Raw genomic sequence first — 72089 nt, 5'->3', positions numbered from 1 at the left:
ACTCCCACGGGTTGAGATAAGAGCAGTCCCGCAACTAAGGTATAATACAAACCACTACTGCTACCACCAATGATAATAACGATTAGTGAAATAACAAGGGGAGAGGATACAATTGCTCACCACCCGCCGACCGACACCCAGCCTGACCCAAGCAGTGATCTGGGCCTTCCGGGTAACTCCCCCCGGTTTATATACTGGGCATGACGTGCTGTGGTATGGAATACCCCTTTGGCCAGTTTGGGTCAGGTGTCCTGTCTCTGTTTCCTCCCGGCTTCCCCTCCTCCCTGGCAAAGCATGAGACTGAGAAAGTCCTTGGTTGGAATAAACATTACTTAGCAACAACTAAAAACATCAGTGTTATCAGCGTTGTTCCCAGGCTGAAAGTTAAAAAACACAGCACTGCACCAGCTACTAAGAAGGAGAAAAATGACTGCTATAGCTGAACCCAGGACAGTCATGTTCACTAAAAATGTAAAAACTCAGCATACAAAATGTTGTGTTATATTTGCAGTTAATACTTTTATTTTGTACAAGTATGAAGAGGATGAATACCAGCCAGAGAATGTGACATGTGTGCCAAAAGATGTAATCCTGTAGATTTGACTCCACAAGAGAATGTCCATGGACTTGGCTATAACGGATTGGACCCCTCACAAGCTTTTTTTGGAGCCTCTGGCAGAGAACACTTGAATCTCTTCACAGGTGGTTGTCCTGAGTTCAGCTGTAGCAGTCATGTTTCTCCTTCTTAGTAGTTGGTGCAGTGCTGTGTTTTTGACTTTAGTCTGGGAACAGTGCTGATAACACACCGATGTTTTTAGTTGTTGCTAGGTAATGCTTACCCTCATCACGGACTTTTCAGGCTCATGCTCTGCCACTAAGGAGAGGCACAAGAAGCCAGGAGGAAGCAGAGACAGGGCACCTAGCCCAAACTAGCCAAAGGAGTATTCCATACCACAGCACGTCAGGCCCAGTATATAAACTGGAGGGAGTTACACAGAAGGCAAGATTGCTGCTCGGGTCGGGCTGAGTATTGGTCAGTGGCTGGTGAGCAATTGTAGTGTACATCACTTGTGTTTATTGTTTTCATTTTTCCTTTTAGTTTTATATTCTCTCCCCTTGTTATTTCCCTTATCGTTATTATTATTGGTGGCAGCAGTAGTAGTTTTGTATGGTACCTTAGTTCCTGGACTGTTCTTATCTCAACCCGTGGGATTTACATTCCTTCGATTCTCCTCCCCATCCCCGAGGGAGTGTGGCTGGGGAAGAAGGCAGGGAGTAAGCGAGCGGCTGCGTGGTTCTGAGTTACCAGCTGGGCTTAAACCACGACTGTTCTTTTTGGTACCCAACATGGGGCACGAAGGGTTGAGGTTACGACAGACCTGACCAGAGCATGTCTAATCATATTTGTGATAACCATTCATGTTTTTGGATTAATAGTGTCTCGTCACAATGGTTATTTATATGCTCTCAGAGTTGTTGTGTTGGGAGGCATACAGTGGAAGCTTTTAGCAATTAAACATCTTTTTTTCTCCTCGGGTCGACCCCTCGGCTTTTGGAGTTGGGAATACAGAGGATCTGAGGCAGCTACACTCCCACTGAAAAAGAGATACTGGCAGCCTATGAAGGGGTTTGAGCTGATTCAGAAGTGATTGGCACTGAAGCACAGCTCCTCCTGGCACCCCAGTTGCCTGTGCTGGGCAGGAGGTTCAAAGGCAGGGTCTCCTCTACACATCATGCAACCAATGCTACATGGAGTACGTGCGCTGCACTAATTACACAACGAGCTCGAATAGGAAATCCCAGTCATCCAGGAATTCTGGAAGTCATCATGGACTCGCCAGAGGGCAAAGATTTTTGAATGGCACTAGAGGAGGAGGTGATGCGTGCTAAAGACGCCCTCCCCATTCAATAAACTGTGATAAAGTGAGAAGCAATATGCCTTGTTTCCTGATGGGTCCTGCTGTATTGTGGGAAAGTATCAGAGATGGAAGGCAGCTGTGTGGAGTCCCCTGCATCAAGTTGCAGAAACTGCTGAAGGAGAGGGTGAATTGAGTCAGTTTGCAGAGGTGAAATCCATCCAGCTGGCCTTGGACATTGCTGAACGAGAAAAATGGCCAGTACTTTATCTCTCTACTGACTCATGGATGGTGGCAAATGCCCTGTGGGGGTGGTTGCAGCAATGGAAGCAGAGCAACTGGCAACGCAGAAGTAAACCCATCTGGGCTGCTGCATTGTGGCAAGATATCGCTGCCCGGGTGCAGAACCTGGTGGTGAAGGTACGCCATGTAGATGCTCATGTACCCAAGAGTTGGGCCACTGAGGAACACCAGAACAACCAGCAAGTGCATAAAGCTGCTAAGACTGAAGTGGCTCAGATGGACTTAGACTGGCAACATAAGGGTGAATTATTTTTAGCCTGGTGGGCCCATGACACCTCAGGCCATCAAGGCAGAGATGCAACATATAGATGGGCTCGTGATCGAGGGGTGGACTTAATTGACACGATAGTCCAGGCTATTTACGAATGTGAAACATGCTGCAATTAAGCAAGCCAAGCAGTTAAATCCTCTCTGGTATGGAGGATGATGGCTGAAGTACAAATATGGGGAGGCCTGGCAGATTGACTATATCACACTCCCACCAACCCGCCAAGGCAAGCGCCATATGCTTACCATGGTGGAAACAACCACTGGATGGCTGGAAACATACGCTGTGCCCCACGCCACTGCCCGGAACACTCTCCTGGGCCTTGAGAAACAAGTCTTGTGGCAACATGGCACCCCAGAGAGAACTGAGTCAGACAATGGGACTCATTTCCGGAACAACCTACCATGGTGCCCTACCATGCACATGGCTCTGGGAAAATCCAACAGTACAACGGGCTGTTAAAAACTACACTGAAAGCAATGGGTGATGGGACCTTCAAACATTCAGATACACATTTACCAAAAGCCAACACGAGGTTGTTGGCTTAGTCAACACGAGGGGATCTGCCAACAGGGCTGGCCCAGCCCAATCAGAACTTTTACGTACTGTAGAGGGGGATAAAGTTCCTGTGGTGCACATAAAGAATTTGTTGGGGAAGACTGGGTTATTCCTGCTTCAGGTAAAGGCAAACCCACTCGTGGGGTTGCTTTTGCTCAGGGACCTGGATATACTTGGTGGGTAATGCGGGAAGATGGGGAAGTCTTGTGTGTACCTGAAGGAGATTTAATTTTGGGGAAAACAGCCAATGAACTCAGTTGTATGCTGTTGCCTGCTCTATAACACTTTTCTAGCCCACCAGGTAGATGCCCATCTCCACCACTCTGGGATTTGAAGAGTAGGTATGTGGTCTCATGATCATCAGCAGTTGCTAAAGTCATGGGAAAAGCCAGCAGCAGCAGAACTGTCCTTAGGTCACCACTGACTGACCCTGACTTCCCTCGAATCATCACCCCAACAAAGAATGAACTTTGATGAAACCAGACAAGCTCTGCAGTGACCAGACAAGTTTGGCAGTGGTGTCAGCAGGCAACAATCCAGTACTTCACACCGTCTCTCCTGCCCTGAAAGACTCTTACAAGAGATGGAGCCTGACATCATGGACTGAATGAATTCAGCAAACATTATAGGGTCTCTCTTTGTGTGGGTGTGTGGTGTGTATATGTATATGAGACTAAAAGCAATGGTATATTGAAAAAAAATGGGATCTGAGCATGAACGATATGGAATAAGGGGGTGGATACTCTCCTGGGTTCAGCAGTAGCAGTCATTTTTCTCCTTAGTAGCTGGTGCCGTGCTGTGTTTTTGACTATTGTCTCAGAACAGTGCTGCTAACACACCGATGTTTTCAGTTGTTGCTAAGTAATGCTTACCCTGATCAAGGACCTTTCAGTCTCATGCTTTGCCAGGGAGGAGGGGCACAAGAAGATGGGAGGAAGCAGAGTCAGAACATCTGACCCAAACTAGCCAAAGGGGTATTCCATACCACAGAACGTCATGCCCAGTACATAAACTGGGGGAGTTACCCGGAAGGCCCAGATCTCTGCTCGGGTCAGGCTGGGTATCAGTCAGCAGGTGGTGAGCAATTGTATTGTGAATCACTTTTGTTTATTGTTTTCTTTTCCCCTTTTTCCCACGACAGCTACTTTGGTTCTGGTGTCCTGTCTCTGCTTCTTCCTGGCTTATTGTGCCCCTCTTCACTGGTTCTGAAGATGCGAGCAATTTATTTTGTGATCTGAGAACACAGCAAAGGAAGGAAACTAGGTATTATGGGGTCAGGTGAGGACATTTTTAAATGCATTTTACTGTTGGCGCAGTGAAATCGAAATAAATTTTGGGTTTCCTTTTCTGGAAGACACCTAGTCATTGTATGGTTGTAAGAAATCTTAAATGTGGTTTGAGAATAGGATTTTTTTTTTTTTTGTTTGTTTGGGTTTTTCAGGGTTTTTTTTACTTAATGTGAAGATGTGGGCAAATCCTTAGAACTCTTAAATGCCTTCACTTACCGATATTGTTAAAGAGAACTATAAAATACCTCATTGAATAGTTGGGTGGAGAAAATACTTGTCTTCAGTTAGAGAAAGTTAACATTCAGTGCTTTTTTAATTTACATTTTTGTATAGTTTTACTTTCACTAATGTTGAGTCTGTTAGCTAGAGAGGTTTTGCTTCCCTCCATGGTATTTGTAGTTCTTACACAGAAGCACTGTCAATTTATATTTCTGGGAATTTTACTTGTTTAGTTTTCATGCCGTCTTAGTTTTTTATCTTTTGAGATCTTAACCTGCTCTTAGTCAGACTGCAAATGTTACCTTGTGGAATTAAGTTGCTGTACTCATCCTGTACAGGCCAAACTCACTATCCCTCCCTGCCAAGAGAGTGGAATATATTTGCTTTTGCATTTGGTTGGGTTTGTTCTTTATTTTTATTTCATTAGATGGTAGCACTTTTTTTTGTGAATCTGTACATTTTTCCCAGTATATACATATATACTGGACATCTCGTATAATACAGATGAATAGATATACATATAGATGTGTTCTGACATGACTTTAAAGTATTAATTTTACACTTCTGAATTCTCATATTTATTTAAATATATATTTTAGGGTTTTGGTGTAGGAGCTTTAGAGGAGGAAGATGATTATATTTATGTAACTGAAACACTGTCAAAATATGATACAGTTCTAAAAGTTGAGGAACCTGGAGATGGCTTGTATGGCTGGACAGCACCTAAGCAGTATAAAGTCAAAAAAAGTAAGAACTGTAGTTCTAGCTAAAGAGCTGTAGTGTAACTTGGGGGGTGGGGGGTGGGGGCGAGAAGATATAAATGTAGTCTCTATTTGCCAAATACTTTAATTTTCAGGTGACTGGTATCTTCTATCCCTGATTTCTGAAACTTCATCTATTCTTCCTTCTATATTGAAGTGTCCAAATCTGGAAATAATTTCAAAAAAGTCCTCCACTAATCCCAATGTAGATTAAACTCCCAAATTCTATTTTTAAAAGGACAATATGCGTTATTTTGTGAGATGTGGCATTCAGTTCCACTGAAGGAAACAAATGATTGTGAATCATGGCTACAAAATATCACCCAATATGTGCAAAGAATTTTTTTTTTTAGATACACTTGTGTATTTTCAAAAAACTTGTAAATTTGATCTTGATACCACTTTATTTTTAGTGCAGTTTCCAAGTGCATGAAATACTGTAGTTGATGTTAGTTGTACACAATTAATAGCATTCATGATGTTGGCTAGGCACCACAGTGATACTGTTGCCTCCCTATGAGCCATGTTCATCTTATAGCAGTCTCTGTGGTAGTAGTTTTTTAGCTGTATGATAGTAATCCAGATTCAGAACCCTTAATTTTAAATGAAAGGCAGTGAGGACAAAGAACTACAATGATACTCCATAAAATATATTTAAAAATGGAAAATATTCAGAAAAATGCTTTTTGCCAACATACATGTGGTAAACGGCTTGATGTCCAGTTGGAAAACAGTAACGAGTGGTATCCCTCAGGGATCGGTGTTGGGACCTGTCCTGTTCAACATCGTTGTTGGTGACATGGACAGTGGGATTGAGTGCGCCCTCAGCAAGTTTGCTGACGACACCAAGCTGTGTGGTTCAGTTGATACGCTGGAGGGAAGGGATGCCATCCAGAGGGACCTGGACATGCTTGCCAACCTTATGAAGTTTAACCAAGCCAAGTGTATGGTCCTACACCTGGGTCAGGGCAATCCCAGGCACAGCTACAGGTTGGCCATAGAAGAGATTCAGAGCAGCCCTGCAGAGAAGGACTTGGGGGTGTTGGTTGATGAGAAGTTTAACATGAGCCAGCAGTGTGCGCTGGCAGCCCAGAAAGCCAACCATATCCTGGGCTGCATCAAAACAAGTGTGACCAGCAGGTCGAAGGAGGTGATCCTGCCCCTCTACTCTGCTCTCGTGAGACCTCACTTGGAGTATTGTGTACAGTTCTGGTGTCCTCAACATAAAAAGGACATGGAGCTGTTGGAGCAAGTCCAGAGGAGGGCCACGAGGATGATAAGGGGGCTGGAGCACCTCCCATATGAAGACAGGCTGAGGAAGTTGGGGCTGTTCAGCCTGGAGAAGCGAAGGCTGCGTGGAGACCTCATAGCAGCCTTCCAGTATCTGAAGGGGGCCTACAAGGATGCTGGGGAGGGACTCTTCCTTAGGGACTGTAGTGGTAGGACAAGGGGTAATGGCTTCAAACTTAGACAGGGGAAGTTTAGGTTAGATCTAAGGAAGAAGTTCTTTACAGTGGGGGTGGTGAGGCACTGGAATGGGTTGCCCAGGGAGGTTGTGGATGCTCCATCCCTGGTGCAGTGTTCAAGGCCAGTTTGGACAGAGCCTTGGGTGACACGGTTTAGTGCAAGGTGTCCCTGCCCATGGCAGGGGGGTTGGAACTAGATGATCTTAAGGTCCTTTCCAACCCTAACTATTCTATGATTCTATGATTCTATACCTGTTTCTACTGCTGAGATGTAAATTGAGGAATTTTTAGATTGAGGTGACTTTTTCTGAAACACATTTGTAAGTGTTAAATACCAAGCTGTATCTCTTTCTTAGTGGATTTTTGTTTTGTTGTCTCCCTGTGGGGAGAGATGGCATCAGCATGACAAGCTTGAGCAGTCCATTAAACAGAAGCAGCAAGACCTTGATACGGAACAAGCCCTCGGCTCAGTAGGCCAGGCTAGGCCGTAAGGCTGAGTCGTGAACACCTGGACGAATCAGTGGAGTGCATGGACTGCTCATGAAGCTGACGCGGCGGCACGTGGACAGCGCATGATAGCCTCGGGCACGGATAAGCAACATGCTGTGGAAAGTCCCTGGGAGAAAACCCTGCGGGAAGTTCTTTGCAGAGAAAGTGTGTCTAAATAGGGCTTGCCCGAAATAAAGTTTGTCTCAGTCTCAGCATTCCCACTGATCTGAGTCCTTGCTGTAATATGCCACAAATGGGGCCCGAAACAGGCCTTAAAGAGACAGCAACGACCGATGTGCCGCTGTTAGGCAGAGGGCCCAAGACAGTGGGGACGTTGAACTGTTGAGGGCTTTCCCTGTCACCTATCATCAAAACCAGAACCCTAGTTGGGCGCCTCTAAGCTATGAGGCCATAAAAGAACTGCGAAAAGCAGTAAAAGAAAACAGTCTTGGTGCTCCCTTCACTATGAATTTAATTAATGCAATTGCGGATTCATATTCTCTTACACCGCATGATTGGAAGACTCTCACTCGGTTAATAACGACCCCCATGCAATTCACAATTTTAATGTCGGAATGGCAGGCAGCTGCCACTGTATCTGCCATGGATAACTTGCAAAATCAGGGTCTACTACATACCGTTGGTATAGACGTGCTGATGGGGGAAGGACACTATCAGGCTCTGCCCGCACAAGCCCTTATCCCCATGGAGGGAATCTCGCAGGTTCAAAGGATTGTGTTAAAAGCGATATGTAAAGTCCCTGATGCAGGCTCCCATGAGCAATCATTTGTTAACGTTAGACAGGGAGCAAGTGAGCCCTTCATGACCTTTTTAGATCACCTCAGAGATGGGGTCGAAAAACAATTTGGTAATTCCACCGCTTGAGAAATATTGTTTAAACAATTAGCCATGGAAAATGCTAATGCCGATTGTCAAAAAATATTGAAACCCCTTCAAAGCCAAAACCCTACTACCACTGAAATGCTAAAAGCCTGACAGAATGTTGGTTCTACTTCACATAACACAGCCTTGATGTCTGAAGCCTTTGCGGTACTGAGTCTTTCACAAGGTCCGTGTTTTTCCTGTGGTAAAAGAGGACATTGAAAAAGAATTGTCCTCGATCATGTCCAGCAGGGCAAGGAAGGGCAAGGCAGGGGCCTGGAATATGCCCCCGCTGTGGTAAGGGATGACATTATGCTAACGAATGTTGTTCCAAATTTGATAAAGACGGCCGCTCCCTGCAGCAGTCGGGAAACAAACGGCAGAGCACACCGGGGGGTCATGCTCAGGCACAAATCAACCCTCAGAACCATGTGGCGATGCAGGCCAGCTCTGTGCCAGCACCATTGGAAGTGCTGGAGTGGATTTGGCCACCACCTGCACCACAGAGTTAAAAGACACTCAAGTACAAGTTGTCCCTACAGGTATAAAAGGGCCTTTAGAGAACGGTTTAAGTGCCTTGCTCATTGGCAGATCTTCTGCCACAAAACAAGGACTTTTTCTTTTACCTGGACTTATTGATGCTGATTATGAAGGGGAAATCAAAATAATGATGTGGACGCCTAGTCCCCTGTGCCTTGTTCCAGCAGGCGCCAGGATTGCTCAGTTGATCTATTTTTGGGCCTGCCCCCCGAGGACTGCTACAAAGCAAAGAGGCACCAGAGGTTTTGGCTCCACCTGAGCGCCACAGATATATTGGTCACAATCTTTACAGCAGCAACGACCTCTGTTCCAGTGCAAAGTGAGTCATTCTCACCTTAAGGGCAGTGTCTCCCTCTGCGGAATTCTTGATAGTGGAGCGGACATCACGGTGATTGCAGCAACTGTGTGGCCTCCAGCATGGCCTTTAGTTCATCCCAATGCTGCCCTATCTGGAGTTGGCGGAGCCACAACTCCTCAGCAAAGTTGAGACTATTTATGCAAGGGCCAGATGGTTGAACAGCTACCATAAAGCCTTATGTGTTGGCCCTGCCATCTACCCTTTGGGGGCGAGACTGCCTTGGGCAATGGGGTCTGAAATTAGAGACAGCTTTTCCCTAGGGGCTGCTGATGCACAGCAGACTCCTGCCTTAACATGGACAACTGATCGCCCTGTTTGGGTAGATCAGTGGCCCCTTTCTAAGGAGAAGCTGCATCACCTGCATGATCTCGTAAGAGAACGGTTGCAGACTGGACATATAGTTCCATCCACCAGCCCGTGGAACACCCCGGTGTTTGTAATCCAGAAGAAAAGAGGAAAATGGAGATTGTTACAGAATTTACGACGCATCAATGAAGTAATCGAGCCTATGGGAGTGTTGCAGCCTGGGCTCCCTTCACCTACCATGTTGCCTCAAAACTGGATGTTAATTGTTATAGACTTAAAAGACTGTTTTTTCACTATACCTCTACATCCCAAAGATGCACCTCGATTTGCCTTTTCAGTGCCTTCCATCAATGCAGCAGCACCTTACGACAGATATCATTGGACTGTGCTACCCCAAGGCATGTGTAACAGCCCTACCATTTGTCAATGGTATGTGGCCAAAACCTCAGCTGGGGCAAGAACAGCCCATCCTCAGTCTTTGATCTATCATTATATGGATGATATTCTCATTGCCTCTAAGGAAAAAACAGAGGCTGATAAAGTCTTAACGGATGTCACTACAGCTGTAACCACAGATGGATTATGTATATGTCCTGGGTTCAGCTATAGCAGTCATTTTTCTCCTTCTTAGTAGCTGGTGCAGTGCTATGTTTTTTAACTTTCAGCCTGGGAACAACACTGATAACACACCCATGTTTTTAGTTGTTGCTAAGTAATGTTTATTCCAACCAAGGACTTTCTCAGTCTCATGCTTTGCCAGGGAGGAGGGGAAGCCAGGAGGAAACAGAGACAGGACACCTGACCCAAACTAGCCAAAGGGGTATTCCATACCACAGCACGTCATGCCCAGTATATAAACCGGGGGGAGTTACCCGGAAGGCCCAGATCACTGCTTGGGTCAGGCTGGGTGTCGGTCGGCGGGTGGTGAGCAATTGTATCCTCTCCCCTTGTTATTTCACTAATCGTTATTATCATTGGTGGTAGCAGTAGTGGTTTTGTATTATACCTTAGTTGCGGGACTGCTCTTATCTCAACCCGTGGGAGTTACATTCTTCCCATTCTCCTCCCCATCCCTCCGGGAGTGGGGGGAGGAAGGGGGGGAGTGAGCGAGCGGCTGTGTGGTTCTGAGTTACTGGCTGGGCTCAAACCATGACAGTTCTTTTTGGTGCCCAATGTGGGGCACGAAGGGTTGAGATAACGACAGATCTGACCAGAGTGTGTTTAATCATATTTGTGATAAGCATTCATTGTGACTACTCGTCACAATGGTGATTATTTGGCTCTCAGACTTGTTGCGCTTGATCTCAGAGTTTCAGCATGTTGTACCTTACTTACAGCCACTATTTGCTGTTTTAGTGTTTATCGGCTGGGGGGCCTGGGCTAAGGTTCTTGTTTCACTGTACTTCATGGTAATGACTTGTAATACAATAGACTCATTGATCATGAAACTGGTCTGGTTTGTGCTTCCAGCGTGGCCATCACCTCTATACATTGGGAGGTATATAATGAAATATTTTAGCAATTGCATATCTTTTTTTTTCTCCTCGGGGGGTCAACTTACGAAGGAGGCATTCCCTTTCACCCCCCGTTCCCCCACCAGCCTATTTGCAACAGCAGTTGAGAGTTCTGAAGGTTTCAGATGGCCTTTGAATACCCTTGAAACCTGCCTGCTGATTGTGCTGGGGATCAGCATGTTGGCAAACATACGGAGTGTGTTTTACCCACGGCCATCCCGTCCTGGGAACATCCTAATTTGTTTAATCTCGAAAGTTAAGCAGTATCAGGTTCGAGTCTGGTCTAGGGTTAGACGACGATATAGGAGGACCACCAAGAGATTTTCCCTGAGGCTGGACAGTCATGAGTGGCAGGGTGTGTGGGATAGTATGGGCAAGTACCTAGGCCAGTGGGCCCCTCCAGTGCTTTGGAACTTCACCACTGAACAAGTGCAACATCCGGAAAACCTAGTAAAACACTTAAACGAGGTGTGCTGTCGTCCTGGTTATACCAGAGAGGGACAAATCTTGGCAACGTGCTGGGGCTTGGCCTATGCCTACAGAGCCCTGCTCAACACTATCCAGCACCTTCAAAGGGAAAACAATGTCTCTGGATCTGATGGCAAAGCAACAGACAACGCAGCTATGCCAACTACAAGCACAGCAGCTACTCAGACCCTGACCACAACAGACAACACAGCTACTCCAACTTCAAATACAGTAGCCACACCAACCCCAGTGACAAGCACAGTAGCTACTCAAACCCTGACCACAACAGACAACGCAACTACTCCAACTTCAAATATAGTAGCCACACCAACCCCAGTGACAAGCACAGTAGCTACTCAAACCCTGACAGCAACAGACAATGTGGCTACTCCAAGCACCGCAGCCACACCAACCCCAGTGACAAGCACAGTAGCTACTCAAACCCCGACAGCAACAGACAATGCGGCTACTCCAAGCACCGCAGCCACACCAACCCCAGTGACAAGCACAGTAGCTACTCAAACCCTGACAGCAATAGACAATGCAGCTGTTGGTGTTACTCAACTCCCAAGCACAACAGCTGCACCAACCCCAGCAATAGACATTGCAACCACTCCAATCCTAGTGGCAGACACTGCAGCCACTCCAACCACAGTGACAGACACTGCAGCTAAACCAAATGGCCAGTTTGTGACAATGTCTGTTGCCCCTGTAAGCAAAAGCAGACGAGAGGCACAAAGAGCAACCCGCAAAGCGAAGAAAGATGAAGACCCAATGCACTTACTACAGGGGACAGCATATGAACAAGAGTTAGTACTACGTGGATCAGAGGAAGAGGAAGAAGAAGAAGAGGTGACTTCTCGACCCCGGACCTCAACCGAACTGCGGAATATGCGAAAAGATTTCACCCGTCTTCCAGGGGAGCACATTGTCACCTGGTTGCTCCGGTGCTGGGACAATGGGGCCGACAGTCACTAACTAGAAGGTAAGGAAGCCAAGCAGCCGGGATCACTTGCTAGGGAAGGAGGAATTGACAAAGCGATTGCAAGAGAGAAGCGAGCCCTCAGTCTTTGGAGGCAGCTCCTGGCAGCTGTGAAGGAAAGGTTTCCCTACAAAGACGATATTACGAGTCGCTCAGCCAACTGGACCACGATAGAGAAAGGCATCCAGTCTCTGAGGGAGTCAGCCATTCTAGAGATGATCTATCGTAGGCCGGATGCCAGGAACACATCCGTAGATCCAGATGAAGTCGAATGTACATGACCCATGTGGCGGAAACTTACACGGAGTGCGCCATCATCATATGCCCACACATTGGCATCAATGACCTGGAATGATGGAATATCACCAACAGTGGATTGCCTGATTCGTCAACTCCGAGAGTTCGAAGACAATCTCACCCCTTCCATCACAAGAAAAAGTTCAGAGACTTGCACCTTGGCAATATCTTGGATGGAAAATTCAAGATCAAACTATTGTGCCTCAGAAAGTCAAGCTTGCACCTCATATAAACACCCTTAACAACCTCCAATAATTATTAGGTGTAATCAATTGACTTCGCTCACTGTTAGGCATCACGACAGAAGAACTACTTCCGTTGTTCTGTCTGTTGAAGGGCGATCCGGATTTGACGTCATCCAGGCAACTCACTCCATCAGCGAAACTCACCCTTGAAAGAATCTCTACAGCAATCATGAAACGACAAGCTCAGCGCATAAAGGACAAACTGCCTATTTACCTTTATGTTTTATTTTCAACATTTCAACCCTTTGGCCTTTTAGGGCAGTGGTCCTCGACAGATTGAGACCCATTAATTACCTTAGAGTGGATTTTTTACCTCACCAATTCACAAAGACCATAACAACAAGACAGGAACTTTTGGCAATGGTCATTGAACGGGGCCGATCCCGTCTGATGGCCATGACAGGTCATGAACCACAATGTATCTATTTACCTATGACACAGCAGCAAGTGGATTGGCTCTTGCAAACTAGCCAGTCTTTCCAGCTTTCCCTGGCTGATTATCCAGGGACGCTCGACATTCATTTCCCTCAACATCAACTTTTCACGTCTTTAGGCCATATAGGTTTAGTACCAGATTTATGGTTGAGTCCCACACCTATATCTGGAGCATTGACCTTATTCACAGATGGGTAGGGGAAAACAGGGAAATCAGTCATTGTATGGAGACATGTTCGTGGCCAACGGCAGAAAAACGTCAAAACAGTCTCAGGTTCTCCCCAAATTGTTGAACTAGCAGCAGTTGTGTGCTGTTTTCAGCTTTTTAAACAAGCACTCAATATAGTCACTGACTCAGCTTATGTTGCTGGCATCGTTATGTGCCTTGAAGGGTCATATTTAAAGGAGGTGACCAACCCCCACCTTTTTGCATTGCTCAAAGAACTGCAATATTTGTTGAATCATCGCAATGCTCATTATTTTGTAGTACATGTCCAGTCACACACAAGCCTACCAGGACCAATTACAGAGGGGAACAAGGTTGCTGATGCACTAATGGGAGCAGTGCATGTCCCAGATTTATTTCAACAAGCTCTGATTTCTCATGAGTTTTTTCATCAAAGTGTGAAGGCTTTAAGGCGAACTTTTCGCCTCACTCATGAGCAAGCCCGACAAATCATCCAAACATGCCCTGATTGCCAGTTTTCTTCTCCCATATCACATATGGGCATTAAACCTCGTGGCTTGGGCCCCTTGGAGTTATGACAAACGGATGTAACACATGTCCCTGAGTTTGGACGATTAAAATATGTACATGTATCAATCGATACATACTCTGCCTGCATTTTTGCATCAGCCCATGTTGGCAAAAAGGCACGAGATGTCAAACGCCACTTTTTGGCAGCATTTGCCACTCTAGGGGTCCCTGCTCAAGTAAAAACTGACAATGGACCTGGATATACAGCCAAAACTACCTTAGCAATTTTCCAACAATGGGGTGTCAAACATATTACAGGTATCCCACACTGTCCCACGGGCCAAGCAATCGTTGAGCTTGTGCATGGCTCCCTCAAGACTATGCTAACAAAACAAAAAAGGGGGAGTGGGGAATACACACCCTATGAATGAATACAAAAGGCTCTTTATGTTCTTAATTTTTTGAACCACATTGAAAACTATATGTCTCCCATAGAACGCCATTTTGGTGGCTCTCGGGATGTCAAAGCAGGAAAAGCCTATGTTAAAATTCGTGATCTTGAAACTCATGAATGGGAAGGCCTATTCCCCTTAATAACCTGGGGACGAGGCTATGCTTGTGTTTCCACAGATAAAGGACCTTGTTGGGTTCCTGCACAATGGGTCTGTCCAGCCTTGTCCTCTGCCTCCTCGTCGCAGAAGGACTGACCATGCCATGGATCCTCAACCAGCCAAAAGAAAGCATCTGGGTGACATTGGCTAATGCAATCCGATAGGACACTCAGTGTCTGTCTGTTGCAATGCTTATGAACCCGTTTAGCACATGTCTGGTGGGATTGCCATTGGGCAATTGGACACGTCTCAGCAATACACCCATGGGAGATGGAAAACCCGTGGACACCTGGGATGGGTGGATGGTGCATCGGCCACAAACCTTTTTAGAACCTCAAGAACTTGATTTGTTAGGGTCTGTGAAAGTAGATATGTGTTTGTATTTTAATTATACAGGGCGAGACCAATTGTTAGTTCAAAATGTTAATTCGTCTTTATCTGTCTATCACAACAAGTCTGTCTGGTGTAACTATACATCCCCTAATATATCTTGCTCTTCTAACGCACCAATATCACTCCCTCAAGGTGTCTTTTTAATCTGTGGAGATCGGGCATGGCCTGGCATCCCCTCACGTATACAAGGAGGCCCCTGTAGCCTGGGAAGACTGACAATATTGTCTCCAAATATCCTTATGATATTGAATCATACTAGAGCCCATCATCTCCACAGATTAAAAAGAACCACTCATGCTTTTAATTCTGACTGTTCTGATGATGTCACATTTTGGAACCCCACCAGTATAGTTACAGCATCTTTTCTTACCCCAGGGGTAGCTGCTGCACAAGCTCTGGCAACTTTAAATAAATTAGGTTGTTGGCTAGAAAAACAAACAAATGCTACATCTAGCACCCTTTCCGGTCTCCTCCTTGATGTAGACTCCATAAGACATGCAACCCTGCAAAATCGGGCGGCCATAGATTTCCTCCTCCTTGCTCATGGTCATGGATGTGGGGATTTTGACGGCATGTGTTGTATGAACCTTTGTCCTGGGTTCAGCTATAGCAGTCATTTTTCTCCTTCTTAGTAGCTGGTGCAGTGCTGTGTTTTTTAACTCTCAGCCTGGGAACAACACTGATAACACTGATGTTTTTAGTTGTTGCTAAGTAATGTTTATTCCAACCAAGGACTTTCTCAGTCTCATGCTTTGCCAGGGAGGAGGGGAAGCCGGGAGGAAGCAGAGACAGGACACCTGACCCAAACTGGCCAAAGGGGTATTCCATACCACAGCACGTCATGCCCAGTATATAAACCGGGGGGAGTTACCCGGAAGGCCCTGATCACTGCTCGGGTCAGGCTGGGTATCGGTCGGCGGGTGGTGAGCAATTGTATCCTCTCCCCTTGTTATTTCACTAATCGTTATTATCACTGGTGGTAGCAGTAGTGGTTTTGTATTATACCTTAGTTGCCGGACGGCTCTTATCTCAACCCGTGGGAGTTACATTCTTCCCATTCTCCTCCCCATCCCTCCGGGAGCAGGGGGAGGAAGAAGGGGGGGGGGGAGTGAGCGAGCGGCTGTGTGGTTCTGAGTTACCGGCTGGGCTCAAACCACGACAGTTCTTTTTGGCACCCAACGTGGGGCACGAAAGGTTGAGATAACGACAGATCTGACCAGAGTGTGTTTAATCATATTTGTGATAAGCATTCATTGTGACTACTCGTCACAATGGTGATTATTTGGCTCTCAGACTTGTTGCGCTTGATCTCAGAGTTTCAGCATGTTGTACCTTACTTACAGCCACTATTTGCTGTTTTAGTGTTTATCAGCTGGGGGGCCTGGGCTAAGGTTCTTGTTTCACTGTACTTCATGGTAATGACTTGTAATACAATAGACTCATTGATCATGAAACTGGTCTGGTTTGTGCTTCCAGCGTGGCCATCACCACTATACATTGGGAGGTATATAATGAAATATTTTAGCAATTGCATATCTTTTTTTTCTCCTCGGGGGGTAAACTTACGAAGGAAGCATTCTCTTTCACCCCCCGTTCCCCCACCAGCCTATTTGCAACAGCAGTTGAGAGTTCTGAAGGTTTTAGATGGCCTTTGAGTACCCTTGAAACCTGCCTGCTGATTGTGCTGGGGATCAGCATGTTGGCAAACATACGGAGTGTGTTTTACCCACGGCTATCCCGTCGTAGGAACATCCTATTTCGTTTAATCTCAAAAATTCAGCAGTATCAGGTTCGAATCTGGTCTAGGATTAGACGACAATATAGGAGGACCACCAGGAGATTTTCCCTGAGGCTGGACAGTTATGAGTGGCAGGGTGTGTGGGATAGTATGGGCAAGTATCTAGGCCAGTGGGCCCCTCCAGTGCTTTGGAACTTCACCACTGAACAAGTGCAACATCCGGAAAAACTAGTAAAACACTTAAACGAGGTGTGCTGTCGTCCTGGTTATACCAGAGAGGGACAAATCTTGGCAATGTGCTGGGGCTTGGTCTATGCCTACAGAGCCCTGCTCAACACTATCCAGCACCTTCAATGGAAAAAAAAGTCTCTGGATCTGATGGCAAAGCAACAGACAACGCAGCTATGCCAACTACAAGCACAGCAGCTACTCAGACCCTGACCACAACAGACAACACAGCTACTCCAAGTACAGCAGCTACATCAACCTCAGTGACAAGCACAACAGCTACTCAAACCCTGACCACAACAGACAACGCAACTACTCCAACTTCAAATACAGCAGTTACACCAACCCCAGTGACAAGCACAGTAGCTACTCAAACCCCGACAGCAACAATGTGGCTACTCCAAGCACCGCAGCCACACCAACCCCAGTGACAAGCACAGTAGCTACTCAAACCCCGACAGCAACAGACAATATAGCTACTCCAAGCACCGCAGCTACACCAACCCCAGTGACAAGCACAGTAGCTACTCAAACCCCGACAGCAACAGACAATGCAGCTGTTGCTGTTACTCAACTCCCAAGCACAACAGCTGCACCAACCCCAGCAATAGACATTGCAACCACTCCAATCCTAGTGGCAGACACTGCAGCCACTCCAACCACAGTGACAAACACTGCAGCTAAACCAAATGGCCAGTTTGTGACAATGTCTGTTGCCCCTGTAAGCAAAAGCAGACGAGAGGCACAAAGAGCAACCCGCGAAGTGAAGAAAGATGAAGACCCAATGCCATTACTACATGCAACAGCACCTGAACAAGAGTTACTACTACATGGGTCAGAGGAAGAGGAAGAAGAAGAAGAGGTCACTTCTCGACCCCGGACCTCAACCGAACTGCGGAATATGCGAAAAGATTTCACCCGTCTTCCAGGGGAGCACATTGTCACCTGGTTGCTCCGGTGCTGGGACAATGGGGCCGACGGTCACGAACTAGAAGGTAGGGAAGCCAAGCAGCTGGGATCACTTGCTAAGGAAGGAGGAATTGACAAAGCGATTGCAAGAGAGAAGCGAGCCCTCAGTCTTTGGAGGCGGCTCCTGGCAGCTGTGAAGGAAAGGTTTCCCTACAAAGACGATATTACGAATCGCTCAGCCAACTGGACCACGATAGAGAAAGGCATCCAGTCCCTGAGGGAATCAGCCATTCTAGAGATGATCTATCGTAGGCCGGATGCCAGGAACACATCCGTAGATCCAGATGAAGTCGAATGTACACGACCCATGTGGCGGAAACTTACACGGAGTGCGCCATCATCATATGCCCACACATTGGCATCAATGACCTGGAATGACGGAATATCACCAACAGTGGATTGCCTGATTCGTCAACTCCGAGAGTTCGAAGACAATCTCACCCCTTCCATCATTTCAGCTGTGGAAAAACTGTCCCAGGAGTTCAAACAATTGAGAGACGATTTATCCGATCTATCCAGCTCTCCACGCGTACCAACCCATGTCTCAGCTATCAACAGAAGGCGCCCTACTGCTCGAGAAAGAAAATATAGGAGGTACACGCCACGGGCCACCCTATGGTTTTACCTGCGGGATCACGGAGAAGACATGAGAAAGTGGGATGGAAAACCTACTTCAGCTCTGGAGCAACGGGTGCGTGAACTGAAGAGGAGAACAATGGTCAAGGATGATCCTCCCAGGAAAGCTGCTGCTCCAGTCTCTGGCGAGCAGTTTCCCAGATGGAGTGAAAGAGCTGATTTTACTCCAGCTCCTGTGATAAGGAATACTAATCCCTTTCTACAAGACAGAAGTGGAGAATTTTGTGATCACTATTAGAGGGGCCCTGCCTCCAGCCAGGTGGAGGAGAGGGATAATCGGGTTTACTGGACTGTGTGGATCAGATGGCCTGGCACATCAGTCCCACAGAAGTATAAGGCTCTAGTAGATACCGGTGCACAGTGTACCCTGATGCCATCAAGGTATCAAGGGGTGAAACCCATTTCTATTTCTGGAGTGACAGGAGGATCCCAAGCGTTAACTATGCTGGAAGCTGAAATCAGCCTGACTGGGAGGAAGTGGCAAAAGCACCCCATTGTAACTGGTCCAGGGGCTCCATGCATCCTTGGCATAGACTATCTCAGGAGAGGGTATTTCAAAGACCCAAAAAGGGTATAGATGGGCTTTTGGTATCGCTGCCTTGGAGACAGAGGAAATTAAGCAGCTGTCCACCTTACCCGGTCTCTCAGAGGATCCTTCTGTTGTGGGGTTGCTGAAGGTCGAAGAACAACAAGTGCCAATTGCGACCACAACAGTGCACCGGCGGCAATATCGCACCAACGGAGACTCCTTGATTCCCATCCATAAGCTGATCCACAGACTGGAGAGCCAAGGAGTGATCAGCAGGACCCGCTCACCCTTTAATAGCCCCATATGGCCACTGCAAAAGTCTAATGGAGAGTGGAGATTAACAGTAGACTATCGTGGCCTGAACGAAGTCACACCACCATTGAGTGCTGCCGTACCGGACATGTTAGAACTTCAATATGAACTGGAGTCAAAGGCAGCCAAGTGGTATGCCACAACTGACATTGCCAATGCATTTTTCTCAATCCCTTTGGCAGCAGAATGCAGGCCACAGTTTGCTTTCACTTGGAGGGGCGTCCAGTACACTTGGAACCGACTGCCCCAGGGGTGGAAACACAGCCCTACCATCTGCCATGGATTGATCCAGACTGCACTGGAACAGGGGCAAGCTCCAGAACACCTGCAATACATTGATGACATCATCGTGTGGGGTGATACAGCGGAAGAAGTTTTTGAGAAAGGGAGGAAAATAATCCAAATCCTGCTGAAGGCCGGTTTTGCCATAAAACGGAATAAGGTCAAGGGACCTGCACAGGAGATTCAATTTTTGGGAATAAAATGGCAAGATGGACGTCGCCAGATCCCCACAGACGTGATCAACAAGATAACAGCAATGTCTCCACCAACTAACAAGAAAGAAACACAAGCTTTCTTAGGTGTTGTGGGGTTCTGGAGAATGCACATCCCAAATTACAGTCTGATTGTAAGCCCTCTCTACCACGTGACCCGGAAGAAGAATGATTTCAAATGGGGCCCTGAGCAACAACAAGCCTTTGAACAAATTAAACGAGAAATAGTTCATGCAGTAGCCCTTGGACCAGTCCGGGCCGGGCCAGATGTGAAAAATGTGCTCTATACCGCAGCTGGGGAGAATGGTCCTACCTGGAGCCTCTGGCAGAAAGCTCCAGGGGAGACTCGAGGTCGACCCCTTGGCTTTTGGAGTCGGGGATATAAAGGATCCGAGGCCAGCTACACTCCCACTGAAAAAGAGATACTGGCAGCCTATGAAGGGGTTCGAGCTGCCTCAGAAGTGACTGGAACTGAAGCGCAGCTCCTCCTGGCACCCCGGTTGCCCGTGCTGGGCTGGATGTTCAAAGGCAGGGTCTCCTCTACACATCATGCAACTGATGCTACATGGAGTAAGTGGGCCGCACTAATTACACAACGAGCTCGAATAGGAAATCCCAGTCATCCAGGAAACCTAGAAGTCATCATGGACTGGCCAGAGGGCAAAGATTTTGGGATGTCACCAGAAGAGGAGGTGATGCATGCTGAAGAGGCCCCACCATATAATGAACTGTCAGAGAGTGAAAAGCAATATGCCTTGTTTACTGATGGGTCCTGCCCTATTGTGGGAAAGCATTGGAGATGGAAGGCAGCTGTGTGGAGTCCCCTGTGACAAGTTGCAGAAACTGCTGAAGGAGAGGGTGAATCGAGTCAGTTTGCAGAGGTGAAAGCCATCCAGCTGGCCTTGGACATGGCTGAATGGGAAAAATGGCCAGTGCTTTATCTCTAGACTGACTCATGGATGGTGGCAAATGCCCTGTGGGGGTGGTTGCAGCAATGGAAGCAGAGCAACTGGCAACGCAGAAGTAAACCCATCTGGGCTGCTGCATTGTGGCAAGATATCGCTGCTCGGGTGCAGAACCTGGTGGTGAAGGTACGCCACGTAGATGCTCATGTACCCAAGGGTCGGGCCACTGAGGAACACCAGAATAACCAGCAAGTGGATAAAGCTGCTAAGATTAAAGTGGCTCAAATGGACTTGGATTGGCAACATAAGGGTGAATTATTTTTAGCCCGGTGGGCCCATGACACCTCAGGCCATCAAGGCAGAGATGCGACATATAGATGGGCTCGTGATCGAGGGGTGGACTTAACGATGGACACTATTGCCCAGGTTATTCACGAATGTGAAACATGTGCTGCAATTAAGCAAGCCAAGCGGTTAAAGCCTCTCTGGTATGGAGGACGATGGCTGAAGTACAAGTATGGGGAGGCCTGGCAGATTGACTATATCACACTCCCACCAACCCACCAGGGCAAGCGCTATGTGCTTACCATGGTGGAAGCAACCACCGGCTGGCTGGAAACATACGCTGTGTCCCATGCCGCTGCCCGGAACACTCTCCTGGGCCTTGAGAAACAAGTCTTGTGGCGACACGGCACCCCAGAGAGAATTGAGTCAGACAATGGGACTCATTTCCGGAACAACCTCATAGACACTTGGGCCAAAGAGCATGGCATTGAGTGGGTATATCACATCCCCTACCATGCACCAGCCTCTGGGAAAATCGAACGGTACAATGGGCTGTTAAAAACTACCCTGAGAGCAATGGGTGGTGGGACTTTCAAACACTGGGATACACATTTACCAAAAGCCACCTGGTTGGTCAGCAGTAGGGGATCTGCCAACAGGGCTGGCCCAGCCCAATCAGAACTTTTACATACTGTAGAGGGGGATAAAGTTCCTGTGGTGCACATAAAGAATTTGTTGGGGAAGACAGTCTGGGTTATTCCTGCTTCAGGTAAAGGCAAACCCACTCGTGGGGTTGCTTTTGCTCAGGGACCTGGATATACTTGGTGGGTAATGCGGGAAGATGGGGAATTCCGATGTGTACCTCAAGGGGATTTGATTTTGGAGGAAAACAGCCAATGAACTCAATTGTATGCTGTTGCCTGCTCTATAACACTTTTATAGCCCACCAGCTAGATATCTTCAGGTCGCCAGCAACTGACCCTGACTTCCCTCCGATCATCACCTCAACAAAGAATGAATTTTGAGGAAACCAGATGAGCTCAGCAGTGACCAGACGAGTTTGGCGGTATCATCAGCAGGCAACAGCCCAACACTACATACCGTCCCTCCTGCCCTGAAAGACTATTACAAGAGATGGAGCCTGACATCATGGACTGGATGAGTTCAGCAATTTTACAGGGATTGGTCCATGGACTAGGGAATGATATCTTTCTCTGTGTGTGGGTGTGGGTGTATATATATATGTGTATATATGGGACAGGGGTGATGGTGTGCTGAGAGATGTGGGATCTGAGCATGACGTGAATGGTATGGAATAAGGGGTGGATACTGTCCTGGGTTCAGCTATAGCAGTCATTTTTCTCCTTCTTAGTAGCTGGTGCAGTGCTGTGTTTTTTAACTTTCAGCCTGGGAACAACGCTGATAACACTGATGTTTTTAGTAGTTGCTAAGTAATGTTTATTCCAACCAAGGACTTTCTCAGTCTCATGCTTTGCCAGGGAGGAGGGGAAGCCGGGAGGAAGCAGAGACAGGACACCTGACCCAAACTAGCCAAAGGGGTATTCCATACCACAGCACGTCCTGCCCTGTATATAAACCGGGGGGAGTTACCCGGAAGGCCCTGATCACTGCTCGGGTCAGGCTGGGTATCGGTCGGCGGGTGGTGAGCAATTATATCCTCTCCCCTTGTTATTTCCCTTATCATTATTATTATTGGTGGTAGCAGTAGTGGTTTTGTATTATACCTTAGTTGCGGGAGTGCTCTTATCTCAACCCGTGGGAGTTACATTCTTCCCATTCTTCTCCCCATCCCTCCGGGAGCAGGGGGAGGAAGAAGGGGTGGGGGGGAGTGAGCGAGCGGCTGTGTGGTTCTGAGTTACCGGCTGGGCTCAAACCACGACAACCTTTCAGATCATTCTGAATTGGTTTGTCAAAGTATACAACTTCTTAAACAACTTTTGGAAAAACTTCAGGTTGAGGATGATTGGAACCCTTTTTCAGGTTTGTTTGCTGGATTAGAGTCGTGGACCAAAAAACTAATTTTACTAGGAGCACTTATTAATATTTCTTAGCTTGTTAATATGTATCCCCTGTGTAATCAAATTTATACAATCTCTTATTGATCGAGCTCTTAAACAGGTGATGGCAGTGAATGTGCAAAACAAAGAAGGGGAGATGTGGGGAGAGATGGCATCAGCACGACAAGCTTGAGCAGTCCACTGAACAGAAGCAGCGAGACCTTGTTACAGAACAAGCCCTGGGCTCAGTAGGCCAGGCTAGGCCATAAGGCTGAGTCATGAATACCTGGATGAATCAGTGGAGTGCATGGACTGCTCATGAAGCTGACGCGGTGGCACATGGACAGCGCGTGATAGCCTCGGGCCCAGATAAGCAACATAGAATCATAGAATCATAGAATCATAGAATAGTAAAGGTTGGAAAGGACCTTAAGATCATCTAGTTCCAACCCCCCTGCCATGGGCAGGGACACCTTGCCCTAAACCATGTGGTTCAAGGCTCTGTCCAACCTGGCCTTGAACACCACCAGGGATGGAGCATCCACAACTTCCCTGGGCAACCCATTCCAGTGCCTCACCACCCTCACAGTAAAGAACTTCTTCCTTATATCTAATCTGAACTTCCCCTGTTTAAGTTTGAACCCATTACCCCTTGTCCTACCACTACAGTCCCTAAGGAAGAGTCCCTCCCCAGCATCCTTGTAGGCCCCCTTCAGATACTGGAAGGCTGCTATGAGGTCTCCACGCAGCCTTCTCTTCTCCAGGCTGAACAGCCCCAACTCTCTCAGCCTGTCTTCATACGGGAGGTGCTCCAGCCCTCTTATCATCCTCTTAACATGCTGTGGAAAGTCCCTGCGGAAAGTCCCTTGGAAAAACCCTGCGGGAATTTCTGGGTGGAGAAACCCCGGGGGAAGTTCTTGGCGGAGAAAGTGTGTATAAATAGGGCTTGCCCGAAATAAAGTTTGTCTCAGTCTCAGCATTCCCACTGATCTGAGTCCATGCCATAATACGCCACATCTCCCCGCCAAGATATATCCACCACCTGCCCTGCCATGAAATTATGGACCAGTCTATTACTTTCAACCTGTGGTAGCAGCTGGGAATGAAAGCTGCCGTTTATGGAAGGCATTAGAGGAGTCAACTGGAAAACTTGAGAGCGATACGAGACAGCAAAGCAGGCATGCTCTGAATGCCTCCCAGAGGAGGTAATGACTAGGAGAGACTGGTCTAAAAGGTATTGATATATGTGACCACACCTTCGCTTGGGTTTCAGGCCCCCTGTTTGTCTATGTAACAGTAAAAATTTGGTCTAGTCTGAATGCTATTTTCTAATATAAACATACTAGATCTAGTTGGCTTAGTTGTTAGAATACCTCATCATTGTTCAGTTTCATCTCAACAGCTTGTTGACATATCTGCCTATATTTTTATTTACTTCAGTCTTTTAAAGAGGAAAAATGTATGGGATTATGTTTTGCTGTGTTGTTTTTTTTTCTTTTTTTGTGGCCTTATGAATTCAGAATATAGTGGGCTGTGAGGTGAGGTTTTGAGTTGTTTTTTTCTTTTCCCCCTGTAAAATGAGGTTTCACTGAAGTACATTCAAATTCACTAGAAAAGTAATTTGTAAATGTGGTTTGTATTTGTATCTACAATAGTGAAGTTTACAAATACTTAAGTATGTGGTAAATAGTGTAAAAGATGCACTAGTGGCCAGTTTTTTATCTGTCATCTCTGCCATTACACTGTTCATCGCTGCTTAAGAGCATTTTCTCTGAATGTTTACTCATAGTGGTAGGCTTTTTTCCTCCACTAAAGTGGCAGAAATAGTTGTAGTCATTTTTCATTTCTTATCTCTTACTGCTTTTTTTTTTTTTTTTTTTTTGGTTTTAGGCTTGGCTCCTTCTTTTTTGGAATATCTGTCTGAGAAAGATAGAGAAAAGCTCAAAGAAGTGAAACAAGCATCCAAACAACAAATGAAAGCAAAAATAATGCCTCAGCAGCCCAGAAATAACAGATTCCAGACAGCCTCCCCAGATGATGCTTCTCACGAATGGCAAAACTTGTTGGGGCTGCAGTTAGCAAATACTGGTTCTACTGACTTCGAACCATTTGCAAAAAATCCAGAAAACAAAAAACGATACGAAAGTTTTGTGAAAAGTCTTAAACAATGAGAAAAAGATAACTGAAGAGATTAATCCCAAAACTTTATTTTTTCTCTGAAAAAAATTCTCGAATGATTTTTTACTTTTCTCTCTTTCCCTTTTTTGTCCTGATGCGTTTTATGTTCGCTATGAGTTCTCTTCCTGAATTCCACAACATTTCTCCCTCTATTTCTTTTTAGGGCCAATATTAAAAGAAACTTTTACTGATACTTAATCATGTTGACTTCAGGAAAACTGCTCAGTAATTTAAGTGTCAGCAAGACTTGATTTTAGGCATGACATTTCACATTTTGATGCCATAGCAGAGGTGAAGTTCTACTTAATTGGCTGGGTTTCCCTTTTTCCATTTGCCAAAGTAGACTTCAGTTTTGGTCGGTACCATGAACTATGCATGGAACAAGCATTTTCATTTAGTTTGTTTTGCTTTGAGGAGTAAAACTAACAGATCCTTTATAGGCAGAAAGATTATTTGGTCACAGTAGAATGACAGGAAAAATCAAAAGAAAACCCATACCCTGTACTTCCAGAGGAGATAAGGACCCTGAAGTGAATGAAGTAGTTCACACTTGTCAAAGCTTGTATTCCATGTCCTTTAGATACTCAAACTGCCACTGTCCCACTTATGTTTTCTCAGAAAAATTTGTGGCTGTAAAATCAGAGCATGCATTCAGAGCTCTTACTCAGACCCCAAAAACCTCAACCCCTTCATCTGCTCTCCTCATGCTGTTTCACTCTTCTTCCGTTTTGTTTAGATTTTGCTATTAAATGATACTGTGGTGTATCTTATGTTAAGCCAGGTACTTTTGATGCCTTGTGGTGAGTTCCCCAGTACTGTGATTTTTATGTAAAGCATAAAAAGCCGAAATCTGATCTAGGGAGCACAGCCACAGCAGGTGAATCTAATTGTCTTAAAGTAAGGGTTGGTTTGTTTTTAAATTTTAAAGTACAAAGGGGCTATTGGACAAGAAGAAAAAGGGCACCATCAAAGATTTGCAGAGGAAAGGGTATAGTGTTAGGTAGAAAACCTGGTTTTGTTATTGTAGGATTTTTTAAAATAATCCTTTTTACTGTATGAAAAAAAGACTTCCTGGTCAGTAGCCTCTAATGGTTACCACATTGGGATGGACTACTTGATCTTTGAACCCGTAGTTCCCCCATTCAGGACTGGGGTTTCCCCTGTGTAAAGTTGAGTATCCTCTTATGACTAAGGAGGTGCCTACAGTCATAATGATGAAAATGTGGAAATGCTTAAATAAGTTGAATGATTAAGATTCTCTTTGTAAGAGTCTGCTTGGCTGGTGTTATTTCCTATTCCTTCTGGCAGCAAATGTGAACTCATTGCTTTAAACAGGGTCTGTATTGTTTACAAAAATCTGTGTCCAAATTCTGTGTTTTATCAGTGGGCACTTTACATACCAGAAAGCCCCTTGAAGTTACCAAAGCCTGGCCAGGCTTACTCACTAGTTAACTTTTTTGTTCTGTGTTTTAGTTATTTGATAAAGCTTTGGATTACACTGATTACACTTTTTGTTTTAAATGCCTATTAAATACATTAGGTATTTTAAACATTCCTTAGAGGGCAATGAGTAAGTAGTCAGCATTACAAGTAAAATTATTTAAAATATCTACCTTGCAGTTGGTAAATGCTGTCATTCTTGCTATCTTAAAAAACTACCTCCACTCATCAAGGATAACACAGTTGAGATGAATGCTATTCTTAAACTAAATACTCATTAAATACTTGCAAAGAAGATGGTTGCTTACTATCTTATTTTTCGTTTAAAAACTGTCAGACCTAAGTAAGCTGTAATCTCTGCTAAGCATTTCCCTCCTTATCTTCTAGTAGATACATCGGAGCAGCATTTAGACCCGAGTATGACAGAATGGGAGCGAGGAAGAGATCGAGGAGTTCTTCTGTGCAGCAATGTTCTACAAATCCTCCAATTCAGCACTGTCATCCAGATTTACCCAAGCCAAACATGAAGATGATATTGACAAAGTCAAAGTTCCTCGAGACCAAGAGATATATGCTGTTCACGGCGGTTTAGTACATTGGAGTTGCAGTTGCTGCCTTGTCCCTGACTTCCAAAATTCTTTTTCTTTACAACTCTTTTGCAGATACAATGTCAATGTTCTGTTGCCCTTCTGTTGAGCAAACTCTTGAAAACACTCACAGCATAGCAATCAGGGATTTGTTAAACTACACTTAAATATATTATGTTTCTGTCCTGTTCTTAAGTCATGTCTTACAAAAGTCATAGTCAATTCAGTAAGTTGTTACTTATTTAGCAGCTAGAAACGTTTGACTTTTTCAGAATGATATCAGTGATAAGGAAACTGCTGTGAAGATGATGTTTGGCAAACTCACAAGAGACAAGTTTGAATGGCACCCTGAAAAGCTGTTGTATAGAAGATTTAATGTTCCTGATCCATATCCTGAGTAAGATGATTGATACTGATATTTTTAACACTTTTTGAAAATTGAGTTTTTAATTTGCTTGGGGAAAATCTGGCTTGATGCTATCCTTTTGTGTCATAATAGATGTAATATAGAACTGCCTAATGCTTTTATTTGCCTCATAAAACATGGTGACCTCTGCCAAAATAGTATGTGTTTTAAGGACTACTGTAGGTGTTTCAGCTTGTTGTAGATAATTTGAAGCCTTTTCTGTGTTGAAAACAATAATCAACAACCATTTTTATTTCCCTCTAGTTCTTCCATTGTTTGTTAGGTTACCAAAAGCGAAATGAGATGAGTAATCTGTGTTTAATTTCTTAACTCTGCCTGAGCCCACCACATCTGTAACTCAAGCAACAAATTAAAAAGTCCAACAGAATAACAGTCTCAACAGTAAGTTTGTTATTACTTTATTCATTTATGAGGTAAAAGTACAGAAAAATCTTATCTTTATTATGGAAAAATTACCCACCTAATTTTTTTTTCACTTAAAAAAACAAAGAAATAAATTTAAGTTCAGTGACATAAAACCACAAGACAGTGATGATATGCTAATTTATTCTACCTAGAAGACCTTTATAGGTCAGGTATTGTCGTGGTTTAAGCCCAGCCGGTAACTCAGAACCACGAAGCCGCCAGCTCACTCCCCCCCTTCTTCCTCCCCCTGCTCCCGGAGGGATGGGGAGGAGAATCGGAAGAATGTAACTCCCACGGGTTGAGATAAGAACAGTCCACTAACTAAGGTGCCATACAAAACCACTACTACCACCAATAATAATAATAACGACAAGGGAAATAACAAACGGAGAGAATACAATTGCTCACCACCCGCCGACTGATACCCAGCCTGACCTGAGCAGCGATCCAGGCCTTCTGGGTAACTTCCCCCAGTTTACATACTGGGCATGACGTGCCATGGTACGGAATACCCCTTTGGCTACTTTGGGTCAGGTGTCCTGTCGCTGCTTCCTCCCAACTAGCCCTCCTCCCTGGCAGAGCATAAGACTAAAAGAAAGTCCTTGGTCAGAGGAATCGTTACTTGGCAACAACTAAAAACATCGGTGTTATCAGCGTTGTTCCCAGGCTGAAAGTCAAAAACACAGCACTTCACCAGCCGCTAAGAAGGAGAAAAAATGACTGCTGTAGCTGAACCAATCCCTATAAAGTTGCTGAATTCATCCAGTCCATGATGTCAGGCTCCATCTCTTGTAACAGTCTTTCAGGCCAGGAGGGACTGTGTGTAGTGTTGGGGTGTTGCCTGCTGATGACACTGCCGAACTCGTCTGGTCACTGCTGAGCTCGTCTGGTTTTGTCAATATTCATTCGTTGTTGAGGTGATGATCAGAGGGAAGTCAGGGTCAGTTGCTGGTGACCAGAAGATATCTAGCTGGTGGGCTATAAAAGTGTTATAGAGCAGTGTAGGAGAGGATGGAAACTATTTCATTATTGCCAAAGAGAAGGAACTGCTTGGCTGGAGAAGAAAGAGTTAAAGAAGAAGCAAAGTACACTGTGTGATTAAGCAGAGCAACCCAGCTGGACAGGAGCATGAGAACAGAAAGAAAAGGAACTGGCTATTCTGGGACTGTTTGTGAAAAGACGAAGAATGTTGAAAAAAACAAAACTGTAAACCAGGAACTAAAAACAATGTGACAAAATAGTTCGGCATAAGAGTTAGAGCAATAAGCTAAAGATAGCTTTGCTAGAATGGTATAAAAGTTAGAGCAATAGCCAATAAAGTGATTCGCTGCATGAAGATGCACTGAGTCCGTGCTGGTAATCTCCACAGAGCAGGCAACAGCATACAATTGAGTTCATTGGCTGTTTTCCCCCAAAATCAAATCCCCTTGAGGTACACATTGGACTTCCCCATCTTCCCGCATTACCCACCAAGTATATCCAGGTCCCTGAGCAAAAGCAACCCCACGAGTGGGTTTGCCTTTACCTGAAGGAGGAATAACCCAGACTGTCTTCCCCAACAAATTCTTTATGTGCACCACAGGAACTTTATCCCCCTCTACAGTACGTAAAAGTTCTGATTGGGCTGGGCCAGCCCTGTTGGCAGATCCCCTACTGCTGACCAACCAGGTGGCTTTTGGTAAATGTGTATCCCAGTGTTTGAAAGTCCCACCACCCATTGCTCTCAGGGTAGGTTTAACAGCCCATTGTACCGTTCGATTTTCCCAGAGGCTGGTGCATGGTAGGGGATGTGATACAGCCAACCAATGCCATGCTCTTTGGCCCAAGTGTCTATGAGGTTGTTCCGGAAATGAGTCCCATTGTCTGACTCAATTCTCTCTGGGGTGCCATGTTGGCTTGCTTAATTGCAGCACATGTTTCACATTGATAAATAACCTGGGCAATATTGTCCATTGTTAAGTCCATCCCTCGATCACGAGCCCATCTATATGTTGCATCTCTGCCTTGATGGCCTGAGGTGTCATGGGCCCACCAGACTAAAAATAATTCACCCTTATTTTGCCAATCTAAGCCCATCTGAGCCACTTCAATCTTAGAAGCTTTATCCACTTGCTGGATGTTCCGGTGTTCCTCAGTAGCCCGACTCTAGGGTACATGAGCATCTACGTGGCGTACCTTCACCACCAGGTTCTGCACCCGGGCAGCGATATCTTGCCGCAATGCAGCAGCCCAGATGGGTTTACTTCTGCGTTGCCAGTTGCTCTGCTTCCATTGATGCAACCACCCCCACAGGGCATTTGCCACCATCCATGAGTCAGTATAGAGATAAAATACTGGCCCTTGTTCTCGTTCAGCAATGCCCAAGGCCAGCTGGATGGCTTTCACCTCTGCAAACTGACTCCATTCACCCTCTCCTTCAGCAGTTTCTGCCACTTGTCACAGGGGACTCCACACAGCTGCCTTCCATCTCTGATGCTTTCCCACAATACAGCAGGACCCATCAGTAAACAAGGCATATTGCTTTTCACTCTCTGACAGTTCATTATATGGTGGGGCCTCTTCAGCACGCATCACCTCCTCTTCTAGTGACATCCCAAAATCTTTGCCCTCTGGCCAGTCCATGATGACTTCTAGGATTCCTGGACGACTGGGATTTCCTATTCGAGCTCGTTGTGTAATTAGTGCGGCCCACTTACTCCATGTAGCATCAGTTGCATGATGTGTAGAGGAGACCCTGCCTTTGAACATCCAGCCCAGCACGGGCAACCGGGGTGCCAGGAGGAGCTGCGCTTCAGTTCCAATCACTTCTGAAGAAGCTCAAACCCCTTCATAGGCTGCCAGTGTCTCTCTTTCATTGGGAGTGTAGCTGGCCTCAGATCCTTTATATCCCCGACTCCAAAAGCTGAGGGGCCGACCTCGAGTCTCCCCTGGAGCTTTCTGCCAGAGGCTCCAGGTAGGACCATTCTCCCCGGCTGCGGTATAGAGCACATTTTACACATCTTGCCTGGTCCGGACTGGTCCAAGGGCTACTGCATGAACTATTTCTCTTTTAATTTGTTCAAAGGCTTGTTGTTGCTCAGGGCCCCTTTTGAAATCATTCTTCTTCCGGGTCACGTGATAGAGAGGGCTTACAATCAGACTGTAATTTGGGATGTGCATTCCCCAGAACCCCACAACACCTAAGAAAGCTTGTGTTTCTTTCTTGTTAGTTGGTGGAGTTGGAGTAAAATCAGCTTTTCCACTCCATCCGGGAAGCTGCTCACCAAAGATTGGAGCAGCAACTTTCTTCAGAGGATCACTCTTGTTCTCCTCTTCGATTCACGCACCTGTTCCTCAGAACTGAGGTAGGTTTTCCATCCCACTTTCTCACTTTTCCCACTATTGCCCAGGTTATTTATCAATGTGAAACATGTGCTGCAATTAAGCAAGCCAACATGGCACCCCAGAGAGAATTGAGTCAGACAATGGGACTCATTTCCGGAACAACCTCATAGACACTTGGGCCAAAGAGCATGGCATTGGTTGGCTGTATCACATTCCCTTCCATGCACCAGCCTCTGGGAAAATCCAGCAGTACAACGGGCTGTTAAAAACTACACTGAGATCAATGGGTGGTGGAATACACTTTTAGCAAAAGCCACCTGGTTAGTCAACACCAGGCAATCTGCCAACAGGGCTGGCCCAGCCCAATCAGAACTTTTACGTACTGTAGAGGGAGATATAGATCCTGTGGTGCACATAAAGTATTTGCTGGGGAAGACAGTCTGGGTTATTCCTGCTTCAGGTAAAGGCAAACCCACTCGTGGGGTTGGTTTTGCTCAGGGACCTGGATATACTTGGTGGGTAATGGGGGAAGATGGGGAAGTCCAATGTGTACCTCAAGGGGATTTAATTTTGGTGGAAAACAGCCAATGAACTCAATTGTATGCTGTTGCCTGCTCTATAACACTTTTATAGCCCACCAGCTAGATATCTTCTGGTCACCAGCAACTGACCCTGACTTCCCTCCGATCATCACCCCAACAAAGAATGAATTTTGATGAAACCAGACGAGCTCAGCAGTGACCAGACGAGTTCGGCAGTGCCATCAGCAGGCAACACCCCAACACTACACACAGTCCCTCCTGCCCTGAAAGACTATTACAAGCGATGGAGCCTGACATCATGGTTTAAGAGGCTGTGTCGGGGAAAACAGCAGGATGTCTGGCTCAACATTGCTATGGCAGGAAGACCAACATTGCTGATACCACCAACACAGCAGGATGTCTGGCTCAATATCACTATAGCAGGAAAACCACATTGCCAATACCACTGCCACAGCAGGATGTCTGTCTCCACTTCGGTGCGGCAGGAAAACCAACATCACCCCACAGCAGATGCTTGTGAAGGATATCTGTCTCTGCATCCCTCACCAATTGACACCTTGGTGCAGGATGTTTGCCTTACGGAACCACGGGGCGGGCGGGGGGGAGAAGACCCCCTAGTGATGGTACTGGGCATGTGCACCACCACCGGGTGGAGGATGTGCTTGCAACTATATAAAAGAACGGCACCAACCAGCATAGGAGGAAGAACATCTCCCCCACCGGACTTGGAACTAATCGGACTGTCGGGACACCACAGCTCCATCGCTATGAACTCTTTTATTTTTTCCTCTTACTTTCCTTCTTTTTTCTTTCTCTCTCTGTCTCTCATTCTTTCCTCTTGCTTTCCTTCTTCTCTCTCTCTCTTTCTCTCTCTCTGTAATTTGTTGGTGGGCATTTGTTGGTGGGCAAATAAAGTTCCTTGGCACTTGACTCCATTTTGAGTCTTAATTCTGTTCCCGAGAATACGAGTAAAACCATGCTCCGTCCTTTGACCAGCATGCGACATTTTAATTGGCATCACGGACAGGATTCTCGGTGAAACAAAAAGTGCCCAGGTGCTTTTTGAGAGACTCTAATGTTTGTGTATGTGTATTGAACAAGAGACAAGTAAAGGTGTGTCCTCCTGAGAGCGAAAGGGGGAATAGTGAATTTACAGTGCAGCCCTCTCAGGACAAAATAACCCCTCTTTGATGCAATGAGTACCCGTTCATCTACAGATGTTCGTGATGTTGTCCGCACTGACCTATGGGGCAGAGATTTGTATAAACTGGATGACTTTTTGGAAATTTATCATGCTCTCCCATCTCCCCAAGGGCGAGAATGGGCAAAAAATCACTGGTTCCAACTGCAGAGTATAGTAGATAGGATAATGATATTGCAAAAGGAGGCTAAATTTAAGCCCAGAAAGGGAAAATCTATGATTTGTGCAGTTTTGGGAGCAAGTTCGGCAGCAGCCGTGGAAGATAGGAGGCAAAGACTGGGTCAAGATGATGCTGTGGTAGACTCCCTGAAAATGGTAGTCAAAACGCTGCGAGAGCAGTTAGAAGAGACCAAACAGTTGTTAGAGGAGGAAAGAAATCAGAATACTTTACTAAAGGAAACCTTAAGAGGAGAATTGTGGAAAGAAAGTGACTCGTTTGGGGAGGTGTAGTCAAAGTTAAAAGAGAGAGGAATTACGCAAATATATCCCCAGGGGGATTTACAGAGAGCAAAAGAGGCAATAGAAAACCCTCCTCACAAACTACACCCTCCATCCCCTGAAGGTAAGGGGGAGGACGGAGGATGGATGTTTATAAGACAACTCACCTTAAATTTGAGAGGAGATTTAATGATTACAGTGACTGTAGGGCCACGGAAAAAAACAGTAACCTTTTTAATTGACACGGAGGCACAGATCACCACTATGATATGGAGTGAGGTGGAGCAATGTGGAATTTTGACTTCATCTAAAAACCTAATTGTCTTAAATGCTTTGGGAGAAACCCAATCGGTATCTATGGCCTTGGTAACATTATGGTTGCCCAGGGAGGAAGACCCAATTAGCACCAAGGTTGCAATAGGTCCTTTCCCGACAAATATTTTGGGCATAGAAACCCCCGACTTTTACCCCAAAGTCTCAGACTCTCAGTGCTCCTGGAGAAATATTTTTTTCTCCTGGACAGCCTGTATTGGTAGAAATGCCAACCATTGGAGCTGCTCCTCTTGTGCTCACTGAACCTCAATAAATATGCTTGGAAAGACAAAGATGCTCATGGAAAAGAACATAAAATCAACACCAGGTGGATTATTCCATCTTTCTAATAACCATTTGTTTCCGGTTCTTTTGAATGAACCGATTCTGCTTTTCTTTTCCAGGTGAAGACTCTGGAGCCTGCCTGAAAAGGAAAACATATGAAGCTACTGATTGTCTGTGTGGCATTGTCAGTGTTTGCTTCGTTAATATTTAGAGGATGTTTGGTATACCATCGCAGAACCTGTTTTGGTCGACCATTGTTGCTGCATTTAATATCCAGGGAAGCTCCTGTGACACCCTGTCCTGGGTTCAGCTATAGCAGTCATTTTTCTCCTGCTTAGTAGCTGGTGCAGTGCTGTGTTTTTTAACTTTCAGCCTGGGAACAACGCTGATAACACCGATGTTTTTAGTTGTTGCTAAGTAATGTTTATTCCAACCAAGGACTTTCTCAGTCTCATGCTTTGCCAGGGAGGAGGGGAAGCCGGGAGGAAACAGAGACAGGACACCTGACCCAAACTGGCCAAAGGGGTATTCCATACCACAGCACGTCATGCCCAGTATATAAACCGGGGGGAGTTACCCGGAAGGCCCAGATCACTGCTCGGGTGGGGCTGAGTATCGGTCGGCGGGTGGTGAGCAATTGTATCCTCTCCCCTTGTTATTTCACTAATCATTATTATCATTGGTGGTAGCAGTAGTGGTTTGTATTATACCTTAGTTGCGGGACTGTTCTTACCTCAACCCGTGGGAGTTACATTCTTCCGATTCTCCTCCCCATCCCTCCGGGAGTGGGGGGAGGAAGAAGGGGGGGAGTGAGCGAGCGGCTGTGTGGTTCTGAGTTACCGGCTGGGCTCAAACCACGACACGCCCTCACTCTCAGAGGGTCGCAAAATGAATTTATGGCTCTAGGCCAGCAGGTGGCCAATGTTTTTAACCTTGCTAATTGTTGGATATGTGGGAGTCCTTTAGGATTCCAAGATTGGCCATGGACATCAAAACCACTATCTCCAAAATGGCTCATGAGTGATCTGAGTGACGTAAACATTGGTAATAACGCGTTATATTGGAATAAGGAGATAAGCCCATGGAAAATTCAAGTTCCAGAAAAGGGGGAATATTGTCTTAATTGGAACCACAGCAATGGAGTTTTTGTGGGTCATAGTATGTGTAATTGGACATTTAAATATGGGAATCGTATTATTCCTGGCTGTCGACCCATTAATTGTTCAACTTACTGCCACTCTCTTCATGTCGAGGGTGACGTGTTATGGTGTTTGCTTAGCAACACCACTGATGAAAAGCTTGTCCCTTGCAGGCTAAGTTGGGCATGGGTTAATGAAACCGGACATAAAAGACAATTTAATAACTTTTGGTCTAATACCGATCTCGCAGGAGCTCAGGTATTGAAAGAATCTAACCCTTTGGCTTGTGCCATCAGTGGCATACCCAACCAAACAGTAACCATTAAGTGTAACTATAGCAATCTGTCCTGGGTTCAGCTATAGCAGTCATTTTTCTCCTTCTTAGTAGCTGCTACAGTGCTGTGTTTTTTAACTTTCAACCTGGGAACAACGCTGATAACACTGATGTTTTTAGTTGTTGCTAAGTAATGTTTACTCCAACCAAGGACTTTCTCAGTCTCATGCTTTGCCAGGGAGGAGGGGAAGCCGGGAGGAAACAGAGACAGGACACCTGACCCAAACTGGCCAAAGGGGTATTCCATACCACAGCACGTCATGCCCAGTATGTAAACCGGGGGGAGTTACCCGGAAGGCCCAGATCACTGCTCGGGTCGGGCTGGGTATCGGTTGGCGGGTGGTGAGCAATTGTATCCTCTCCCCTTGTTATTTCACTAATCATTATTACCATTGGTGGTAGCAGTAGTGGTTTTGTATTATACCTTAGTTGCGGGAGTGCTCTTATCTCAACCCGTGGGAGTTACATTCTTCCGATTCTCCTCCCCATCCCTCCGGGAGCGGGGGGAGGAAGAAGGGGGGGAGTGAGCGGGCAGCTGCATGGTTCTGAGTTACCGGCTGGGCTCAAACCACGACACAATCCAATAGGAGCATGGAAATGTGATGTTTGGATTAAAGGAAAAAAGGTAAACAATTGAATTAAGCACCCTTTGGGCTTGAAAAATACAACTTCTTTTGAAATTCCTTGTAATTCCAGTTTAAGACACAAAGGGGATGGACCGTTTGGAAATGGAACTTGGGCCTTAAAAGGACATTATTGGATTTGTGGTCATCATGCTTATTGAAAATTGCCAAATAATTGGAGTGGAACTTGTTATGTGGGTTATATACGCCCCTTCTGTTTCCTATTACCAGAACAAATGGAGACAGTTTGGGAGTTAGAATATATGATGACATCGGCGATCCACTGATAAATCTATAACAGGTGGAAGTGATCAAACCTGGGGCAATGATAAGTGGACCCCTCAACATATCATACGACATTATGGACCTGCCACCTGGAACCCCAATGAGTGGATTAGCGGTGCTCGAGAACCTATCTATAATCTAAATTGCATTATTCGATTACAAGCTGTCCTAGAGATCATTACTAACAAGACAGCCCATGCTCTTGACCTATTGGCAGATCAGGCCACACAAATGAGAACAGCAATATTTCAACACAGAATGGTTCTCGATTACCTGCTAGCCGAAGAAGGAGGTGTTTGTGGTAAACTAAATGATTCTAATTGTTGTTTAAAAATTGATGATAGTAGCAAAATTGTTAAACAAATTACTGCAGGAATATGAAAGCTGACACATGTTCCTGTCCAGACATGGAAAGGCTGGGACAGTGATATGTTTTCCTGGCTTCCTGGTGGTCCATGGGTTAAGTGAATCCTATTTTATTTGTTATGTGGTCTTGCCATGCTGATGTTTTTGCCGTGTATTATTCCATGTTTTATACAATTGATTCAACATGTTGTGCCTAGGATGCAATTTATAACTACGGTTTCACCTGACGGTGTCAAACAAATTCGTGCTGTGCGCTGAACTACACCATCAGTAGTACAGATTATATAGTATTATTGCCCATTTTTTCTGTACCTAAATCTGGGACAGAAGCTTCCAGAACCAGACAGCACACGCACCTTAAGTTAAAGGGGCGGGAAAATCGATTTTTCTGCTGAGTATCCAGACCCTGACTCTGGCAGACCAGGACAGCAGACCGCGTGGACCGTAAGGGTTGCAGTTTCTCAACATTATACCATCAGAATAGCAGGAAATGGTAGAATACATGAAGTGCTTGTACCAATTTATTGTATAGCCTTGACTGTATTAACTATTATTGTTGTGATACAGGTTACTTGTCCTTGTAAATGCTCACCTTGTAATTGCCCTTGTAAACTTTCTTTTTCCTCTTCTTCTCCTCCCCCTCCTGAACCCTTGGATGTTGTTGCTTTATAAAGTTAACTATGTATAATTGTTAGCTGAAGTTAATTAGATGCTGTTAATTGTTAGCTGAAGTTAATTAGATGTTGTTAGTTATTAGATGTTATCAGCTATTGCATCAAGCACTATCTCTTTCCCTTCCTCCTTTCTCTACCTCTATTGTTCATGCCACCACAGACAACTGTTTTTAAGATAGCAATGTTGATCCACGGGGTGGTGTAAGAGGCTGTGTCGGGGAAAACAGCAGGATGTCTGGCTCAACATTGCTATGGCAGGAAGACCGACATTGCCAACACCACTGCCACAGCAGGATGTCTGTCTCCACTTCGGTGCGGCAGGAAAACCAACATCACCCCACAGCAGATGCTTGTGAAGGATATCTGTCTCCGCATCCCTCACCAATTGACACCTTGGTGCAGGATGTTTGCCTTACGGAACCACGGGGCGGGCGGGGGGGAGAAGACCCCCTAGTGATGGTACTGGGCATGTGCACCACCACCGGGTGGAGGATGTGCTTGCAACTATATAAAAGAACGGCACCAACCAGCATAGGAGGAAGAACATCTCCTCCACTGAACTTGGAACTAATCGGACTGTCGGGACACCACAGCTCCATCGCTATGAACTCTTTTATTTTTTCCTCTTACTTTCCTTCTTTTTTCTTTCTCTCTCTGTCTCTCATTCTTTCCTCTTGCTTTCCTTCTTCTCTCTCTTTCTCTCTCTCTGTAATTTGTTGGTGGGCAAATAAAGTTCCTTGGCGCTTGACTCCATTTTGAGTCTTAATTCTGTTCCTGAGAATAGGAGTAAAACCATGCTCCATCCTTTGACCAGCATGCGACACATAGACTGGATGAATACAGCAATTTTATAGGGATTGGCCCATGGACTAAGGAATGATAGCTCTCTCTGTGTGTGAGTGTGGGTGTATATATATATGAGATAAAAAACAATGGTATATTGAAAAATGTGGGATCTGAGCATGACGTGAATGGCGTGGAATAAGGGGTGGATACTGTCCTGGGTTCAGCTGTAGCAGTCATTTTTCTCCTTCTTAGTAGCTGGTGCAGTGCTGTGTTTTTGACTTTCAGCCTGGGAACAACGCTGATAACACTGATGTTTTAGTTGTTGCTAAATAATGTTTATTCCGACCAAGGACTTTTCAGTCTCATGCTCTGCCAGGGAGGAGGGGAAGCCAGGAGGAAACAGAGACAGGACACCTGACCCAAACTGGCCAAAAGGGTATTCCATACCACAGCACATCTTGCCCAGTATATAAACTGGGAGGAGTTACCTGGAAGGCCCAGATTGCTGCTCAGGTCGGGCTGGGTATCGGTCGGCAAGTGGTGAGCAATTGTATTCTCTCCCCTTGTTATTTACCTTATCATTATTATTATTGGTGGTAGCAGTAGTGGTTTTGTATTATTCCTTAGTTACTGGACTGCTCTTATCTCAACCCATGGGAGTTACATTCTTTTGATTCTCCTCCCCATCCCTCTGGGAGCGGGGAGAGGAAGGGGGGGAGTGAGCGAGCAGCTGCGTGGTTCTGAGTTACTGGCTGGGCTTATACCATGACAATTTTAATATAATTGACTCAGCCCAGAATAACTCTTGTTCGTATTGCATGTTAAGGACATTTATCATGTAGTGGGTCAAAAGCTTTTAAATCCCTAAGTGTTGTGTTTTGTTAGTGTTTTAAGTACACAGTTTTCATGTGGAACTCTTATGTTTCTCTTTCTGTAGGAACTTACTCAGAAAAAAATTTTAGGTCCTAACTTCACATAATCTTACTCTTGGCCTTCAGTAGCTTGAGGATGTGATGTAGTTGCCATCTCATATGAGGGAAATGATCCTTTCGTTTATATTCAACCATTTCTTACTTTTTTGCAGTTGGAAAGTTGCTACAAAGCCTTGACAAACATGAGTGGAGTATGTATACATTCGAGTAGTAACAGGTTTTCTGTTCTGAAGTGCAAATGTAGAATAATGATCTGAAAAGTCATGGATGTTTAGAATGTATACATTTGATGGGATTTTAGTGGGTCATCTCTGTAATTTCACGATGCTTGCCAGTTTAAATAAGCCATTTGCTTAGAGACTTATAGAGATGGACCGCATGAATATGGGAGTCTAAAAGTTATTTATCAAGTAATATGTAACAAGTGGTTAATATCATCGTTTTGATACTTGATGAAGCTTTGCTTTTAAGGGGATAGTTTGTAGCAATTAAATTAAAATTTGTATTGGCTGTTCTCAATATCGTAATTAACTTTTCTAACTTGTATTAGATCACAAATAGAATTACTGAGGTTGTTAGGGACCTCTGGAAATTGCCTAGTACAAGCCCCAAGTAAGACAAGATGTTCCTGCTTCTGTTAAATTTTTGGACCCTTTACCATATGTTGCTGCATGCATTTTTTGTCTCCTGCTAATCTGGTGTATCTGCACTTGGGAGATGATTAAGTACTTGAAAACCGGAAGCTTTTAGTACTGTAAGGCCTGTGTTGCAGACTTTACTTTTGCTGAAGTAGTACAATTCTGAAGATTCTGAACTCTTGTCTAATACTATGATGTAAAATTTTGTATGTATGTATGTAGCCACTAGCACTTATTTTATGTCCTGGGTGGAAGAAGGCAAGACTTCTTTTTGAGCTGCTGAAAACATACGAGAAATGCTCCAGTTTCATCCAATGTTGCTAATACTTGGGCAGAACAAAGCAGCAGCTAGCAGTGTGAAAATCCAAGGCTGTAAGAATACTTTCTATCTATCTTCTTAATTATGCTTGAAAACAACGTGGGCTGCTTTAACTGCAGGAAATTGTGAAAGAAGCAATTTATAGTTAAGTTTTTTGTTCTATAAAGTGATAATTCTATTTAATGTTATAATGCTGTAGTGATACATGAAGCATTAGTAGTGCTATTTAGCAGTATGTGGTATTAAAGTTGTTTGAATATCTATATGTTCAGCATCTTTTTGGTAAGTTTCAAGTGATAACAGTTATTTTGAGCCAAATTAGTGGTACAGATTTGCTGAAGATCATGCTGAATTAGGATTAATTGTGGGCTGACTTGACTTAGAACCAGATTTATAGTAGCTTTATTGATACATGAGCATCCATTGCTGGACAGAGGTACTGGGTCTATCAGGGATGGAGTTAATTCTCTTCATAGTCTGTGTGGTGCTGTGTTTGGGATTTGGAATGGATTTCACTCTTTCAAAAACTCAGTTTTACCTGCTCAGGTCTTGAAGACATGCAGGAGTAGAAAAATACAAGCAAACTAAAAATGACTGATGACCAGATGTCAGAAAACGGAGTTCAGTGTTCTCTAATAAAACAAAACAAAACAACCAACCAACCAACCAAAAAAAACCAACCCAAAACAAACAAGCAAAAAACCCCAAAACGAGCAAACAAAAACCAAAACAAAAACCCCCAAAACAACAACAACAAAAACCACACAAAAAACCCCCTTCAAGATGGTTGTCCTGGGTTCAGCTATAGCAGTCATTTTTCTCCTGCTTAGTAGCTGGTGCAGTGCTGTGTTTTTTAACTTTCAGCCTGGGAACAACGCTGATAACACCGATGATTTTAGTTGTTGCTAAGTAATGTTTATTCCAACCAAGGACTTTCTCAGTCTCATGGTTTGCCAGGGAGGAGGGGAAGCCGGGAGGAAACAGAGACAGGACACCTGACCCAAACTAGCCAAAGGGGTATTCCATACCACAGCACGTCATGCCCAGTATATAAACCAGGGGGAGTTACCCGGAAGGCCCAGATCACTGCTCGGGTCGGGCTGGGTATCGGTCGGCGGGTGGTGAGCAATTGTATCCTCTCCCCTTGTTATTTCACTAATCGTTATTATCATTGGTGGTAGCAGTAGTGGTTTTGTGTTATACCTTAGTTGCGGGACTGCTCTTATCTCAACCCGTGGGAGTTACATTCTTCCCATTCTCCTCCCCATCCCTCCGGGAGCGGGGGGAGGAAGGGGGGGGGGGGGGAGTGAGCGAGCGGCTGTGTGGTTCTGAGTTACCGGCTGGGCTCAAACCACGACAGTTCTTTTTGGCACCCAACGTGGGGCATGAAAGTTTGAGATAACGACAGATCTGACCAGAGTGTGTTTAATCATAATTGTGATAAGCATTCATTGTTACTACTCGTCACAATGGTGATTATTTGGCTCTCAGACTTGTTGTGCTTGATCTCAGAGTTTCAGCATGTTGTACCTTACTTACAGCCACTATTTGCTGTTTTAGTGTTTATCGGCTGGGGGGCCTGGGCTAAGGTTCTTGTTTCACTGTACTTCATGGTAATGACTTGTAATACAATAGACTCATTGATCATGAAACTGGTCTAGTTTGTGCTTCCAGCGTGGCCATCACCACTATACATTGGGAGGTATATAATGAAATATTTTAGCAATTGCATATCTTTTTTTTTCTCCTCGGGGGGTAAACTTACGAAGGAAGCATTCTCTTTCACCCCCCGTTCCCCCACCAGCCTATTTGCAACAGCAATTGAGAGTTCTGAAGGTTTTAGATGGCCTTTGAGTACCCTTGAAACCTGCCTGCTGATTGTGCTGGGGATCAGCATGTTGGCAAACATACGGAGTGTGTTTTACCCACGGCCATCCCGTCGTAGGAACATCCTATTTCGTTTAATGTCAAAAATTCAGCAGTATCAGGTTCGAATCTGGTCTAGGGTTAGACGACGATATAGGAGGACCACCAGGAGATTTTCCCTGAGGCTGGACAGTTATGAGTGGCAGGGTGTGTGGGATAGTATGGGCAAGTACCTAGGCCAGTGGGCCCCTCCAGTGCTTTGGAACTTCACCACTGAACAAGTGCAACATCCGGAAAAACTAGTAAAACACTTAAACGAGGTGTGCTGTCATCCTGGTTATACCAGAGAGGGACAAATTTTGGCAACGTGCTGGGGCTTGGCCTATGCCTACAGAGCCCTGCTCAACACTATCCAGCACCTTCAAAGGGAAAACAATGTCTCTGGATCTGATGGCAAAGCAACAGACAACGCAGCTATGCCAACTACAAGCACAGCAGCTACTCAGACCCTGACCACAACAGACAACACAGCTACTCCAAGTACAGCAGCTACATCAACCCCAGTGACAAGCACAACAGCTACTCAAACCCCGACAGCAACAGACAATATAGCTACTCCAAGCACTGCAGCTACACCAACCCCAGTGACAAGCACAGTAGCTACTCAAACCCCGACAGCAACAGATAATGCAGCTGTTGGTGTTACTCAACTCCCAAGCACAACAGCTGCACCAACCCCAGCAATAGACATTGCAACCACTCCAATCCTAGTGGCAGACACTGCAGCCACTCCAACCACAGTGACAGACACTGCAGCTAAACCAAATGGCCAGTTTGTGACAATGTCTGTTGCCCCTGTAAGCAAAAGCAGACGAGAGGCACAAAGAGCAACCCGCAAAGCGAAGAAAGATGAAGACCCAGTGCCATTACTATATGCAACAGCACCTGAACAAGAGTTACTACTACGTGGGTCAGAGGAAGAGGAAGAAGAAGAAGAGGTCACTTCTCGACCCCGGACCTCAACCGAACTAGGGAATATGCGAAAAGATTTCACCCGTCTTCCAGGGGAGCACATTGTCACCTGGTTGCTCTGGTGCTGGGACAATGGGGCCGACGGTCACGAACTAGAAGGTAGGGAAGCCAAGCAGCTGGGATCACTTGCTAAGGAAGGAGGAATTGACAAAGCGATTGCAAGAGAGAAGCGAGCCCTCAGTCTTTGGAGGCGGCTCCTGGCAGCTGTGAAGGAAAGGTTTCCCTACAAAGACGATATTACGAATCGCTCAGCCAACTGGACCACGATAGAGAAAGGCATCCAGTCCCTGAGGGAATCAGCCATTATAGAGATGATCTATCGCAGGCCGGATTCCAGGAACACATCCGTAGACCCAGATGAAGTCGAATGTACACGACCCATGTGGCGGAAACTTACACGGAGTGCGCCATCATCATATGCCCACACATTGGCATCAATGACCTGGAATGACGGAGTATCACCAACAGTGGATTTCCTGATTCGTCAACTCCGAGAGTTCGAAGACAATCTCACCCCTTCCATCATTTCAGCTGTGGAAAAACTGTCCCAGGAGTTCAAACAATTGAGAGACGATTTATCCGATCTATCCAGCTCTCCACGCGTACCAACCCATGTCTCAGCTATCAACAGAAGGCGCCCTACTGCTCGAGAAAGAAAATATAGGAGGTACACGCCACGGGCCACCCTATGGTTTTACCTGCGGGATCACGGAGAAGACATGAGAAAGTGGGATGGAAAACCTACTTCAGCTCTGGAGCAACGGGTGCGTGAACTGAAGAGGAGAACAATGGTCAAGGATGATCCTCCCAGGAAAGCTGCTGCTCCAGTCTCTGGCGAGCAGTTTCCCAGATGGAGCGAAAGAGCTGATTTTACTCCAGCTCCTGTGATAAGGAATACTAATCCCTTTCTACAAGACAGAAGTGGAGAATTTTGTGATCACTATTAGAGGGGCCCTGCCTCCAGCCAGGTGGAGGAGAGGGATAATCGGGTTTACTGGACTGTGTGGATCAGATGGCCTGGCACATCAGTCCCACAGAAGTATAAGGCTCTAGTAGATACCGGTGCACAGTGTACTCTGATGCCATCAAGGTATCAAGGGGTGAAACCCATTTCTATTTCTGGAGTGACAGGAGGATCCCAAGCATTAACTATGCTGGAAGCTGAAATCAGCCTGACTGGGAGGAAGTGGCAAAAGCACCCCATTGTAACGGGTCCAGGGGCTCCATGCATCCTTGGCATAGACTATCTCAGGAGAGGGTATTTCAAAGACCCAAAAGGGTATAGATGGGCTTTTGGTATCGCTGCCTTGGAGACAGAGGAAATTAAGCAGCTGTCCACCTTACCCGGTCTCTCAGAGGATCCTTCTGTTGTGGGGTTGCTGAAGGTCGAAGAACAACAAGTGCCAATTGCGACCACAACAGTGCACCAGCGGCAATATCGCACCAACCGAGACTCCTTGATTCCCATCCATAAGCTGATCCGTAGACTGGAGAGCCAAGGAGTGATCAGCAGGATCCACTCACCCTTTAATAGCCCCATATGGCCACTGCAAAAGTCTAATGGAGAGTGGAGATTAACAGTAGACTATCGTGGCCTGAACGAAGTCACACCACCATTGAGTGCTGCCGTACCGGACATGTTAGAACTTCAGCATGAACTGGAGTCAAAGGCAGCCAAGTGGTATGCCACAACTGACATTGCCAATGCATTTTTCTCAATCCCTTTGGCAGCAGAATGCAGGCCACAGTTTGCTTTCACTTGGAGGGGCGTCCAGTACACTTGGAACCGACTGCCCCAGGGGTGGAAACACAGCCCTACCATCTGCCATGGATTGATCCAGACTGCACTGGAACAGGGGCAAGCTCCAGAACACCTGCAATACATTGATGACATCATCGTGTGGGGTGATACAGCGGAAGAAGTTTTTGAGAAAGGGAGGAAGATAATCCAAATCCTGCTGAAGGCCGGTTTTGCCATAAAACGGAATAAGGTCAAGGGACCTGCACAGGAGATGCAATTTTTGGGAATAAAATGGCAAGATGGATGCCGCCAGATCCCCACAGACGTGATCAACAAGATAACAGCAATGTCTCCACCAACTAACAAGAAAGAAACACAAGCTTTCTTAGGTGTTGTGGGGTTCTGGAGAATGCACATCCCAAATTACAGTCTGATTGTAAGCCCTCTCTACCACGTGACCCGGAAGAAGAATGATTTCAAATGGGGCCCTGAGCAACAACAAGCCTTTGAACAAATTAAACGAGAAATAGTTCATGCAGTAGCCCTTGGACCAGTCCGGGCAGGGCCAGATGTGAAAAATGTGCTCTATACCGCAGCTGGGGAGAATGGTCCTACCTGGAGCCTCTGGCAGAAAGCTCCAGGGGAGACTCGAGGTCGACCCCTCGTCTTTTGGAGTCGGGGATATAAAGGATCCGAGGCCAGCTACACTCCCACTGAAAAAGAGATACTGGCAGCCTATGAAGGGGTTCGAGCTGCCTCAGAAGTGATTGGAACTGAAGCGCAGCTCCTCCTGGCACCCCGGTTGCCTGTGCTGGGCTGGATGTTCAAAGGCAGGGTCTCCTCTACACATCATGCAACTGATGCTACATGGAGTAAGTGGGCCGCACTAATTACACAACGAGCTCGAATAGGAAATCCCAGTCATCCAGGAATTCTAGAAGTCATCATGGACTGGCCAGAGGGCAAAGATTTTGGGATGTCACCAGAAGAGGAGGTGACGCGTGCTGAAGAGGCCCCACCATATAATGAACTGTCAGAGAGTGAAAAGCAATATGCCTTGTTTACTGATGGGTCCTGCTGTATTGTGGGAAAGCATCAGAGATGGAAGGCAGCTGTGTGGAGTCCCCTGTGACAAGTTGCAGAAACTGCTGAGGGAGAGGGTGAATCAAGCCAATTTGCAGAGGTGAAAGCCATCCAGCTGGCCTTGGACATTGCTGAACGAGAAAAATGGCCAGTACTTTATCTCTATACTGACTCATGGATGGTGGCAAATGCCCTGTGGGGGTGGTTGCAGCAATGGAAGCAGAGCAACTGGCAACGCAGAAGTAAACCCATCTGGGCTGCTGCACTGTGGCAAGATATCGCTGCTCGGGTGCAGAACCTGGTGGTGAAGGTACGCCACGTAGATGCTCATGTACCCAAGAGTCGGGCCACTGAGGAACACCAGAATAACCAGCAAGTGGATAAAGCTGCTAAGATTAAAGTGGCTCAGATGGACTTGGATTGGCAACATAAGGGTGAATTATTTTTAGCCCGGTGGGCCCATGACACCTCAGGCCATCAAGGCAGAGATGCAACATATAGATGGGCTCGTGATCGAGGGGTGGAGTTAACGATGGACACTATTGCCCAGGTTATTCACGAATGTGAAACATGTGCTGCAATTAAGCAAGCCAAGCGGTTAAAGCCTCTCTGGTATGGAGGACGATGGCTGAAGTACAAATATGGGGAGGCCTGGCAGATTGACTATATCACACTCCCACCAACCCGCCAAGGCAAGCGCTATGTGCTGACCATGGTGGAAGCAACCACCGGCTGGCTGGAAACATACGCTGTGTCCCATGCCACTGCCCGGAACACTATCCTGGGCCTTGAGAAACAAGTCTTGTGGCGACACGGCACCCCAGAGAGAATTGAGTCAGACAATGGGACTCATTTCCGGAACAACCTCATAGACACTTGGGCCAAAGAGCATGGCATTGAGTGGGTATACCACATCCCCTACCATGCACCAGCCTCTGGGAAAATCGAACGGTACAATGGGCTGTTAAATACTACACTGAGAGCAATGGGTGGTGGGACTTTCAAACACTGGGATACACATTTACCAAAAGCCACCTGGTTGGTCAACAGTAGGGGATCTGCCAACAGGGCTGGCCCAGCCCAATCAGAACTTTTACGTCCTGTAGAGGGGGATAAAGTTCCTGTGGTGCACATAAAGAATTTGTTGGGGAAGACAGTCTGGGTTATTCCTGCTTCAGGTAAAGGCAAACCCACTCGTGGGGTTGCTTTTGCTCAGGGACCTGGATATACTTGGTGGGTAATGCGGGAAGATGGGGAAGTCCGATGTGTACCTCAAGGGGATTTGATTTTGGGGGAAAACAGCCAATGAACTCAATTGTACGCTGTTGCCTGCTCTATAACACTTTTATAGCCCACCAGCTAGATATCTTCAGGTCACCAGCCATTGACCCTGACTTCCCTCCGATCATCACCTCAACAAAGAATGAATTTTGAGGAAACCAGATGAGCTCAGCAGTGACCAGATGAGTTTGGCGGTATCATCAGCAGGCAACAACCCAAGACTATGTACCGTCCCTCCTGCCCTGAAAGACTATTACAAGAGATGGAGCCTGACATCATGGACTGGATGAGTTCAGCAATTTTACAGGGATTGGTCCATGGACTAGGGAATGATATCTTTCTCTGTGTGTGGGTGTGGGTGTATATATATGTGTATATATGGGACAGGGGCGATGGTGTGCTGAGAGATGTGGGATCTGAGCATGACGTGAATGGTATGGAATAAGGGGTGGATACTGTCCTGGGTTCAGCTATAGCAGTCATTTTTCTCCTGCTTAGTAGCTGGTGCAGTGCTGTGGTTTTTAACTTTCAGCCTGGGAACAACGCTGATAACACCGATGTTTTTAGTAGTTGCTAAGTAATGTTTATTCCAACCAAGGACTTTCTCAGTCTCATGCTTTGCCAGGGAGGAGGGGAAGCCGGGAGGAAGCAGAGACAGGACACCTGACCCAAACTAGCCAAAGGGGTATTCCATACCACAGCACGTCATGCCCAGTATATAAACCGGGGGGAGTTACCCGGAAGGCCCAGATGACTGTTCGGGTCGGGCTGGGTATCGGTCGGCGGGTGGTGAGCAATTGTATCCTCTCCCCTTGTTATTTCACTAATCGTTATTATCATTGGTGGTAGCAGTAGTGGTTTTGTGTTATACCTTAGTTGCGGGACTGCTCTTATCTCAACCCGTGGGAGTTACATTCTTCCCATTCTCCTCCCCATCCCTCTGGGAGCGGGGGGAGGAAGAAGGCGGGGGGGGGGGGAGTGAGCGAGCGGCTGTGTGGTTCTGAGTTACCGGCTGGGCTCAAACCACGACAATGGTGTATCTTGAAATGCAAATGTGGCCTTTTTATTAAAACTGCCATGTCCTATAGTATCTTATTCTCTCAAGTTGTAAGTTAATGTTAAGTCTTTACTTCCTAATTGTAGGTGAAGTTATCGTGACTACACCATATAACTTCCTGAGACTGTTTGAACATCGCAATTGATTTTGTCAACTTTGCCATCTTGTTCTTGATGAGATGGAGGTGCTGTTCTCTGATGCTGCTGAACAGGTAAATGGCTGATATGTTCAGTTGGTAAAATGCTGTTCCAGTTGTGCATGAGTTGTGAAAACAGTGGCACATATTGAGAAAAAACAACCTTCCTGAACCCCTGTGGTAGAGTTGAGAAAAAAATGGAATTTAAAAAAAAAAACCCACATCTGTATACTTCTGGCAGAATGAAACACTGGGAAAGTGGAGATGTCATCTATTAAATATGACTTTCCCTGCTATATTTATGACTGGAAGAAGGGTAATATAACCCCCATTTTCAAGAAGGGGAAGGTGGAAGACCTAGGGAACTACAGACCAGTCAGCCTCACCTCTGTGCCTGGCAAAATCTTGGAGCAGATTCTCCTGGAAAGCATGCTAAAGCACATTAAAAATAACGAGGTGGTTGGTGACAGCCAACATGGCTTCACTAAGGGGAAATCCTGCCTGACCAATTTGGTGGCCTTCTTTGATGGAGCCACAGAACCGATGGACAGGGACAGAGCAGTTGACGTCATCTACCTGGACTTGTGCAAAGCGTTCAACACTGTCCCGCATGGTATCCTTGTCTCTAAATTGGAGAGACATCAATTTGATAGATGGACCACTCGGTGGATAAAGAACTGGCTGGATGGCCGCACGCAAAGAGTTGTGGTAAATAGCTCGATGTCCAGTTGGAAAACTGTAACGAGTGGTGTCCCTCAGGGATTGGCGTTGGGACCGGTCTTGTTCAACATCTTTGTCGACTACATGGAGAGTGGGATTGAGTGCGCCCTCAGCAAGTTTGCCGACAACACCAAGCTGTGTGGTTCGGTTGATACGCTGGAGGGAAGGGATGCCATCCAGAGGGACCTTGACACGCTTGTGAGGTGGGCTGATGCCAACCTTATGAAGTTTAACCAAGCCAAGTGTAAGGTCCTACACCAGGGTCGGGGCAATCCCAGGCACAGCTACAGGTTGGGCAGAGAAGAGATTCAGAGCAGCCCTGCGGAGAAGGACTTGGGGGTGTTGGTCGATGAGAAACTGAACATGAGCCGGTAGCGTGCACTTGCAGCCCAGAAAGCCAACTGTATCCTAGGCTGCATCAAAAGAAGCGTGACCAGCAGGTCAAAGGAGGTGATCCTGCCCCTCTACTCTGCTCTTGTGAGACCTCACTTGGAGTACTGCGTACAGTTCTGGTGTCCTCAACATAAAAAGGACATGGAGCTGTTGGAGCAAGTCCAGAGGAGGGCCATGAGGATGATAAGGGGGCTGGAGCACCTCCCGTATGAAGACAGGCTGAGAGAGTTGGGGCTGTTCAGCCTGGAGAAGAGAAGGCTGCGTGGAGACCTCATAGCAGCCTTCCAGTATCTGAAGGGGGCCTACAAGGATGCTGGGGAGGGACTCTTCCTTAGGGACCGTAGTGGTAGGACAAGGGGTAATGGCTTCAAACCTAAACAGGGGAAGTTTAGATTAGGTGTAAGGAAGAAGTTCTTTACAGTGAGGGTGGTGAGGCACTGGAATGGGTTGCCCAAGGAAGTTGTGAATGCTCCATCCCTGGTGGTGTTCAAGGCCAGGTTGGACAGAGCCTTGGGCAACATGGTTTAGTGCGAGGTGTCCCTGCCCATGGCAGGGGGGTTGGAACTCGATGATCTTAAGGTCCTTTCCAACTCTAACTATTCTACGATTCTATGATTCTATTATTTGTCCTTTTTTTTGGTGTTTTCTTTAATTTGGAGAGCTCCATTTTGTCCCGTTCTACACTGCTGCTCCATTGTGCTGTATTCCTTTGCTGTGGATGGTTTCCCAAGGACTTGATTTCTTTTTTCAACTTGGTAGCAGTAGTTTCAGTGTAGGGATCTTAAATCTACTTTAAAGACTTGCATCTTTTGTGTGTAAGGAACTTCTTTTTCCCTCTCGTTGGTGCTGTTTGAACGGTTTCAGTTCAGGAACCATCTTTATTGGTAAGCTTCTCAGTCTCTGCAGAATCAAAGGCAGAAGTGAATGATTAAATAGTCTTGGAAGCAATCATAAAATCTTTCCCTGTGCCTTAATGTCAGTGCAGGCAAAAGCAGAAGCTGATCCCAACTCTGAGAATCTTGGAAGAACAACAGCATTAAGTTTCATGTTGACAAAGATGTTTATATTGTATCAGTTTTAAAATGTTGACTTACAGAATTTTCTCAAACTTGAATTAGATTTTTTTTTAATTGCTGCTTTGAGGATTTGTAGGACAGATGCTTTCTTTTAGTATTACAGCATATTACATCAGTATGCAAAAAAGGCTTACACGCCTTTTTTTATTGTCATAGATTTTTGTTTTAAATCATTAACTTATATTACCTGTTGAAAAGTTGATGATAAGACTAAAGGACTATGTTTCTAACTGTGAAAAGCTAGAGAAACATCTTAATAGAGATCGCCTAATTTTCTATATGTGAAGCTGTTAAGTGTGCCTTTGTTGCAGCAAAGCAAGTCATAAATTAGATGAAATGTCATCCTTATCCAGTGGGGCATTCCTTCTCTCTGATTAGGCTGTTCTTTATGTTGCGTTCCTGTGCTTCTTGAGGTGGAGTGCAGGTAGTTTGTAAAATACTGTGCATGTTATCTGCCATTTTTGTAAGATCATCTCAGCTTCTCAAAAGCATCAGTCTTGACTAGAAAAGAGATGATCTTTCAGATGGAAGTGATCATTTGATAATGCTTGGGTTATTGTGGCTCTTTTAAAGCACTGTGTTACAGAAATGTCATATTGTTAAAAACAATCCTACTGTGGCACTCAATAGTGCCAGGTTGAGAGAGATCTCTTATAATTGTGGCAGACCCCTTGTATACTTCTTAGTATGGTAGAGCTTTGTCAGAAATCCTGATGGTCCACAACTGGACTGCTTGTCACTTATGTCAGATAATGTCATCAGAAATATATTCATTCTTGGTGATTTCCCCCCCCCCACTACTTTTTTTATAAATGATTTTATGGCAACCTCCCCTTTGAGGGAGGGGTTACTGCACTGGCAGGTTGGCAGGTTGGGCTTATCTTCTATTTGACTCCTAGTTTTTGCTGACTGCCTCTGACCTCTTGGATCTAATTTTGCCTAAGCTTAGTATTTTTCAGATTTGAAAAGATCATTTTCCTGAGATTTCCTCCTTCTCTGGGCAGAATCCTGCGTGTGTGCACATGCTGTTCCTTCATGCTGTTCTGTCACTTGTTTCTTGCTTCAGAAGTTGTTCAAATAATAGGATACAAGTGCACAAACCAAACACTTTGGTTTGGGATGTGAAATTTGTGTTTTGCTGTGGTGGTGGTTTTGTGACTGGGAAAAACATTGTGCTGAAAAAGTTTACTTTTCACTGTTGTTACATACTCTCTGGAATAGGATAAGAGGATAGAAAAAAATATTTTTTTTTTCTTTACAGGTTTTTACTATATTAGATTGTCACAAGAAAGCCACTGTTAGTGAAGAGTGGGAGTATTCACAGCATCAGATCATTGCTGTTGGAACTCATTGGAATAAACACATAGCACACTTCATAAAGGAGTTCATGAATGATTCTTACATTGTGATAACAGCTATGGAAGAAGCTTCCATCTATGGAAATGTGCAACAGGTAAAAATTTGGGGATTATGTCACTTCATTTGCTAAGATGTTTTGCTGTTTGTACTGATCAAGGTCAGTATAGGTGGTTGCTGATTGTTTATTTTAAGTGGATAGTGCTACAATTCTGACTCAGACTGTTCAGGTGCACCTCCCACATATGAACTGAAGTGACTCTTGGAAGACCTCTGCCAGTTAGTCACTGGACAAGCTGAAGGTGTTTTGCCTTCCTTGGTAGGACTGAGGTGAAGATATTCTCTCAAGAAATTCATTGTTAGTGCAAATGAGTCTGAATTCAATGTGAAGTATTTGCAAATGGTATAGTTTGTGACCAAAATTTTAAGAGTGTTTTTACAGTTGTTAATTTCGTAATTGTTAAGCAGTGGCAGGACAAGGTAAGTTATCCCAAGACAGAGCTAGTAAAACACTTGGTTTACTGCTGTGTGCAACACAATACAGAACTGAACTTGATCTAAAATTTCCACAAAGTTATTATATGTTCTTAGGTGTCTTCTCATCTAATTTCCAGTCAATGTGGTGTAGCCCTTAAGAATAATACAAAATACGGTAACTGTGATCTGAATTATTCCATGTCTCAAAATGTAATAATTTAGGGATTGGGAATGTTGGGGAATCTCTAAGACTAAACATTCTGAGCATGTCATGAAGTTGAAAAACCACCACTTTTTGTGAGAAGTCTAAATAATGGTTTGGCAGGACTGAAAATGTCAGTGTTTTGATGTTTTCAGTCATTAAGAGTATTTTAGATGGTGCAGAATGCTTTGGGGGTATGAGGCTTTTTTAGTGGTATTTGAAAATGCTGAACTTAGATTGCTAATTCACCTAAAACTAAATGAATGAAAAAACTTACTGTGGGATTTTGATTATGTGATGGATTTTAATTATGCATACCTCTTGGAGAGTTGAATCTTTAAGTTTAAGACAAGATATACCACTTACTGGAGCTAGCATTTACTAGATTTACTTTGGTAGAATATAACAATTCTTAGTGCTTATTAAAGGGAAGATTTAGTAAAATATGTGTAGATTACATTAATTATCAGCCCTCTGTTTTGTATCTACTTCTAGGTAGTGCAACCTTGTGTGAACAGTGAGAGAATTGCTGTGTTACTCAAAATGCTGGATTTTACCCACAATAATCTTCAGAAGGTGCTGGTATTCACTCATTCAGTAAATGAAGCAGACGTGATTCATGAGGTAAAAAACTATTTAAGTAGAAAAGTGTTTGGGGTTTTTTAATTGCCAAGGTATAACAAACTAAAATATCTTGTCTTCTGAGAATAAAGGAAGAACACGAATTTGGAAGTTAATTATTTCTGCTAAAAATAGCCCCAACGCTGCCCTTCTGCCAACCAGAAGAAAGCCTAACAGACAGGAATGTCTGGCAGAGAATACATTCATTATTCTTCACTTCTGTCAGGTTGGAACTTTGAGTTGATCAGATGATCTTTTTTCCAGTAAAAGTTCTGTCAGTTTTTTTAATTTTATTTTTTACTGTTTCCAGGAGTGGTATAGAGAAAACTTAAGCCACCATGTTAAGAAGTTCTGCTCTGTTGCTTTCTACTCTGGAGTAGTTGAAATTGTAGATGACTTTCTCTGATTTTAAAGAAACATTTTGTGTCATCCTCTGAAAGTCTACAGAATTTAGTTAAGCTTCAAGTTGTAGGGTGTTGGGGGAAAGATAGCATGTTTAACATGTAATTTCTTAAAAACTTACATAAAACTACTACAAAGTTATCTATCTGCAATAGAACATGCTCCATTTTTATACCTTTTTTGTGGGATTGCATACTCAACATTTCAGAGATGGAGACTAAGACAGACTCCTTCTGCAACAGCTCTTTCTTCAGACATTATAGCAATAAGTATATGTGACAACATAGCAGCAGAAAAAAATATCTTCTGCACTTTGTCTCTTTACTAGTCCTCCAACAGTGCAAAGTAAGAGGAGTGCAATCTAAATTCAGATTAGATATAAGGAAGAAGTTCTTTACTGTGAGGGTGGTGAGGCACTGGAACAGGTTGCCAAAAGAAGTGGTAAATGCTCCATCCCCGGCAGTGTTCAGGGCCAGGTTGGACAGAGCCTTGGGTGACATGGTCTAGCGTGAGGTGTCCCTGCCCATGGCAGGGGAGTCGGAACTAGACGATCTTAAGGTCCTTTCCAACCCTAACTATTCTATGATTTGATTAGGAAGCAAGAGATAGGAACCAGTTCTGTTAAGCCTGATACTGCTAAAGGAGGCAAGCTATGAGGATATTAGACTTAAAACCTTTAGCAATAGTTCAAGGATGGGATAGCAAAAGGATATGGTCTGGATTGTTCAGATGTCATAAGACGTCAGTCCTGAAACATGGAATGTATTCCCTTCCAGAAGCTGGAATAGATCCTGTGATATTTAGAGGATTCTTATGTAAATGTTAATGTATTTTGAATGTTTAACCTTTGAGGATAGTTAATGGAAGCAAATCTGGTTTGTCTCATAACTTTCTGACATGTTTTCCTTGAATATTTGAGGGTTAATTTCTTCAAGCATATCAAAACCAACCCTACCACCACATAAAGAGAATGTTTGTTGATGCTAAAGAAGCATTGAAGCTGTTTATAGTAATCCTTGTGCACACCAACTTCAAATATCTTAATGGCCTACAAAAATATTTTAAGTGTTAAGTTCATTAGACATGGCTGTTTATAAAATAATGAAGGATTTTGTAGTGATTAATTTGTGAACCTTGAACTTGAGAAATACATAAAGCCTTTTGAGAATACTACATTCATGCAAGTTACGTATGGATAGATCAGTGAGGGGGTTTTAGTGCTTTTTCTGAGAGACTGACACATGAGCATGCATGTTGTTAGAGGACAGAATCTGCTTAGAATAGAGAGGACACCTTAATGGTGAGAAAAGCTTCTGTTTAATGTATTAACCCATAGGAAACTAATCTTTTAGTTATATTTTTATACAGGAAATCAATAAGATTAATCTCCATAATCTCAATTTTTTTATTTTTCATATTAGCAATCTAAATTTAACTAAATTTCTCATGTCTTTCTTTACAGTAGCTAAGATATGCTAGATACTTCTCATGGTTTAAGCCCAATCGGTAACTCAGAACCACGCAACCGCTCGCTCACCCCCCCCCTTCTTCCCTCCTGCTCCCGGAGGGATGGGGAGGAGAATCGGAAGAATGAAGTCCCACAGGTTGAGATAAGAACAGTCCAGAAACTAAGGTATAATGCAAAATTACTACTACCACCACCAATAATAATAATGATAAGAGAAATAACAAGGGGAGAGAATACAATTGCTCACTACCCACCGACTGATACCCAGCCCAACCTGAGCAGCAATCTAGCCTTACGAGTAACTCCCCCCGGTTTATATATCAGGCATGATGTGCTATGATATAGAATACCCCTTTGGCCAGTTTGGGTCAGGTGTGCTGTAACTGCTTCTTCCTGGAAGGCGCAGAACACTAGGCCCAGGAGCAGGGGGGAGGAAGAAGGGGGGGGAGTGAGCAAGTGGCTGCATGGTTCCGAGTTACGGGATGGGCTCAAACCACGACAGTTCTTTGTGGCGCCCAACATGGGGCACGAAGGGTTGAGATAACAACAGATCTGATCAGAGTGTGCCTAATGATATTTGTGATAAACATTCATTGTTACTACTCAGCACGACGTCAATTTATTTGCTCTCGGAGTTGTTGCGTTTGATCTCAGAGTTTCAGCATGTCGTACCTTACTTACAGCCACTATTTGCTGTTTTAGTGTTTATCGGCTGGGGGGCCTGAGCTAAGGTTCTTGTTTCACTGTACTTCATGGTAATGACTTGTAATGCAATAAACTCATTAATCATGAAACTGGTCTGGTTTGCGTTCCCAGCATGGCCATCACCTCTATACTTTGGGAGGCATATAATGAAATTTTTTAGCAATTCCATATCTTTTTTTTTCTCCTCGAGGGGTCAACCTAGGAAGGAGGCATTCCCTTACACCCCGCGCTCCCCCACCAGCCTATTATACAACAGCATTTGAGAGTTCTGAAGGTTTTGGATGGCCTTTGAAAACCCTTGAAACCTGCCTGCTGATTGTGCTGGGGATCAGCATGTTGGCACACATATGGAGTGTTTTTTACCCATGGCCATCCCACTCTGGGAACACCCTATTTTGTCTGATCTCGAAAGTTAAGCAGTGTCGGGTTCAAACCTGGTCTAGGGTTAGACGACGATATAGGAGGACCACCAAGAGATTTTCCCCCAGGCTGGACAGTCATGAGTGGCAGGGTGTGTGGGATAGTATGGGCAAGTATCTAGGCCAGTGGGCCCCTCCAGTGCTTTGGAACTTCACCACTGAACAAGTGCAACATTTGGAAAAACTAGTAAAACACTTAAACGAGGTGTGCTGTCTTCCTGGTTATACCAGAGAGGGACAACTTGCTACAACGTGCTGCGGCTTGGCCTACGCCTACAGAGCCCTGAGCAACACTATCCACAACCTTCAAAGGGAAAAAGATGTCTCTGGATCTGATGGCAAAGCAACAGACAACGCAGCTATGCCAACTACAAGCACAGCAGCGACACCAACCCCAGTGACAAGCACAGCAGCTACTCAAACCCTGACAGCAACAGACAACACAGCTGTTGGTGTTACTCAACCCCCAAGCACAACAGCTGCACCAACCACAGCGACAGACACTGCAGCCACTCCAATCCTAGTGGCAGATGCTGCAGCCACTCCAACCACAATGACAAACACTGCAGCTAAACCAAATGGCCGGTTTGTGACAATATCTGTTGCCCCTGTAAGCAAAAGCAAATGAGACGCACAAAGAGCAACCCCTGCAGTGAAGAAAGATGAAAACCCAATGCAATTACTACATGGAACAGCATCTGAACAAGAGTTACTACTACGTGGGTCAGAGGAAGAGGAAGAAGAAGAAGAGGTCACTTCTCGACCCCGGACCTCAACCGAACTGCGGAATATGCGAAAAGATTTCACCCGTCTTCCAGGGGAGCACATTGTCACCTGGTTGCTCCGGTGCTGGGACAATGGGGCCGACAGTCACGAACTAGAAGGTAGGGAAGCCAAGCAGCTGGGATCACTTGCTAGGGAAGGAGGAATTGACAAAGCGATTGCAAGAGAGAAGCAAGCCCTCAGTCTTTGGAGGCGGCTCCTGGCAGCTGTGAAGGAAAGGTTTCCCTACAAGGACAATATTACGAGTCGCTCAGCCAACTGGACCACGATAGAGAAAGGCATCCAGTCCCTGAGGGAATCAGCCATTCTAGAGATGATCTATCATAGGCCGGATGCCAGGAACACATCCGTAGATCCAGATGAAGTCAAATGTACACGACCCATGTGGTGGAAACTTACACGGAGTGCGCCATCATCATATGCCCACACATTGGCATCAATGACCTGGAATGACGGAGTATCACCAACGGTGGACGACCTGATTCGTCAACTCCGAGAGTTCGAAGACACTCTCACCCCTTCCATCATTTCAGCTGTGGAAAAACTCCTGACCCAGGAGTTCAAACAATTGAGAGACGATTTATCCGATCTATCCAGCTTCCCACGTGATAAGGAATACTAATCCCTTTCTACAGGACATAAGAGGACAATCTTGTGATCACTATTAGGGGGGCCCTGCCTCCAGCCAGGTGCAGGAGAGGGATAATCAGGTTTACTGGACTGTGTGGATCAGATGACCTGGCACATCAGTCCCACAGAAGTATAAGGCTCTAGTAGATACCGGTGCACAGTGTACTCTGATGCCATCAAGGTATCAAGGGGTGGAACCCATTTGTATTTCTGGAGTGACAGGAGGATCCCAAGAGTTAACTGTACTGGAAGCTGAAATCAGCCTGACTGGGAGGAAGTGGCAAAAGCACCCCATTGTGACTGGTCCAGGGGCTCCATGCATCCTTGGCATAGACTATCTCAGGAGAGGGTACTTCAAAGACCCAAAAGGGTATAGATGGGCTTTTGGTATCGCTGCCTTGGAGACAGAGGAAATTAAGCAGCTGTCCACCTTGCCCGGTCTCTTAGAGGATCCTTCTGTTGTGGGGTTGCTGAAGGTCGAAGAACAACAAGTGCCAATTGCGACCACAACAGTGCACCGGCGGCAATACCGCACCAACCGAGACTCCCTGCTTCCCATCCATAAGCTGATCCGTAGACTGGAGAGCCAAGGAGTGATCAGCAGGACCCGCTCACCCTTTAATAGCCCCATATGGCCAGTGAGAAAGTCTAATGGAGAGTGGAGACTAACAGTAGACTATCGTGGCCTGAACGAAGTCACACCACCATTGAGTGCTGCCGTACCGGACATGTTAGAACTTCAATATGAACTGGAGTCAAAGGCAGCCAAGTGGGATGCCGCAACTGACATTGCCAATGCATTTTTCTCAATCCCTTTGGCAGCAGAGAGCAGGCCACAGTTTGCTTTCACTTGGAGGGGCGTCCAGTACGCTTGGAACCGACTGCCCCAGGGGTGGAAACACAGCCCTTCCATCTGCCATGGGCTGATCCAGACTGCACTGGAACAGGGGCAAGCTCCAGAACACCTGCAATACATTGATGACATCATCGTGTGGGGCGATACAGCAGAAGAAGTTTTTGAGAAAGGGAGGAAGATAATCCAAATCCTGCTGAAGGCCGGTTTTGCCATAAAACGGAGTAAGGTCAAGGGACCCACACAGGAGGTTCAATTTTTGGGAATAAAATGGCAAGATGGACATCGCCATATCCCCACAGACGTGATCAACAAGATAACAGCAATGTCTCCACCAACTAACAAGAAAGAAACACAAGCTTTCTTAGGTGTTGTGGGGTTCTGGAGAATGCACATCCCAAATTAGAGTCTGATTGTAAGCCCTCTCTACCACGTGACCCGGAAGAATGATTTCAAATGGGGCCCCGAGCAACAACTATACTTTGAACAAATTAAACGAGAGGTAGTTCATGCAGTAGCCCTTGGACCAGTCCGGGCCGGGCCAGATGTGAAAAATGTGCTCTATACCGCAGCTGGGGAGAATGGTCCTACCTGGAGCCTCTGGCAGAAAGCTCCAGGGGAGACTCGAGGTCGACCCCTTGGCTTTTGGAGTCGGGGATATAAAGGATCCGAGGCCAGCTACACTCCCACTGAAAAAGAGACACTGGCAGCCTATGAAGGGGTTCGAGCTTCTTCAGAAGTAATCGGAACTGAAGCGCAGCTCCTCCTGGCACCCCGGTTGCCTGTGCTGGGCTGGATGTTCAAAGGCAGGGTCTCCTCTACACATCATGCAACTGATGCTACATGGAGCAAGTGGGCCGCACTAATTACACAACGAGCTCGAATAGGAAATCCCAGTCATCCAGGAATTCTAGAAGTCATCATGGACTGGCCAGAGGGCAAAGATTTTGGGATGTCACCAGAAGAGGAGGTGACGCATGCCGAAGAGGCCCCACCATATAATAAACTGTCAGAGAGTGAGAAGCAATATGCCTTGTTTACTGATGGGTCCTGCCCTATTGTGGGAAAGCATTGGAGATGGAAGGCAGCTGTGTGGAGTCCCCTGTGACAAGTTGCAGAAACTGCTGAAGGAGAGGGTGAATGGAGTCAGTTTGCAGAGGTGAAAGCCATCCAGCTGGCCTTGGACATTGCTGAATGAGAAAAATGGCCAGTACTTTATCTCTATACTGACTCATGGATGGTGGCAAATGCCCTGTGGGGGTGGTTGCAGCAATGGAAGCAGAGCAACTGGCAACGCAGAAGTAAACCCATCTGGGCTGCTGCATTGTGGCAAGATATCGCTGCCCGGGTGCAGAACCTGGTGGGGACAGTACGCCACGTAGATGCTCATGTACCCAAGAGTCGGGCCACTGAGGAACACCAAAACAACCAGCAAGTGGATAAAGCTGCTAAGATTAAAGTGGCTCAGATGGACTTAGATTGGCAACATAAGGGTGAATTATTTTTAGCCCCTTGGGCCCATGACACCTCAGGCCATCAAGGCAGAGATGCAACACAGAGATGGGCTCGTGGTCGAGGGGTGGACTTGATAATGGATGCTATTGCCCAGGTTATTTGTGAATGTGAAACATGTGCTGCAATTAAGCAAGCCAAGCAGTTAAAGCCTCTCTGGTATGGAGGACGATGGCTGAAGTACAAGTATGGGGAGGCCTGGCAGATTGACTATATCACACTCCCACCAACCCGCCAAGGCAAGCGCTATGTGCTTACCATGGTGGAAACATCCACCTGATGGATGGAAACATATGCTGTGTCCCACGCCACTGCCCGGAACACTATCCTGGGCCTTGAGAAACAAGTCTTGTGGTGACACGGCACCCCAGAGAGAATTGAGTCAGACAATGGGACTCATTTCCAGAATGACCTCATAGACACTTGGGCCAAAGAGCATGGCATTGAGTGGGTATATCACATCCGCTACCATGCACCAGCCTCTGGGAAAATCGAACGGAACAATGGGCTGTTAAAAGCTACCCTGAGAGCAATGGGTGGTGGGACTTTCAAACACTGGGATACACATTTACCAAAAGCCACCTGGTTGGTCAACACTAGGGGATCTGCCAACAGGGCTGGCCCAGCCCAATCAGGACCTTTACGTACTGCTCTAGAGGGGGATAAAGTTCCTGTGGTGCACATAAAGAATTTGTTGGGGAAGACAGTCTGGGTTATTCCTGCTTCAGGTAAAGGCAAACCCACTCGTGGGGTTGCTTTTGCTCAGGGACCTGGATATACTTGGTGGGTAATGCGGGAAGATGGGGAATTCCGATGTGTACCTGGGAGGAAAACAGCCAATGAACTCAATTGTATGCTGTTGCCTGCTCTATAACACTTTTATAGCCCACCAGCTAGATATTTTCAGGTCACGAGCAACTGACCCTGACTTCCCTCCGATCATCACCCCAACAAAGAATGAATTTTGACGGAACCAGACGAGCTCAGCAGTGATCAGACGAGTTCGGCAGTGTCATCAGCAGGCAACTATCCAACACTACACACCGTCCCTCCTGCCCTGAAAGACTATTACAAGAGATGGAGCCTGACATCATGGACTGGATGAATTCAGCAATTTTATAGGGATTGGTGCATGGACTAGGGAACGATATCTTTCTCTTTGTGTGTGGGTGTGGGTGTATATATATGTGTATATATGGGATGGGGCGATGGTGTGTTGAGAGATGTGGGATCTGAGCATGACATGAATGCTATGGAATAAGGGGTGGATACTGTCCTGGGTTCAGCTCTAGCAGTCATTTTTCTCCTTAGTAGCTGGTGCAGTGCTGTGTTCTTTAACTTTCAGCCTGGGAACAATGCTGATAACACCGATGTTTTTAGTTGTTGCTAACTAACGTTTACTCTGACCAAGGACTTTCTCAGTCTCATGCTTTGCCACGGAGGAGGGGAAGCCGGGAGGAAGCAGAGACAGGACACCTGACCCAAAATAGCCAAAGGGGTATTCCATATCATGGCATGTCATTGCCAGTATGTAAACCGGGGGGAGTTACCCGGAAGGCCCAGATCACTGCTCCCGTCAGGCTGGGTATCGGTCAGCGGGTGATGAGCAATTGTATCCTATCCCCTTGTTATTTACCTTATCATTATTATTATTAGTGGTAGTAGTAGCAGTTTTGTAATATACCTTAGGCTTACTTACTGGACTGCTCTTATCGCAACCCGTGGGAGTTACATTCTTCCGATTCTCCTCCCCATCCCTCCAGGAGCGGGGGGGAGGAAGAAGGGGGGGGAGTGAACGAGCCGCTGCGTGGTTCCAAGTTACCAGCTCGGCTCAAACCACTACAATCACCAAGAGCTTTTTGGTGTTTCTGTCTAACCCCCCAGAGTCATGGGTGCTATTTGAGACAGAATTTGAATATTGAGGACTGATGAAATTTTAGTGTGTTAGGCTGTTGTAAATCGCATTAAAATATTTTACGACTGAAGAAAGAGGCTTTTTTCTAAACCCATGTTTTTAATACATAGGAATAGAACAGCTTGTCCTGATCATCATCAAATTAATATGCAAATGGATGTATCCCAAAATATCCCTGATAAAATTCTACAAGTGCCTGGATATGTGACATTAAGTTATTTTTTTCCTTTGTTTTGGTTACCAACAAGACAGACCTTAAGTAGCTACTTAGCATATGACTTTATGTATTACATTAATATCACTGGGGTACGTATACTATATAGAATCATAGAATCAACCCATTCCAGTGCCTCACTACCCTCACATTAGAGAACTTCTTCCTTATATCTAATCTAAACTTCCCCTGTTTAAGTTTGAACCCATTACCCCTTGTCCTACCACTACAATCCCTCATGAAGAGTCCCTCCCCAGCATCCTTGTAGGCCCCCTTCAGATACTGGAAGGCTGCTATGAGGTCTCCACGCAGCCTTCTCTTCTCCAGGCTGAACAGCCCCAACTCTCTCAGCCTGTCTTCATACGGGAGGTGCTCCAGCCCCCTTATCATCCTCGTGGCCCTCCTCTGGACTTGCTCCAACAGCTCCAGGTCCTTTTTATGTTGAGGACACCAGAAGTGTACGCAGTACTCCAAGTGAGGTCTCACGAGAGCAGAGTAGAGGGGCAGGATCACCTCCTTCGACCTGCTGGTGACGCTTCTTTTGATGCAGCCTAGGATACGGTTGGCTTTCTGTGCTGCAAGCGCACACTACCGGCTCATGTTCAGTTTCTCATCGACCAACACCCCCAAGTCCTTCTCTGCAGGGCTGCTCTGAATCTCTTCTCTGCCCAACCTGTAGCTGTGCCTGGAATTGCCCCGACCCAGGTGTAGGACCTTACACTTGGCTTGCTTAAACTTCATAAGGTTGGCATTGGCCCACCTCTCAAGCGTGTCAAGGTCCCTCTGGATGGCATCCCTTCCCTCCAGCATATCAACTGAACCACACAGCTTGGTGTTGTCGGCAAACTTGCTGAGGGCGCGCTCAATCCCACTGTCCAGGTCTCCGACAAAGATGTTGAACAGGACTGGTCCCAACACCGACCCCTGAGGGACACCACTTGTTACTGTTTTCCAACTGGACATTGAGCCATTGACCACAACTCTTTGCATGCGGCCATCCAGTCAATTCTTTATCCACCATGTGGTCCATCCATCAAATTGATGTCTCTCCAATTTAGAGATGAGGATGTCGTGCGGGACAGTGTCGAATGCTTTGCACAAGTCCAGGTAGTTTATGTCAACTGCTTTGCCCCTATCCATCCGTCCATTGAAGATTCCCGTTCTATGGGAAGAGGGCTTATGTTCTGTTTATTCCTTCCCTCTATAAATTGAGATCCTATATAAAAATTAACAAAGGTTAATGTTCCTGTAAACTTCTGTTATATTTGTGGTAGAGGAAAAGAAATTTATCTTTTGGAGCAAAGAGAAGTTGAAGTGGAAGCTGATGTGTTCTTTGCTGGAACTGAGGATTTTTTTTCTTGGCTGATGTGTTCATGCAAACTTGCTGAAAAACAAGCATATGCTGGCCTTGTTATTTGAGAGTAGCATTTTTCTTTGCAGTATCCACAGAAAATGGGATATACCTCCTTCCTTACCTTCTAGATGGAGCAGTTATTGCCTACTAAGATGTCAGTGCTTTTTGAAAATCATTTTGATAGAGTGCTGTTCTCACTGGGCCTTTTTTTCAATAGTTTCACAGTCATGAAACCATCGTGGTTACTGGGTTGACTTTGCTATGGTGGTTTTTTCACATCCAAGTAACAGTTTGTATCTCCAGCTCCCTTCACCTGGCTTTTCAGTCCCTTCTATACTGGAGTGTCTTCCTGTACAGCAGTATTGTGCAGTCTCTTGTCTCCTTGTTGGATGATGATTGCTGAGGGCAAGCATGTAGACATTGGTTCTTCCAAAGTTTTAGCCCTTGGGTCTAAGGTGTGCTGGATGCCTTCCATTTGAATGAGCTGCTTCTGCCTTCTTCCTGCCTATCTTTTGCAGAATTTGTGTGCCTTTATGTCATGCAGTTAGTGTTTTCCATTCCCAAAAGTCACAGCTTATAAGAATAGAAAATAGGAGAACTGGGTGGATTCTTTAGTGTCACTCCATTTCTGCCTAAGAAGTAAGCTTTTGTTGGTATGAGTTTTCAAACCCTTTGACAACCTACATGTATCCGGTGTTAGTGCCCAAGACTGGGACAGGTTTCATGACACTAGTATTAGAAACTTGCACTTACATGTGGTGCACTCAAGACAGCAGATGTGACCTATTCCATTTCCTGAGAACAATGCTGATAACACACCGATGTTTTTAGTTGTTGCTAACTAATGTTTACTCTGACCAAGGATTTTTCAGGCTCATGCTCTGCCAGTAAGGAGGGGCACAAGAAGCCAGGAGGAAGCAGAGACAGGACACCTGACCCAAACTAGCCAAAGGGTTATTCCATACCACAGCACATCATGCCCAGTATGTAAACTGGGGGGAGTCACGTGGAAGGCCCAGATTGCTGCTCGGGTTGAGCTGGGTATCCGTCGGTGGGTGGTGAGCAATTGTATTGTGCATCACTTGTGTTTATTGTTTACTTTTCCTTTTCCCCTTTTAGTTTTATATTCTCTCCCCTTGTTATTTCCTTTATCGTTATTATTATTGGTGGTATTGGTAGTGGTTTTGTATTGTACCTTAGTTACTGGACTGTTCTTATCTCAACCTGTGGGATTTACATTCTTCCAATTCTCCTCCCCATCCCTCCGGAAGGGGGGGGGAGGGAAGGAAGAAGTGGGGAGTGAGCAAGCAGCTGCATGGTTCTGAGTTACCGGCTGGGCTTAAACCATGACAGAGAGGTAGGTGATCTTGAATATGAAAACTTAATATTTCATTCATTTAAGAAATCATGCAGTCCTCCTTTCTTATGTGTTTTCCGTTTTCAGATATTGCCTCTTCACATTGTAAGTGCAACAAATTACTTTGTAGATAAACAAAAGGACCAATATACAATTCTTGCTGAAGAAATTGAGTATTTTAAGAACCCTAGTAATAAAATTTCTGTTAAAAATGAAGGCACTAGCATTTTATGGATTATGTGAGAAAAGACTTTTTCACAGGTAAATATGTTGGGGTTTTTTTAATTCTTCATGTGCACTTTTTTATACAGAGTAATTTAAAACTTTCACTGTTTATAGTTTTTAAAAAAAGTCATCCCACCCCCAAAAATCAGCAAAAAATCACTGCTATTCAAACCTTAAAAAACCTATTTTTAAGTTACTGAGTGGAAAATAGAATGACTACCCATGCATGTGCACACACAATTAAATGTTTTGCTATGAAAATATAATTTTCTAAATGAGTAGATTAAAAAACTGTTTAGACAATAATTCTGTGTTTCTTTTCCTACTGTATGAAGGGTTCAGGTGATAGAGATTTCCCCAAAAATTTGTTCTTCAGTGTCAAAATTAAATATATAGGTGAAGGCAGAACAAGTCAAGTTCAGAGATGTCAGCTGCTTCACTTACCTGCAAGGTTTCAGTGTCTGCCACCTCAAGCTGTGGAATTTGTAGTTTGTAGGGTGAAACCCATTGATAACGAAATTGAATGGAACCCAGAGGTAACATTTATGTTTCTACATGGTATTTCCTTTGTTCTTTAATTTCTGTGTATTATTTTCTACAAGAAAACAGTAATGTACTGCAAACAGTTATCAAATTTTATTGCTTATTAGTGTTACCTGTAAATATCTGCTACTGGGATAGAGTCTAAAAAGTCATTTTTCTTGTTTGTTTTCCTACAAAATAATAGTTATGTTTATGGGGTTTTCTTCTCTGATTTAAATGGCTTTTTCCAGAACTACCTGTTGCTACTTTTGAATCTGTGGGGTGTAACAGCAGAAGAGTAGCCTCTGTAAATTGACCTGTGTTAGAGTATTCTTCCATTAAGGAAGGTACTTCCATAAGGGCTAATACTATTTTAACCTACAGTAAAGTTGGAGTATTTCACTATGATGTCCTGGGTTCAGCAGTAGCAGTCATGTTTCTCCTTCTTAGTAGCTGGTGCAGTGCTGTGTTTTTGACTTTAGCCTGAGAACAATGCTGATAACACACCAAAGTTTGGTGATAACACACCAAAGGCCCAGATTGCTGCTCAGCTTGGGCTGTGTATCAGTTGGCAGGTGGTGAGCAATTGTATTCTCTCCCCTTGTTATTTCCCTTATCATTATTATTATTAATGGTGGTAGTAGTGGTTTTGTATTATACCTTAGTTACTGGACTGTTCTTATCTCAACCTGTGGGAGTTTTACATTCTTTTGATTCTCCTCCCCATCCCTCCAGGAGCGGGAGGAGGAAGAAGAGGGAGAGTGAGCGAGCAGCTGTGTGGTTCTGAGTCACCGGCTGGGCTTAAACCACGACACACTGGTTAATTTAAAACTCTTTTTATTCATTGAATATCCTTTTCATTGGTAAGCTCAGAAGATTGTTTCATTATAATTAAAATAACTGGATAGTTATGTTGGTGTACACCTCAAGTGCAGTAAAAATTTTTTCCTAGGTAACTCATTACATACAAAATCAAAGGAAAACCACATGAAGCAAAAATAGTACATATCTTGGGAAATACAGCATGGGTTAACCAAATGGTAGGTATAGAACTGTAGCATTACAAAATATTTGTATCATCTAAACTCCTTTATAATAGAGCACCCATTCTTCTCTTTCCTTCTGTCTGTTCCTATTTTAACTTTATTCTGTGTGGTATTCATGTGTTGGTTAATTTAGTGTGATGGTGTCTGAGAAGTGGAACAGGTTGCTCAGAGGTTGTAATATCTTCATCCTTGGAGATACTCAGAAGCAACTGGGATATGGCCCCAGACAGCTGACTCTAGGTGACCCTGCTTGAGCAAGGGGTTTGGATGAGGTGACCTCCAGAGGTCCCTTCCAACCTCAACCCTTCTGTGATAAATACCTGTGCTTGTACATAGTTGGAATACATGACTGAGTAAAACTTGAACTTTAAATCTGGAGAGCTGAATATGCATCAGTAACAGAGCACTAAATTATAAATATCATCCAGGCTATTCCACAAGGTTAATAACAAAAGTATATTTTGGAAGTACCAGTTCTTAGGGTTTTGTCATGTAAAATCAATTCTGTAGTTCATCACATATTCCTCTGAAAGAATTAAACTTTTACCCTCCAAGATTGTTTGTTGATACCTTAAGACCTCTTATACTACATTTATTCTGTTCATATTTCTAAGTCTTTGCTTCTTTTATGGTTCTTGCACTAGTTTAGAGTTAGTTTTAGTCTAAATTTTTCTGCAAATTAAAAATGCTTTGAAGCTTTTTTCCCTAGTTTTCTTGATCGGAATAGGAAAAATGGGTGCTCTTGTTCTTGGATTTTTTTACAATTTTACTTACACTAACATCTAGAAGACTTCTTGGTGTTGCAGAGTGTTAATACATAGTGTTATGAGGTTTTCTTCATAAACTGAATTTTTTTCTGTCAGCATTCAAAAGAGGACCTGTAACCATCAATTTGATATAAAGGCTGTGATTCTGACCTTTCAGATATTAAGTTTTTTTTTTTTTACCATCTTATTGCAGTAATCTGAGATGTGATGAAATTGCTTTAATTATTGGTTGAGTTGACTTTTTAGGTTTTCCTGAAATGAAAATGTTGCAGTCAGTGCCATGTTTGTATTATTCTTCTGTCGGTCCCCTGACCCATAAGAAAGGCAGTACTGGCCTGGACCAAGTATTCCTGTTGGTAGTGCTGACTGGAAGGTGATAGCTAAGGCAAAGTTAGAGAGTATGTCATCCAGGTAATGGTGTTTCCTCTGAGCATTCTTCTATTCTCCCAAAACTTTGTAGGAGGGCGGCTGCTTCAGGGGGCTGTGTTTTACTTGAAAGGAGATTTTTTTTTTTTGAAAGGCAGGAATCTATTATGACAGTTACATCAACAGACAAAAAAATCAGGTGCCTTTAAGACTTTAATAATGGCATGAAAAAGCAAGTTATATTTTTATGATGTCTGTTAAGAAATAACTTCATTTTATGAGCAAGGAGTTCTGTGGAGAATTGTTATCAAAGGTAGCTCACAAGTTGAGGGATTTTTAGTTTGAAAACAAACGTGAGTAGGTTCCTGTTTGCAAATGAACTGCTTACAGGTATAAATAAATGGGAGTATGTTTAAAGCTTAGAGTTGGAGAGACACCATTTATGAGCTATGGTTTCCATCTAGTATGCTTTGTAATTCAAGGTCCGTGTTTTACAACGTTTGATGTGAGATTTTGTCTACGGGTCTGGGGACTGACAACCCAGAACATGTAACGCAACTTCAGAAGTTGTGTGGACACCTGAAAGTATTAGATCACACAGAGAACTTGGAGCCTTTGTAAGTGTTTACAAGTTTTTTTCAGCATATAGTTTACTAAGAAAAAAAATGTATTATTTAATTTTAACTGGGTATTTTCATGATTAATATGACTGAATGTGATTTTGATTTGAACACAGATGATAGTGTTTGTGATGTCTGCTTTCCTTTAATTATTCTTTAGCCACATAGAATCACAGAATGGTTTGGGTTGGAAGGGACCTTAAGATCATGCACCATGAAAAGAAAAAAATAAATTCTAGAAAATGTTTAACTGGTATTTGATGCAGATATAACTCAGAAATAGTTTCTAAAAAATACTCTGAACTTGAATTTGCTGTGCTGTATTTTACCTGGCCCCAAATAATTGTTTAGTTGGAATTACTCAGAAAAGCTGATAAAAGTGGAAGTGATTAAAGGTATTTCTCATTTAAGATTAAAATTACTTTAATCTTACCTTAATTACTTTGGAGGTAAATTAGTAAGATGTGTCAGTTCTGAATAAAGATGGCTGCACAGGTATTTAATACTAAATCTTCAATATGGATTAATTTAAAAGTATGTATTTATGTGAACTGAAACCACTAGGTGATAGCTTACTGTGATAAATTAATCGAGTCCCAAATAGGATTTTTAGAATTTATTAAACGAATAAAGGCAAGCAAACAGCGCTGGGTGCGCCGGGAGTCTCTGCCCACCAAGACGCACACCCCACAGTTCCCGCTCTTGGTTTATATATCTTCCAGGAATAGGCGTGTCTCCAACTTTTCCTGCGTCGGCTAGCAGCAAAACCGGCCCAACCGGTTTTAAGCTGGTATGCTGCAATGCCTGTTAGACGACCTTGCAAAAGACCTTGCAGAACATAGGAACTATATACATTAAAGACGTCTATCACTAGTCTTACCACCATCTTAGCCCTCACACATTCCATTTCTTATATGGTTATTTGTTCACTGTATAGGTTCCACAACATTCTATAACAGAATACATCTCCAGGTTTCCTAACCCCTTAAGAGCATCTAAGCAACCAAACAAGGAACAAAACATTTCTTTTAGCAATTGTGTGATTAACCAAGGGAATTATTCCCTTGTCTCTTCTTTCCCTCTCACTGTGGTGTCGACAGGGACATTTATCATATTCTTTCCACATAATGATCACCAAGACTTCCAAGTTGTTGACACGAATCACTCCTATGTCCCTCACACTTACTAAACTGGTTTCAGTTCTCTTATGCCACTAGGTGTTTGGAGGTGATGGAAGGAGATTTCATTTGAACAGATGACTCAGTGTTTCAAAAATAATGCAGTCTTGTTAGCCGAGAGAAGAACACATAACCACTCTAAGGAGGTTATATGTGGTGCTTTATTTTGAGGCCCCGGGAACCAGGGGTACGCACCCAAATCTGGTTCCAAAGACTGTCACAACGCGCCCGCAATTTATCCTACTGAGATTTCACAATCTAATGTATATTCAACAGGTTACATCCTCTTCTCATACATATGTATTTATAAATTGCATCATCTCCTGATTACATCATCAGTCGTTTCTACGCTTGCGCAGCCCCTTCTGGTGGTCGTCAGGATGAAGTAAGTAGTCTTCCTCGGATGAAGTAAGACGTCTTCCTCGCTATGTCCTTTTTACCTTTTAGAGTCCTGGATAAATCCCAATGATTGTGCTTGCGCCAGTATTCTTCTCTCTCTCCTTGACTGGTTCTTAGTATACAACTCTGTTTCTTAACACAATTAAAAGTTCTACTTGAATAATCTTTAAAGTACTGTTCCTACCAAACCACCACCTTATAAGGATATCGCTTGAATAGTCTCATAAATCTACGTCCACATCCTAGGTACTAGGCCTTTCTGACCTAGTAACAAACTTAACAAAACACAAATCAACCAAATCAGTGAGACTAAATACTATATATATATATAGATTAAAACTTGATCAAACTTCTGTTAATCAAATGTTATGATTTCTAACAGTCTTGTGTTCTCAGTAATGCTTTGACAGTGACTTCCGAGGCTGTTGTGGGTCATGGTGCCTATCTCTGAGCTCTCAAGTAAATTGACTCTGTTGCAGTGTTTCATTACTCTTGAACCCAGCTATGGAGCCCCTGGCTGTACAGCTGGGAAGCCAGAGGTCTGTGGCTGATGAATGAAGAACTTTGAGCATTCTGAAATTTTTACATTTTCAAAATGAAACTGAAATATGACCCAAAAGCCCCCAAACCTACTGGAATTCTTTGTGAAAGGGAATCATTTTCCTATCTAGGACTGTCACACACAGTAAGGTCAATAGATTTTTAATTTTTTTTCTCCAAATGAAATGCTAGTACCATCAGAATTATAAATGTTCTCCTAACTTGGATTTCTGTATAAATGCTGCTTACTGAGTTACTGAAGTTCAGCAAACCTGTGGTGATATTTATAGTTTGTAGAAGTGCATTTTGTCAGGGGTTTTTTGTATATATTAGAATGAAAAACTTCAAAAGGATTTCCGACTATGATTAGGAATCCTTTAAATATTAAACGTATTTAAATATTTTCTTTTTAAAATGTCTTTTTCTGTGTTCAGAAGCATAAAGGAGGATACAGCTGATCCAGAGAATGTGCCCAATCCACAGAATATGTCAACACAAGAAAACTCTACTAAAAACTGTAATTCTTCTAAAATTACTTTCTGGAATCATCCATATAGTAAATCTTTTTATGATTTCCAACAATTTTGAAACTTTAAAGATAGGTGCTTAAATGTCAATCTAAAAGTCATTTTACAAAATGCAGACCTCTCTGTACAGAATAGCACCATATAGCTAATGTTTAGAATAAGCCACAAATACCTTGTAGTTAGCAGCCTGGAGATGCTGAGAGACTAAGTCATATTAATGTGGCTGTATTAGTATTTGGGAAATAGTTTGTCCTTGAGAGACTCAGAATTCTTTGGCTCTGAATGGAACGTGTGAGCAGGAAACCTGTCTTGAAGAGAGGGTGAGCATTTTGCTGTTAGAGGCCATACATAGGGTTTAAGGAAGTTGAAGTCTGTTGAAAGATGAGGTAACAACATTGTTCTCTGGGAGGCTGGTTTTAATTTTTCCAAGATTTATGGTGCCTGAAAAAGATTAAAGGAAAAAAAAAAAGCCAAATGCTCAAGGATGTGGTATTTGGCCAGAGGCTTAAAATCTCATGGCTTTGTCAGTTGTAGGAGGGAGACAGAGAATGACCTGACAGCAGTTGGCACATGAGTTTAGAGCAGTCAAAGCTGAGTGATTTAAAAAGTTATAGCAGGCAAAAGTCAAATAAGATCCTGGAGTGCTTATCATAGAAGGCTTTTTTCCTGGTGTAGTAGAGTGACTGTAATGCCATGTTTAAAGTTGTGATGGTAACGGCATGTCCTAGGTTCAGCTGTAACAGTCATTTTTCTCCTTCTTAGTAGCTGGTGCAGCACTGTGTTTTTGACTTTAGCCTGAGAACAATGCTGATAACACACCAATGTTTTAGTTGTTGCTAAGTAATGCTTACCCCGATCAAGGACTTTTCACTCTGTCATGGTTTAAGCCCAGCCGGTAACTCAGAACCATGCAGCTGCTTGCTCCTGGAGGGATGGGGAGGAGAATCAAAAGAATGTAAC

The 72089-nt window shown here is 44.7% G+C and overlaps 2 pseudogenes; both read left to right on the top strand.

Annotated features, from left to right (window-relative positions):
- Positions 1 to 23887: 23887 nt before the first annotated feature.
- LOC115619234 lies at positions 23888 to 34333 on the top strand (annotated as a pseudogene).
- Positions 34334 to 37905: 3572 nt separating this feature from the next.
- LOC115619233 lies at positions 37906 to 67616 on the top strand (annotated as a pseudogene).
- The last annotated feature ends 4473 nt before the right edge of the window (positions 67617 to 72089 follow it).

Source organism: Strigops habroptila, chromosome W (assembly GCF_004027225.2).
Source record: "Strigops habroptila isolate Jane chromosome W, bStrHab1.2.pri, whole genome shotgun sequence".
Taxonomy (NCBI): Eukaryota; Metazoa; Chordata; class Aves; order Psittaciformes; family Psittacidae; genus Strigops; species Strigops habroptila.
The sequence above is the reverse complement of the archived record's forward strand: the minus strand, read 5'-3'. Positions and strand labels throughout refer to the sequence as shown.